The sequence below is a fragment of the Daucus carota genome, chromosome 3, assembly GCF_001625215.2.
Source record: "Daucus carota subsp. sativus chromosome 3, DH1 v3.0, whole genome shotgun sequence".
NCBI lineage: Eukaryota > Viridiplantae > Streptophyta > Magnoliopsida > Apiales > Apiaceae > Daucus > Daucus carota.
This window is the reverse complement of record NC_030383.2, coordinates 34,231,308-34,303,396: the sequence shown is the minus strand read 5'-3', so window position 1 is coordinate 34,303,396 and position 72,089 is coordinate 34,231,308. Positions and strand designations below refer to the sequence as shown.

General features: G+C 39.7%; 2 protein-coding genes and 1 long non-coding RNA gene across 4 annotated transcripts; all 3 read right to left on the bottom strand.

Annotated features, from left to right (window-relative positions):
* Positions 1-19,274: 19,274 nt before the first annotated feature.
* Positions 19,275-23,831, bottom strand: LOC108213235 (pectin acetylesterase 9). Of its 2 annotated transcripts, XM_017385005.2 has the most exons (12): positions 23,470-23,830; positions 23,228-23,310; positions 22,244-22,373; positions 21,512-21,591; positions 21,237-21,323; positions 20,826-20,950; positions 20,691-20,751; positions 20,450-20,506; positions 20,286-20,363; positions 20,056-20,161; positions 19,760-19,908; positions 19,276-19,672 (listed from the first exon to the last, which is right to left on the bottom strand). In XM_017385005.2, exons 1-12 carry the CDS (start codon positions 23,597-23,599, stop codon positions 19,514-19,516), a joined length of 1,245 nt encoding a protein of 414 aa, XP_017240494.1. In that variant the 5' UTR covers positions 23,600-23,830; the 3' UTR covers positions 19,276-19,513. The 2 variants fall into 2 exon arrangements, with proteins under 2 accessions (XP_063944737.1, XP_017240494.1); XM_064088667.1 differs by lacking the exon at positions 20,286-20,363 and having other exon boundaries at positions 19,275-19,672; positions 23,470-23,831.
* Positions 23,832-26,040: 2,209 nt separating this feature from the next.
* Positions 26,041-31,438, bottom strand: LOC135151505 (uncharacterized). Its single transcript, XM_064089987.1, has 13 exons — positions 30,812-31,438; positions 29,702-29,983; positions 29,431-29,622; positions 29,077-29,343; positions 28,067-28,477; positions 27,707-27,976; positions 27,338-27,624; positions 27,078-27,257; positions 26,889-26,993; positions 26,731-26,809; positions 26,544-26,648; positions 26,363-26,453; positions 26,041-26,237 (listed from the first exon to the last, which is right to left on the bottom strand). The coding sequence occupies exons 1-12, from the start codon at positions 31,436-31,438 to the stop codon at positions 26,367-26,369; spliced, it is 2,892 nt and encodes a 963-aa protein (XP_063946057.1). The 3' UTR covers positions 26,041-26,237; positions 26,363-26,366.
* A 17,966-nt stretch (positions 31,439-49,404) lies between these two features.
* Positions 49,405-51,457, bottom strand: LOC135151682 (uncharacterized). The gene is made up of 3 exons (XR_010290538.1): positions 51,174-51,457; positions 50,925-51,059; positions 49,405-49,560 (listed from the first exon to the last, which is right to left on the bottom strand). It is a non-coding gene; the product is annotated as an uncharacterized LOC135151682 (long non-coding RNA).
* Between the last annotated feature and the right edge of the window lie 20,632 nt (positions 51,458-72,089).

The following is a 72,089-nucleotide window of genomic DNA, read 5'->3' as shown; positions in this document are numbered from 1 at the left end:
CAAAATAATTACAACTAATTATCTAAATGCCTAGAGAATATTACAAGAGAGTACATGAGCACTTAGAAAATTACAGATTAATGTACAAACATGCATAATTACTCATAATATTATCAGATAATATACAAAAAATCATATAAAATCTAATAACACAAATATAATTACACAGAAAATTCACAAAAATATAAAAAAAAACATATAATGCATATGAAAAATATATACAAGAGAACTATGTCATATTTAACATCCCTAATTTACAAACCAGGTTAGAGAAAGTGGATTCATCCAGTGGTTTAGTGAAGATGTCAGCAATTTGCTCGGTCGTGGGTACAAAATGTAACACCACTGTACCATTCATGACATGTTCTCGAATAAAATGATACCTGATATCAATGTGCTTGGTTCTTGAATGTTGAACCGGATTGTTGGAAATGGTTATGGCACTTGTATTATCACAAAATAGAGGAATTTTGTTTACTACAACATCATAATCATTCAGTTGATTCCTGATCCACAAGATCTGAGCACAGCAGCTTCCAGCAGCTATATACTCAGCTTCAACAGTAGAAGTAGACACGGAGTGCTGCTTCTTGCTATACCAGGAAACCAACCGACGTCCTAGAAATTGACAGCTTCCGGACGTACTCTTCCTATCAATCCTGCATCCTGCATAATCAGAATCTGTATAGCCGGTTAAGTCAAAACCAGTATTCTTAGAGTACCAAATACCTAAGCCAGGTGTACCCTTAAGATATCTAAAGATTCTTTTGACCGCTATAAGATGTGATTCTTTAGGATCAGCTTGGAACCTAGCACACAAACATGTTGCAAATATGATATCTGGTCCTCGCAGTAAGATAAAGTAAAGAGCCAATCATACCTCGATAGCTTGTGATATCAACTTTCTTACCAGATTTATCCTGGTCAAGCTTTGTGGCAGTGGCCATGGGTGTCTTTGCCGGTGAAGAGTCTTCTAGATTGTACTTTCGAAGAAGATCTCTAACATACTTGGATTGGCAAATCAATATTCCATCTTCCTTTTGGCTTACTTGAAGACCAAGGAAGTAGGATAGCTCACCCATCATACTCATCTCATAGTTACTCTACATTAACTTAGCAAATCTCTTGCACAAGTTATCATTAGTAGAACCAAATATAATATCGTCAACATATATTTGAACAAATATCATATCCTTATCATGCAATTTGTAAAAGAGAGTTTTGTCTATGACACCTCTAGTAAAATTGTTTTCAATTAAAAACTCAGAGAAAGTGTCATACCATGTTCTTGGTGACTGCTTGAGTCCATAGACGGCTTTGAATAAGAAGTATACAAAGTCAACAAACTCTGGATTTTCAAAGCCAGGGGATGTTCCAGATATACTTCTTCTTCTTCTAGCTTTCCATTCAGAAATGCACTTTTCACATCCATTTGATAAACCTTGAAGTTGGAGTGTGCAGCAAATGATAGAAATATTCTGATGGCTTCAAGACGAGCAACTGGAGCATAGGTTTCATCGTAATCAATTCCTTCTTCTTGTGAATAACCTTTTGCGACCAGTCTGGCTTTGTTTCTCACAACAATGCCATCACCATCTAACTTGTTCAGGTAGACCCATCTAGTTCCAATTATAGATTTACCCTTAGGCGTTGGAACCAGGGCCCAGACTTCTTGTCTCTCAAATTGATTGAGTTCTTCTTGCATGGCAAGAACCCAATCAGGATCAGCAAGTGCTTCATCCACTTTCTTTGGTTCTAATTGAGATAGAAAACCAGAGAATAGACATTCATTTGTTGTAGCACTTCTAGTCTTGACACCAGCATCAGGATCACCAATAATTAAATTAAAGGGATGATCTCTGCTCCAAATCCTTTCTCTTGGAAGATGTGTCCTTGATGATTCAGCAGTATTGTCAGAAAGCTGAAATATGTGACTAGTTGATCCACCAGCTCCCCCTGAGTTGTTGCCAGGTTGACTTGATGATCCACCACTAGCATTAGTGGAATCTCCAGTGTTTCCACCATTTCCTCCGCCATTGCCTGGATCATCACCATCATTGTTGTCATCTCCTGTTGCAACCTCAGGTGGCATATCATCATATGAATCAGAATCTGGATAGTTGTCAAACTTCAGAGACTCAGATGGATCAGAAGATTGTAGACTTGGAAGTTTAGTGTCATCAAATGTAACATTGACACTAACTTTCACTAACAGAGTGTCAATCACAAAAACTCTATAAGCAATTTTGGTATAACCAACAAAGATTGCTTCATATGCCTTTGCTTCAAACTTACTCAAATTCTCTTCAGCATCTTTAAGAACAAAGCATTTGGCTCCAAAGACATGAAGATGTTTGACATATGGTTTCTTGTTGTTTTACAGCTGGAAGGGATTTTTCATGTGATCCTTATTGATCAAAGTTCTATTCTGGGTGTAACAAGCAGTGCTCACAGCTTCAGCCCAAAAGTACAGAGGAAGCTTTGTTTCAGCAAGCATTATTCTAGCAGCTTCAATCAGTGTATGATTCTTTCTTTCGACGACTCCATTCTGATGTGGAGTCCTTGGTGCTGAGTATTGTATGTTGATTCCCTTTTCAGAGTAAAAGTTGACTAAGGTTTGATTCTTGAACTCCGTTCGATTATCTGACCTTATTGCTTTTACAGGAAAACCCTTTTCCAATTCAACTTTCTTGATATGATCAATAACTGTCAGGGGAGTTTCATCCTTGGAAGCTAGGAAGTAAACCCAAGTAAATTTCGAGAAGTCATCCACAATAACCAAAGCATATCTTCCTCCATCAGTTGACATAATATTCACTGGGCCAAATAAATCCATGTGCAAAAGTTGTAATGGGTTAGTGATACTATTGATGGTCTTGCTTTTGTGAGATGCTCTATTCGCTTTTCCTTTCTGACAAGCTTCACAGTGATCATCAGATGTAAATTCCAGGGAAGGCAGACCTCTTACCAAATCTCTCTTGACCAGAGAGTTCATAGTTTTGAAGTTGAGGTGTGAGAGTTTCTTATGCCATAACCGACTATCTTCAGCAGACGCTTTTGCATAGAAACAGTGATATTCATCTCCTGTTCCAGTAGATAAATCATCTACGAATATGTTGCCTTTCCTGATGCCACATAGTGAAGGACGTTTATCTTTGGTATGTTTGATTATAAATATTTCCTTTTCAAAGTGAACGTAATAACCCTTGTCACAAAACTGGTTGACACTAAGGAGATTATGTTGTAGTCCTTCAACTATTGCAATTTCTTCTATGATGATCCTTCCAACTTTGTACTTACCATATCCAACAGTACGACCCTTGCTATTATCAGCAAAAGTAACTGAAGGTCCAGTTGCCTCTCTTACTTCTGTCAGCAGGGATCTATTGCCAGTCATGTGCCTTGACGCTCCACTGTCAAGCACCCAAACAACTCGAACAATTCCACTGGCACCCTGCAAAAGACAACTTGATTAAACATTCTTTGGGACCCATACTTGATTGGGTCCAGCATACTTAAAGAACTGATTTCTATCAGCTGTAACAACAGAGCCTCTTGGACTGATACTTGGTTCAGACTTGACTGAACTTACTTCATTAACAACAGCCTTATAAACCTTAGTTTTAGGCTTTGGAACATAAGTCTCCTTCCTAACACGAGGAGGACTAGCAGTCTTTGCCCTAGCATACTTTTTGTTTGTGTGTTGTCTTGGTGAAGTGTTTTCATTTTTAGCATGCAAATTCTTAAAATAAGCAGACATAGTATTGAAAGCACAAAGCATACAATTATCAACACCATAAAGTTTGTGGCATGCATCAAATATAGGAGCAACAGTAATATCAGTCACAATAGTAGGAACATCAACAGATTCTACTCTAACATTATTAACAGTTTTAAAGTTCTCAGTAGAATGGCATCTATTGTCTCTGTTCTTACTATTCACAAAGTTATTAGGCTTGTTGAACTTAGTTCTTTCTGAGTTGACACCTAAACCAGCTTTAGGCAACCTAACATTGCCTTTCACTTTGATTGGTTTCAGGTTTGTCAGAATCTCATCTTTCTTCTCATTACTCTCTTTCATTTTAAGGTCCTCCTGTTTGAGTTCATATTTAATGACAAAAGGGGTTTCTAGAAGAGGTTCAGCTTCTGAGGTTTTAAACAATGGTTGAGGGGAATCTTTCAAAACAAAAGGAATCCCTCTCTCCTCAGCACTCTTCTTAAAGGGAGTAATGTTACTAGCCTTACCTACAGATTTGTTGTAGTCAAAACCTATTCAAACAGTTCTCTTGATCTCTTGTTTATCATTAAGCTCTTTGACTATAGTGGAGGCATCCTAAAAGGCTTTACATTTCACTTTCTCTTCGTCTAGCTGAAATCTTAAAGCAATCTCACCTTTCTCTAGAACTCTGACTTTAGCAACTTGTAATCCTAAATCCATAGTCAGTTGTTCAATTTTAGGTTTTAATACATTCATCTCATTCATCTTATAAGCATGAATATCTAATACTAAAGTATCAATTTTAAGATTGGCAGCTTTCAACTTTTTAATAGCATCATCTCTTTCTAGTCCTAATTGCATAAAAGCAACATTCCCTAGCTCCTATTAAAAAGCAACATTCCCTAGCTGCTATTCTTCATCACTATCTATATCATCCCAGCGTTTCCCTTCTGCCAGATATGATTTGATTTTGAATCTTTGACCTCCAGAAGTACCCTGATGCTTTCTCACTAAGGAATCATACTTCTGCTTCAGCTCATCGTACGAATCCTTTCTCTTTCCTTGAACCTTGGGCTGCTTGCACTCAGTTGCAAAGTGTCCCGGTTCACCACAGTTGAAACATTTAAACTTGCTTCGATCCACCATCCCAGTCTTGTATCCTCCTTTGCTTGTAGAAGATGAATAACCTCCCTTCTGAAACTTACTAGCAGTAGGTTTGTATTTGTAGGAAGGATTCTTCCGGAATCTTATGTTTCCAAACTTCTTGGCAAACAGTGATAGAGATTGATCTTCTAACAGTTCCAGCTCTTCCATTGTATATAACTCATCATCACCACTGAAAGAAGCAGTTTGACCCATCTCAGGTACAACAAATTCCTGAGTTGTTTTAGAAGGAACAACAACATCCTTCTTTTCTTCCGGTGTAGGTGATTCACCAACTAGAGCTCTTGAATGGTTCAGTGTTTTACCCCAGCCATATCTCTGCTTACTTTGAACCTGTTCTAGTTCATAAGTTTTCAGAACTCCGTAGAGTCTTTCCAGAGATATCTCATTCAGATCTCTGTTTTCCCTGATTGTAGTGATTCTGTGTTCCAGATGTTCAGGAAGTGTTAAGCGAAACTTCATGTTGACCTCTTTATTGTCGTAGTATTTCCCATTCAGATTTAAATTATTAATCAAATTATTAAGTCTGATAAACACTTCTGAAATCCCTTCTCCGTGATTGGAACCAAACTGTTCATACTGAGCCATCAGTATCCCAGATTTGCTTCGCGTTCGTACAATTAACAACAGCATTGTACATGACAGGATCTAGGGATTCAACTAAGATCAGTTGTAGAGTATCATCTAGGTTCATCAGTTCACTCTCTTAATCTGTGTACTCAGAAAGTTCTTTCGAAACAGTTTTATGAGGCATTAACACACCATCCTCTTCGTGTGCTATTATTAGCTTCATCGGAGTAGAAACACCCTTGTTCAGAATCCTGATATATTTTCTGTTCGCAGTGCGGAGGAATGGTAACATGTGCCTTTTCCATAGGCCAAAGTGTTCTTTGCTGAACGGTGAGATTTTAATGCTACTAATCTTTTGTGTACTTATTTTTAAGGATTTAAAGTGAATAGTGTTTAGATGAGATTTGGATTATTGAAAGAAAAATATTTTAAATCAGAATTAATTCTTGGAATAAAATTAATTCAAATAAAAAATCATTGAAACGTTACAGAGTGTGTATAGGATCTAATACGGTGTATTCGTATTAACCGCTCTTGATGCCAATTGTTAGGTCCAGATACGATTGTAGAAGGGGGGTTGAATACAATCGATACCAAATAATCACGGAAGTGAATCTGATTGGAATATGACTTGTTAATCAGATTATAATTAATTAATATAACAATGTTTTAAGTCGTTATATAATTAATATGGTTCAGTTTTAATATCCACTAATGTTCGTAATATAAATTTGACAGGGTATATTCTAGATTAATGATTAAAACAACCGGGTTATCAAAGCACAGAAAACTGTGGATATAACGATCAAGCAAGTTACGAACAACTTGAAAGTTTTACAAATGCTTTGATTTGCAAAGTGATGAACACTTGAAATGAAGAATGGAAAGCCATATATATAGGCAACCATATGAACTTGTAAGACAATTAAAAGACAAGACAATTACAAGTCTTGCAAAGACAAAACAAGAAGGGTAAGACAATCTAGCTTGGGCAAGACAAATCTAAGCAAGGGAAGACAATCCTAGATTGTCTATTAAGTTTAAAACATGCCAGAAAGACAATTTAAGAAGGGCAAGACAATCTTATACACGGATAAGACAAATTGATTGTCTTGGCTGTTACATGGAATCTCGGCAGGACAATTTAATTGTCTTGGAGATTTCATTCGGCCAGACAATTCAATTGTCTTGGCAGTTTTATGTTCATTCGGTAGGACAATCCCAATTGTCTTGCTAGAGACTTCATCATTCGACCAGACAATTCATTGTCTTGGCAGATTGAGGTGCACTCGGCAAGACAATCTTAGATTGTCTTGCTGAGTAGATTTAAGGGTTTTGTAATGTAATTTGTAGTATGTATTTAATTGAAAATTATCCACTTAATTAAGTTAATCATATAAATTCATAAATTAAATTAATTCGAGAGTGAATTAATTTAATAAATAAATTACATAATTAATATAATTATTTCAGAAGTGAAATAATAGTCCATTAAATATTTAATCACCCAATCTTCAGTAGAACTGCTTCATGTCTTCTTTAAACTTTAATAACTTCGTCTTGATTTGTCGATCGAACGAACTACCACTTTGGCTTGACTTCAAATATTTAATTTGAGTAACTAATACACAGATGTACTGTCCGGTTCATCTGTATCTAGTTAAATCAAATATTCTTCGTCAAATAAACAATAAGAATTAGGTTTGTTCGTCGAGTCTTCGTCTTGTAAGTTCTTCTTCATTAAATGGAATCTTCTGAATAAATAAAGTATAGAAACTTTATATTTTCTGAACTCCTGGACGTGCCACGATAGATTATTTGTGCACTGAGGCTTAAACATGTTAATGAACTTCTTTCAGTGGTGTGCAGCAGCATCCTGGAATTCTTCTGACATATAATTCCCATAAATCATTTGACGTTCTTCGTACGGATTCCGATAACTTGCTATTTACTGAGTTTTCTTATCTGAGTTGAGTTGTACCTCTTTAAACACAAATAGGCTGAACATATGCCTTTCAGGAAAGTATTTAGGTGACTTGGATTAAACAACAATAATTCACGAGTAAGAAGGAATAAGGTCATTAATTCAATTGTTTGCCTCATGGTAGTTCAGGGGATGAATATGAATAAATAGGTCAATGTTAGGGAAAATAGATTTTTTTTACCACTCAACTTATTGTGTTTTTAGAAACTTACCACCCAACTAATTTTTTTTCTCTTTTACTCACTAATGTTAGATTTGGTTTTAATTTTAGCCACCAGCTTAGGTTCGGATTTTTTTTTTTGCTAAGCAAAATATATTAAGAGAAAAGGAACATAATCTGGGGGCATACCCCGCGAAAGGAGGACAAAAATCCCACCAAAACAACAGAAGGCAGAAAGCCTAGCAAGTGCAAGCAAACTAGCTAGCTAACATGACTATAAACACAGGACCTGCTAATCAATGGATTACAATTAATACAATAGATCAGTAAGCTGATTGTCCTCCCTTACCCATTTCTTGAATTTAACACAAGTGAAAAGCTTTTCACGAACAATCCTTTTAAGCTGAGAAATCACATGAAAAGAAGCATGTCCAGGGCCATGATTATGAAGACGAAAGTTTCGTTCCTTCCACACCAAGTACACAGCAACAGAGAGATAAAGGCTGCCAATTAATCTTAGTCGTTTACTAATGGCTGGATGAAAAATTGCACCAGTTTGACATTGAGTCCAATTATGAGAGAAATCAACAGGGCATGCTCTTCGAATAAGGTCGAAATAAGGACAATCAGAAAATAGGTGTATGATAGATTCCCGGCCATTACACAGGAGACAACCATCAGGTGTCTGCATTTGGAAGTCTATCATTCTATCCCGAGTGAGCAGTCTATCTTTCAGGGCTGTCCAAAGAATAAAAGAGCATTTTGGGATTGAGAAAGAATTCCAAGTAATTTCATACCACGGAGGCTGCACAGATTTATGCCGAATGGAATTCCACATGGTAGAGATAAAAACTTGATTACTGGAGAAGCCATCCCAAGTGATGTGATCATTAGTATGCAGAGGGATGAGGCTGATAAGACGTCGGATTTCACGAGCAATTAAATGATCAGAATGAGGCAAGTTCCAGGTGCCATCCAGTTGGTAAGATTTAATCAAAGCAGTGCAAGAAGAATCAAATAAATTCACCATTTGACTACCATATTTAAGCAACAGGGGACTGCTTTGGATCCAAGGATCCAACCAGAATTTAAACAAAGAGCAACTGCTAATATGATAACAAATATGGCTTAGCACAACATCTCGACAGCTGAAAATCCTAGAAACACCCCAGGAGCGTCGGTACGGAAGCTTAGCGGTCCACACACCTTTGTTCCTGAGTAAAACATCATTGAACCAACGAACCCAAATAGATTTAGCACCAGGTTGAATAATTCGCCAGAGCTGAAACATTACAGCAGAGCTATTCCAATCAAATATATTACGAATGCCTAAGCCTCCCTCCTCCTTGGGGTGACAACATTCATACCAATTAATTTTATGGTGACAACGCCCATTCTGCTTATGAAAGCCACCCCATAAAAATTTAAACAACAACGAGTTGATACGAGTAAGGATTGACTTGGGCAAGAACATAAACATACTCTAGAAGCCCAAAATTCCTTGCAAAATGGCCTGAATAAGAATTAAACGCCCTGCAAAAGTTAAGAATTTCGCAGTCCAAACTTCAATTCTAGAACACATCTTGGCAATTAGGGGCTGGCAATCCCCAGCACGAAGTCTCGACGTGATGAGAGGCAACCCCAAATAAGTAATGGGAGAGAACCAAGCTGGAATCCAGTGACTGACAAGATAAGCTGAACATCCTCAGTTTTCACACCAGAAAAAAACACTGGCTTTTGTTCAAATTGGGAATGAGACCAGACATAGAGGAAAATGAATTAACACTGCAATTTAAGGCCTCAACCGAAGCACGATCTCCTCGACAAAACAAAAATATGTCATCAGCAAAAATCAGGTGATTCAACTTAATCTCCTTAGTCCTCCAATGATATTTGAAATTATCAAGCGAAGTACAATGATTCAAACAAGCAGTGAATACCTCCATAGAAACTACAAAGAGGTATGGGGAGAGGGGGTCCCCCTGCCGAAGACCAGAAGCTCCCTTGAAGTACCCCTCAAGACAACCATTAACTTTAATAGAAAACATTGCAGATGTGATACAAGCATGCACCCAACCAACAAAAACTTCAGGAAAATTCATTCGACGAAGAGTAGCAAACAAGAAATCCCAATTAAGAGTATCAAAAGCCTTGTGGATGTCAATCTTAATGGCACATCTTGGAGGACCCTGACTCTTATGGTAATCTTTGCATAGAGCTTGCACAAGTAGAATATTGTCCCAATAGAGCGCTTCGGAATAAAGGCTGACTGAGAAGGAGAGATAAACTGCTCAAGGACCAACTTCATCCGCTTAGATAACATTTTAGAAATGCATTTGTAAAGAGTATTGCAGCAAGAGATCGGGCGATAATCCTTGATGGTGGAAGGATTATTAATCTTTGGAACAAGGGCCACAGCGGCAGTATTAACAATTCGAGGCAAGTGACCCGAATTGAAAAAATATAAGATGGCCTTTTCAACGTCTTCCCCAACAATGCTCCAAGCTTTAATAAAAAACTCAGTAGTGAACCCATCCGGACCAGGAGATTTACATTTAGGCATAGATTTCAGAGTACTGAGGATTTCGTTAGCCGAGAAAGGCCTCGAAAGAAAATTTGCTTGAGCCGTAGAAATAGCAGGTAATTGCAAATCTTCAGGTAACTCAGAAACAGTAGAACTAGTCCCAAAAAGGCCCTTAAAGTAGTCAACTGCCACAGAAGATATACCCTGATGAGAGTTATGAATAACTCCAGCATCATCAGTAATAGACAAAATCTTATTAATATTCCATCGATTCTTGCAAGAATTGAAGAAGAATTTAGAATTATTATCACCAAGCTTTAACCACTGTACTCTAGACTTTTGCTTCAAAAAAGATTCCTCAGCTTCAAGAGAATTTTTATAAGCAAGGATGAGATCTTTTTCACGTTCATAATCATCAGCTGAAGCAGGAAACAACACTTCGCTTTGAAAATCCAAGAGAGCCCTTCTATCATGATCAACCCTGCAATGCAGGTTACCCACCTTGGCATTTAGATCTTTAAGTGCATATTTCACCTCTTTTAACTTCGAAGTTAAGACAAACCAAGGATCGCCAGAGATTTGAACAGCCCAACTTTGAGATACTCTCGACAAGAAAAGAGGGTGCTCACAAATAAAATTGAAGCATTTGAACGGCTTTGGCCTGCTTGTTCTATTAACACCCAGATCAGTGACTGCAGGGCAGTGATCAGAGAAGCTGCGATTTAAAAAACTAGAGGAAGACATATCAAAGCTCTGCAGCCATTCAGTATTAACCATAACTCGATCAAGTTTTCTCAGCTTCGGTCTAGTGATATTGCTATCCCACCAGGTTAGAAGATTCCCATTAAAGCGCAAGTCAGTTAGCCCAAGTTTTAAAATACAGTCCTTGAATTCACCCATTCCAGGCCTCCAACAAACTCGACCCCCTTGCTTTTCATTCACATCCAGACAAACATTGAAGTCTCCTGTGACAACCCAGGCAGAGTTGCCAACCATCGAAGCAACATCAGCTAATTCAAGCCATAACTTCCTTCTCTCAATAGCAGTATTGAAAGCATAAACAAAAGAAATATTGAAAGAGATATTGAGAAGTTTCTGAACAGCGTGACAGGTGATATGCTGAGAGGATTGAGATAAAACTTGGACATCCCAAAAGACAAGGTTCCAACCCACCCAAATGCGCCCACCATGATGGTTGTCGTAATTATTCAACCATCCAAAAGATTGGTCAATTTCCGAGGAAATTTTCTTTGCAACGTTCTTCTGCACTCTTGTTTCAATAAGCCCAATAAAATTAATTTTATTAGAGTGAATAAAATCTTTCACAAAAGGGACTTTATTGTTCAACCCACGAACGTTGAAAGAACAAAAATCAATCATCATAAAAATTAATGATTGGGAGGGGACGGAGTCCCCGATGTCTTAGAAGCACGCTTCTGTTTCTTCCTTTGAGATTTCGAAATTTTCCGATCAGCCAAATGCTTAGCATCAATTTCATCCACCATAGATAAGTTAACAAAGACATTACGAGGAGGGGTAGAATCAACTAAAGGAGAAGCTTCAGTAACCTGCAGCTTGTGTTTACGAGGAACAGTATGCCAATCATCCTCAGTACTATTTTTCGGAGTTCCAACAACATTAGCCTCCTCTTCCTCAACTACATTAGGCGCAACCTTCTCAACAATGTGTTCCTTCCCACTAGATGAAGGCTGTGGCTTTCCCAGATCACTAACCATATGGCTGTTATCTGTTACAGGGGTAGCTGTAGCAGGGTGTTCCATAGAACTTCGCTCCTTCTCAACCCATTTCCTTGTTGTTTTCGGGCATGCCCCAATAAGGTGCCCAAGACTTTTACATCCAGTACACACTGTTGGCATATTCGGGTAACTAACAAGAACCTCTTGAATGAGAACTTGTTCTGAGTGGGGCTCAAGGACTTCAACCTTCAATTTAGAAGGCAGAGCATCACCTATATTATAATCAACACAAATTTTAGCAAAGGGGAGAATTTCCAACTTTCGAGTCATCTCATCAGCCGTCAGAGGCTTGCCAATAGCGCTTCCCAAGCAACTCAACCCTTCCCGAGTCCAATACGAGTCCGGAACACGATCAAACCTCACCCAAAGAGGCATGTGAGAAATGCTCCCAGGAGTAGTACCCCAAGCATGAACTAGCAAAGGTCTTTTCTCAATATACCATGTACCAGTAGATAAAACTGAAGTCATACCTCCACTGTCTGCAAAACGAAAAACAAAGGTCTTTTCATCTTTCTGCGAGGTGTGTAGTAACCCATACCTCTTCCATGTATTCATAGCAAATTCAGCCACTTTTTTGAAAGGGAGATAACCCTTCGAAAAAGTACCAATAATACTGTACTTCAGCTTGTCGTTGCCTTTCTTCAAAACCTCCACAGGAGGAGAAACAATATCAGAGCCTGCCCGCCTGGGAAAATAGTCAAGTGAGATATTTTCAGTAGTAGGTTCAGATACCATTTCAGCCCAAGATTTCTGCTTGACATTTTCCTTTATCTGCGTAGTGTCCGTAGCAGGTACAGTAGTGCTATTTCCTTGCAAATCTCTGTCAGGCATAACATCAATCACCTTACCTACATCAGATGGCTTCCTTACATCCACCTGGGAGTCACCTATCTTAGTCTTCATCTTATCAACAAATGGGTTAGGGGTTTGCTTTCCAGCAACAATAAAAGATGGGAGCCCAAACTCATCTCGAGAAGGAATACCAGTACCAAATCCGTCCTTCCGTTGAGCCTCAAAAATGTTCTCTTCCGTAAATCCTTTAGACTTAAGAAAACTCAGGGCATCGGCGAGCTTACTCCTAGCTGAGTAAAGCTCTTGTCGCTCATGCTTCGAGGTATGAAGGAGAGCCTGAATCGTAGCACTAGTTTCATTTTTGCAATAATCAGAAGCTAATCGAGGAGAAATCGGCTCATCACTAGAGTAGTAGTCTTCCACAGTAACATCCGCAGCAACAGGGATACCACCGTAGCAGCTCGGCTTGACTGTCGTCCCCTCCAAATGATCCCCTTCCAAGTGACTACCTCCTGTCTCATCGTGATCCACAGCCTCACCATTAGAGTTGACATTAGAGCTCATAGCTAAATTCAGGAGAGAGTAAATAAATAAGTGTTTGATACAATATAAGTAAGAAATTTAGGCGAAAGAGGAGAAAAGAAGGATTAGGGAAAGGGTTGAAGAGAGGTTTAGGTTGAGCCAATGAAAAATTAAAATCTAGAAAAATCGTAATTAGAATTCAAAAAATTCAATAAATCATGAATATGAAATCAGTGACTTCAAACAATTCATCCTTTAAAGTGTATTTGAGTGATATGATTAATCATCTTTCGCTATTAAAGTTTTAATCTACTAGCTCAGTCTAAGATCTCTCCTGAATTTATCTTCAAATATTTTAATAACTTTATCTTATTACAATTTTCAAGATAAATAAATAGAGAGGAAAACTTAATAGAATGCATCATTTTATGTTAATTACTCCCTTCGTCCCTCTCATTTGTTTGTAACTTCGTCCCTCTCATTAATTTATTATTTTTCCTACTGCTTAGGACGTATTTAAAACTCTTATAAAACATAATTTCGTAACTTATTTTTGTGATTTTTTTTTGCGTGTAAAAATTTAAACGCTGAATTTTCATTCGGAAGAAAAAAAGTAAATTATTTATGAAACTACATCTTTTAAAAGCCATAAAAATATTATATATAAAGATACAAACATATATTAAATCATCAAAACATTACAGACTAACACTATATTTTAATAATGCTACATAAAAAATGTATTGCAAATAATCAAATCTGAACCTAACTTCAGTGACAAAAAAAAAGCTGAACCTAACATTAGTGAGTAAAATTAAAAAAATTATAGTTTGGTGGTTAGTTTCTAAAGACGCAATAAGTTTAGTGACAAAAAAATTTATCATAATGCTAGTTTTCAAATCCGAACCTAAGTTGGTGGCTAAAACAAAATCAAAACCTAACATTAGTGAGTAAAAGGAAAAAAAATTAGTTGGGTGGTAAGTTTCTAAAAGTAAAATAAGTTGAGTGGAAAAAAATCTATTTTCCCTCTATGTTAATACTATCACTTTTTGGGACCTATTTCAAGACGTAAAACTTTTTAGGAGAGTATGAATAATATTTGTATTAATGATAGAACATGGACTGTCATGTCTAGAGTTATTCACTCTATGGGACCTATCTCATGTGTGTTTGGAATAACCTTGGATTCTTAATTATGAATAGTCTCAAAAAATTATGAGACCAAATTCCTTTTATTTGAATTTTGGGCCACAAGACTTTACTCAATTACACTCATCCATCTTATGATAATTTTGATTTATATATTATTTAAAATAAAATTTGTACTCCCTCCATCCTTTTCGATGTCATCACTTTTTTTTATATTATTTGACACGTATTTAAGACGTATTTTTAGGTTGCAACAGTTACGGTTGAGGTTACATATGTAGTTGCACTCTATTTTTTTAAAACAAATAAAGTCGAATATTTCTGAAAAAACTCTTAAATTTTTTATTCATACAAATAAACCCTTTTACCGGAACGAAGATAAACATATTTCGATAATAATTTTGCATGAAGATTTGTCAAGACCAGAGGGAGAAATTGAGATTATAAAAAAGAAAAGAATTTATTATTTTAACTCCTGGGTAGTTTAACTTGGACGAAAGGGTTTGACACGTATTTTAATAACCTCTTACAAATCTAGTTCACAAATTAATTTAAAAATATTTTTTCTTCTGAATAAAATTTTAATATTTAATATTTATATAAAAAAGAAAATTTTAAAAATAATTTGTGAAACAAAAAAGAAAATTTTAAATCTTTAATTTGATAAAATATTTCAGGAACAAAAAACTATTCATGTATGTTCACTATTATATCTATATTAAATTACTATGATCCTAATGATTTTACCTAGGGGAGAGCATGGGTCGGTTCGGCTCGGTTTTAGGATAAAACCGGAACCGGAACCATATATCTTCGGTTTTTAAAATCGAAAACCGCAACCGCCGGTTCGGGTTCGTGTTCGGTTTCGGTTTTAAAAACCCCGGTTCGGTTATAATCGGTTCGGTTTCGGTTACAAAACCGACGACAAATGATGCATTATTATTTCTTTTGTTCCTGGAAGTCAGTTTGTTATATGCAACATTTTTTTTTTGATAATTCAAGATTATTCATTTATAGTTCCTGGAACAAACTAGCATGCATCAGCCTAATTGCATAACCTTAAACCAAAACATGCAGAACTACTGGATAGCGACCTAAACAACTAATATTTAGACCTCTAACATAGAACCAAACTATATTACAGAGAAGAGCAGGTACTACTATAGCCCTTCCTTTACATAACTATCAGGCACCAGCACTGAAGCTTAATAAGGTTGACAGTGTGTCCATTATTCATCAGATCCTAAAAATGATGATACTTTTTTTATCCTCTCAAGAGATAATAAGGGTGACAGTGTGTCCATCCAAATTTGTTCGGCAACAGGAAACAACACATTTGATATTGATGTGCAGGGAAAGGAATTAGTGAGAAAAGAAAGAAAACTGTGCTGCTTCAATATTGCTTTTAAGTCATGTGCTTGTGTTACTAATCTTAATGCATTGAAAGAACAGGCAAGCAACTATGCATATTCTTAACAACAGCTTGGAATCATTGATTTACATAAACTGACCTAGCAGTAGCTGGAAATCTTCTAAATTATATATAATAAATAATAATAATTAATTAATTAATCAAATACTCGGTTCGGTTCGGTTTTTATCGGTTCGGTTTAACCAATAACTGGAACCGAACCCATGAACTCGGCTCGGTTTATAAATTTTCGGTTTCGATTTTGGCTCGGTTTTTTGCGGCTCGGTTTTTATCGGTTTTTACCGGTTTCGGTTCGGGTTCGGTTTTTTTCCGGTTTTTTGCTCAGCCCTAATTTTACCCAATCGACAAGTTCATATTTAGATTATACTAACAGGAAAAGGGTATATATCCAGTCTCATGTTAGCTACTCCCTCCGTCCCCCTGAGTAGTATACATTGGGGGACGGGGACGCGGCACAGACTTTAATGCTCCTGCAAAATGTAGTTGTGCAATTTATTTTTTAAAATTTTCTTTTTTGAATTAAAGTTTGGATGTTATATTTTTATACAGAAAAAGAAAATCTCAAAAATAAGTTACGGAACTATATTTTATAAGAGCATTGAAATACGTGTCGAGCAGTTAAAAAGAAACGTATAGAATTAAATGGGACAGAGAGAGTATCAAATTTAGATTCATTGTGTGTAGTGGTTCATAATTGCTTAATTTATGTTTTCTACTTCTTTGTTTATTCTGTAATTATAGTTAACTATGATTATTTTTTGCTGCAAGCTCATGTTTGCTTAAATAAATTGAACCAATTTTAGTAAATCATCCAGAGTATTGTGGATTTTTAATTTTTGTACAACAAATCTAAATAACAATATCGAAAGATTTATATACACTTTTAATTGTAAAATAGTCTAGCACCACAGATTATGAATTCTAGTGTGTGTGTGTATATATATATATATATATATATATATATATATATATATATATATATTATAGTTTCCGATGTGAATTGTACAGTTTTTCCACTTTTATTTAGTTTCATAATATATTTTTCAAATTTTTTTTCTCTGAATAAAAGTTTGATGTTTAAACTTTTATTCAAAAAATGAAAAATTTTCAAAAAAGTTATGAAACTATACTTTATTGAAGTCTCAAAATACGTGCAAACAATGAACGTAAACAAGCACGGAGGACGGAGGGAGTATAAACTAATTTATATTTTAAAATAGTATAAGTTATAAAATTTAAAATTTATAAAAACCAACAGGACCATGAAGGGAAAGCGTCTGTTGGCTGCAGTGGTTTCCTTAACCATTCAGATACAATTCGATGGCCATGTCGTCCAGCAATAATCTAGGCTCGTCCAGAAGTTTGGAAAGTTGAAACAAATGATCTGGACGACGACTGATCCATGGTTCAGCTATTTTGCTCTCATCCACTCGTTATCAAATGGCCCCTAACTCTCCCAGAGAACTAATTGCCCCTTGCTTGCTTTTATAATTGCAAAAATGCCATTGCTGCCTATTATTGTTGCACGTGTCCAGTAGTTGTGAATAACTACTATCGTCTCCTCTTACCAAGCTATTACAGCTTCTGTGAGAATCTTTGTTTTTAAATATCTAGTATTTCTAATCGTAAGATTCATGCTTTTTCTTAGAGGATGATCAAGAAAATTCCTGGAGTTTATTCACGTCGGAAGACATGATACAGGGTACGCTTGGTTCATATTATATCAAGTATTAAAATCTTATGAATTTTCTTGAATTTCATAAAATGATAAATTTTGTAGAATTTCGCAGCGTATTTTAAGTTTTTTGAAATCCCATCGATCCATGAGATTTTAAAGCATTCTGCTCAAATCCTACAGAATCAATATCGACTTTGCAAAAGTTTATCAAGAATTTGCGTAAAATCAAAATCACATACAATACATTAAAATCCATAAATAAAAATAATAAAATCTCAATCGGATACACCCCTTTAAAGTTGTGAAATTTTTGGTACTTGTATATATAAATTATGACTCTGCACATGTTATACAGTGTTAGTACAGTTTTATGTTGGTGACTTTTCTTTTCGTCAAGAGTTTAAGGATGATATTAGGGGTGAACATGGGTTGGGTTGGGCGGGTTTTTGGAAAAAAATGACCCAACCCAATTAGTTCGGGTTAATAAAAAACTTAACCCGTTAACTGAAAAAAATTTATCTAACCCAATCCTACCCAACCCAATTGATTCGGGTTGGGTCGGATTGGTTTGGGTTAAACTTGCGAAAATCATAATAAATAAAAATTTAGTCATTCATCGCGACAGGAAAAAAAATACTCACTCGCACACCGGTAGCTAGTAACAGTCGGCATACATATTTATAGTTACTCAGTTTCTATGAATCATTCACCAATATTAGTCGATGCGTAAGTTTTTAATCGAAGAGGGAACCCTATTACATTGGTGAAACATTTGAACAATGGTGAAATAATAGGAAATTGTTGTATACACACTCAGTTATGAACTCTTATTTATAAGGTGTATATCAGTTCATTAACAAATTATTAACCATGTTCAAATTCCAAAAGTCATCATTTACATTTTATAGTTATCAAAATACTTAAAATTATTCATATTGCTGTTGTAAATGTATAGACACACCCTAGATAAATCAAACTTAGGTTAAAGATTGATTGAGATAAACTAAAAAATATAAAATAGATATGTAAATATTATATATATGTATATATATATAGGGTCTTACTCCAGTACAAACTCCTTACTGTACAAACGTACAAACCAGTGATTATGACAATAATATTTAGTGATTAGCAGATTTTAATTTAACAAATACATACATACATCCATCACCACCGCCACCACAATCACCTCCAATCACCACCACCACGACAACCCCACCCACCATCCACCACCACCATCCAGCGCCGCTCTCTCTCTCTCTCCACCATCCACCACTGTCCAGAGTCTCTCTCTCTCACCACCACCGACCACCAACCACCACCACCACCACTGGCAGTGGCTCTCTCTCTTTGGTTGTTCGTTCACCGACAAGTGCTATACACACACAAACACATTCACCGCTGCTTTTCTCATCTCCTTGAATCGTGTCTCTCTCTCTCAATCGTGTTTCTAGCAATGTCCTCGCACCGGCGTTGCGGCTACCGCCGGCCGCGCTGCACCACCATTCGGCTATGCCACCCCGTAAGTGCTCCCCTCCCCTTATCTCTCCATCAGATTCCCTTGTAGATTTAGTGATTCTGTTCAATTATTTAGTGATTCCGTTCAAGTCATTTAGTGATTATTTGTACGTTTGTACACTAAGGAGTTTGTATTTGAGCACTTGCCTATATATATATATATATATATATATATATATATATATATATATATATATATATATATATATATAATCGGGTTGGGTTGGGTTAGTTCAGGGTTAAAATCTGTAAAACCCTGACCCAACCCAACTTAATCGGGTTTTTTAAAAATTAACCCATTTATTTTTCGGTTTTGAACGGGTCGGGTTAATCGGCCTAAAAAAGGGTCGGTTTGGGTTGGGTTAGCGGGTTGAACGGGTTTATGTTCACCCCTAGATGATATCTTGATATAAAATGTAATGGAAATTAGCAAATCACAAATTTGTCTATGCTTATCACTCTATCTGGCATGGCTTTCTTCTGTATTGTGTTAAATGCCTGAATCTGCTTCTTTTGTTGTCATGATTGCATGGCTTGCTTCTGTATTATGTTAAATGCTTGAATCTGCTTGTTCCATTGTAATGTCTGAAACTTGAGCGTAATCCTATCAGATTGTGGCAAGTATTGTCACAGGGATAAGCACAGTCAATTTCCATGGTATCTCTTCTTCCAAAGTACCAGTCACCAACTGCCTCTGCGATTGTCTGCAACAACATAGACGATTAACTACTGACTGACCACCATTATGCTTAGTATAATTGTTCCGAAAGAAGAAAAAAATAGTTGTGAACCTTATTGTTCACTCTTGGGGAGTCTGCTCCAGACCATGTGTCCTCTGACTCGCTTTGGCAATGCGCAAAGCAAGAGTTTATGAACAACCCTCCTCGACGTGAGTACTCAATGAAGAATCTCAGAGCATTAAGCATCTCCAGTCTAAATCCTACATTAGTAATATATTCAAGTAATCAGTACTGGCTTACACAATTAGGGGTAGTACAGGCCGGACATGTCTTATGTTTAATACATACACTTCAATAATTAACAGCAAACCGTGATCATTGTAAAAATGCAAGGAAGCAAAAGTGACCTTGTAGAATATCTATCTGGTTTGGGGAGCATTCTGCTGGATTTATCTTGCAGTGATTCCAAACTCCATGGGGATCAGCTGAAGTTGGCACAAGTATGTGATGAAACTGTCCAGTGAACCAGGTCAGAAACTTGTTAGCCTTATACTTCTCAACTACAGCAAATAATAAAACGGACTGAGTGTTGTAAAAAAATTTAAAAATATTAGCAAATGAAGATAAATATGTGCACCTGGTAAACATCATAAGCCGTATTTAAGATGAACACAGGCGTCTTTATGTATGGTAAGGCATACTGTGGAAAGATGCACTGGGCAATAGTTTGGTATGGTTATAATAACGATTTAGGTTAATAAATTTTAGAAACTCAGTGAAGAAGTATCTTAATCATCTTACCTGTTCAGGATAATATTCAGACTTTGTGCAGTTCTTGTCCATGTTATCGACTACTCCCTGCAAAAGTAGCGCAATAGTAAAGTGAATGAACAATTAGGAACTTAAAGGGGTTAGTTTTTCTAGATCAGTCTCTTGGCTTTTTTATTTTTTTTCATAGACATCTCGACCACTAAGCGCTGTAAATAATATATCCAGCAGTAGAGCAAATCAAGCCTAAATTCTTCAACAAAAAGAGGGAAACCTGAAGGGAGGTAAGATTCTTATAAAAAGCTCTCATGGTGTTGTTCAGCATTATGTCTCTACTGCAGAAGGAAAGCAAAAAAATTAAAGTTTCTTGAGAAAATAATAATTTCTATTGAAGAAAAAGGGAACATACGCATCCAAGAAAAACCCAGCATCACTAAAGCATTTGACACTTGTATTAGTTGGTAGATAAGTTGCAAAGTTATCGCAGTGCAAAAAGACCGCCAATCCACCTGCAGAGCATCCTCCAAGGAGAGCCTAGACACAAAACACATTCAAACAAATTTTAGCACACATGTTCGTTTAACTTGTGATCACATATATATTTATAAGAAAAATATCATCTCTAAACCATCAGTAGTATGACCAACACGTCCAACTCATCCTTCTCAGATGCTTCACTTGTAAATTTTGTCACATCAGTTAATGTACATGTTATGAGCAAAACTGAATCTGTGCATCATACATTCTGATAGCAGCAAGTGTTTCTAATGACAAAACTTCATATATATAAACAAATATACCCACGACTACATAATATTACCTTTTTGGCATTACTTAAACCCTTTGGAAGAAGATCAAGGATGATTGCTTCCCAGATTCTTTGCCCTCTGAAATATAGCAATGATGTCTGCTTGTTCAATTCCAAAATTAAAAATTAATATATTGTCCCACACACAAAACAAAGAGTGGAACACAGCATGCAGAGATTAAATCATGGAAGAACTTGTTGCGTTGTCCGTAGATTCTAAATACATATCTTAAAAGTTGAAAGTGCTTTAATACAAAAACTAAATGAGAAAATTGTTTCATATTTACCCCATTGTCAAATATAGAATTCCCAGCAAATGAGGCCCCGTCACAGTACCTGATCTTCACACGATTCCAATTGTAAAAGTCTGCTCAAGTCCATGCATAGTGTAAATGTTCTCAGAGCACAAAATCTGATATATTCCAGCGACTAATGTCTTGAGTGTAGTTATACTTTCAGTAAACATTAGACTCTGATGCAACTAATGGTTAGTGCTGCGAGGCCAAGTAGAACTCTGACTAGACGACAATTAGCAATTTCCAACCAATTTAGTCCATTAAATAACAAATGCAGAGACAGTAAGACTACTTTTGTGCCCTTATACTACATTGTCAAGCAGCACTGGCAAGACTACCGAGTGGCCAACATAAAGAGTGAAAGCGGGGAGTAAAATTTCAATGAAAATAAGAGATGAAACAATATGAAATAAAATAGATGTGTGCACAGGCATAAAGTATCTACTATTGGTATATTTCATTATTGCATGATGTCAAGGGGATGTTGACTCGTTCACTTTGTTAATTACATAGAGCTACAAACGGGAAATGATCAATTCTTCCAAAATCTCGATGATGTTTTAAAAGCTGAGTATGAAAAATATATCAACATTCTTATGAGTTACTATGAATAATGCTCGATTAAGTAGACCGTTGCATCTCATAACTGCATTATAAAGATATATATTTACAGGAATCAATCGATGATGATGGGACTGCTAACCAAAAAAAGAGAGGACATACCAGGATTTCGCGAGGCATTGTTACTAAGAATGCCAGAGAAAGGTTCCATCTGGTCCATGTAAAGGGTTGATCCTCGGTGAGTTTTAGCTCTATCCAAACATGAAGCGACGCTATTACACCACCCACCACCCTGTCATGAACTTCTAGTTAGGCACTGTTGTGTACTGCTGTTGGAACAGTAACAACAATTTTTTGCTGAGAAGATTTTTTGCTGAGAAGATGGTGAAAAACTGTTTAGTGAATTTAAAAATAGTTTTTATGAAACTGCTGCTTTTGGGATAAATATGTTTCTATATTTTTGGGAAAAGCTATTTTTTGTTTTTTTTGGAAGGTGTCATAAATTTTACTATCAAACATCACTAAAAACTTTGCTTTTTAATATCATAATTCAAAATAGGCTATAGCAAAAAATCTCAAAATATGCAAATATCAAAAATTACCAAAATTTATTTTATTTCAACATTACCTCTTTTATCCACACTTTTTTCTGACAACACAACAATTTTAACGGACTCCCAAACAGGATGCCAACGAATATTCAAATATGACAATTCACCTATCATTGGGCCTACATATCTGGTAGCCATTATTTAAAGCCTAAGCTGCATCATTTGAATGGTAATAATGGCAAGGTTGAATATTCCCTGCAACTAGCATGAAAATAATGGGTGTGGATCCAGCAATTCTACAGAGACAGGTTATCTACGAGTGATTGAAGGATATCTAAATATAAGATGTACAAACTTTAGGCCTGCCGTAGCATATAATCAGTAGGTAGTGCATGTTCGCATACATATTTATAATTTATAAATCACCTTCATTTGCAATACAAGCAAAATGACTTATAAACATTGAGAAGAAATTACAAATATTAGCCCTTACAGTGAATTTACATTCTTTTGAGTTTGATGGTTGGAGCCTAGGTAAAGACTTAATATTAGCAATTTGCGGTAATTGTAAAACAGTATATCTGGTATTGCCTACCTCAAACTGCAGAAGCCAATTACTCGCACCAGCCGCAGACCCCCTGTGGAGGTGGTAAGCAGGCAAACTGCCATCCAAGCAATCTGAGCACAAGACAATGACGCACATTTATTAGAATACAATATAATCCTCGCAAGCTCACCTCTTACCACCTCGAGATTTTATGATAACTGATCACTTAACATGATATCAGAACTCAAGCTAATGTGTAGAATACATAAAAGAAAGGCAGGCATACATACAAGCTCCGATGGCCGAAGCATTTTGGACCAGAGTCATGTTAACCAGAAGCTGGTCGTTGGCAGAAGATGAGATAATGCAGCATGGCACGCACGTTAGCAGTAGCAAGCTAAACAGCATTGAGCCTGACATTATAAATGAAAAGAGTTTCGCAGACTGAGCCTGGTGAAATTCACCACAATCTCAATGAAAAATGGATTTTACAAGTACAAGGGATGACAGAGGAGAAAAAATGATGCTCAGAAGGGATAGTTTGTTGGTTGTCGAGATATTACGAGTTGAAACTTGAACAAAAATATCACACTTTAATAGACAGCTTTGATACAGAGTTTGGAAGTTACTACACGCATTTTGTGCTTAGACCAGGATTGAAACTTTTTTCATGTTTTAAGATGTTCCAAGTGTGTTCAATCACCTGACAAAAAAAATGTGTGCAATCCGAGATTAAAATCTGACAAAAATAAATCCGAGATTTTAGTAATATTTGTAATATTTAGCGACCGTTTGGTTGAGTTTAAAATAAGTGCTTCTTGCTTAAAGTAAAAAAAACTGAAGTAGAAGTTAGAAGCAAGGTAAGACTTATAAGTGATTAAAGTATTTAGGAAACAAGTAAAAATCATGAAACAAAAGATAGTATTCTTAACTTTTTATAAGTGTTTCTTGACTTATTACACAAACGATACGATAATATCTTCGGTATTCCAAAACTTAATATTGCCATATTTTTTATTTTTGTTAATTTATTTGTGATTACTCATTTAAAACTACCAAGATATAAATTGTTTTCAAAAGGTTTAATAAATATACCTATAGGGTCGCGCTCAAGAGAAAACCAATGGTTAAAATAGAACCATAGAACCACTAAGGTTCTATTGCAGAACCCTATATTTTTCATAAATTTTCAGGTTCTAAATCTAAATACATATTTTTTTGCATCGTTATGTGTATTAAAAAGTAATTTTAAAATATAATGCATAAATAAGACAATTTTTTTATTTGAACTTCTACGGCAAAACCTCACTAATATTTTTTTCATTTGAAATTGTGCGGCAGAACCCTAACTAATACTAGAAATAAGGTAATGTTTATGAGGATTCTCTCCCTAATCATTCTATCTAGAACATAACCCTAGATTATAATATATATTTTATAAATTGATACAGATAAGCGGGAATTGAAGCGAAAATGACTATGTCCGCTGCGAGGCTCCTCTCCATGACAACAAAATGTAATGGGTGGATTAACTTTTCTGGGTTTAGTGGGACAGAAGAGAGGGTATCAACATTAAGCAATTACAAAAGAAGATAATGATGTTAATGAAAATTATTAGTTGGTGATGTAACCTGATCGAAATCACAACTAACTTATAATTTTGGCCTTTTATTTGCTCCTTGCCTCTACGGTTCTACTACTACACGGAATCAATAATTATGGGCCAGACTTGATTGTTGCATCAGCGTGTAGTTGCTTTGCGGATATGGTAGTTCAGGCCCGCCTCACCTCTTTTATCAAGACAAAAGGAAAATTTTTGGGAAATTTTAAGATATCCATGTTTTTGAATTTACGAGATTTTCTTCTCTTTTTTTTGATTAGATTAGTACTTACATTCATCAAATCATTTCTTTGTCTAGTACATACTTAACATACAGGAGGGTTATCAAACCACTCACAAACGCCTAACACATAATAGACAGTTTTTGCTATTTCATGCGCCACACTATTCGCAGAACGATAAATAAATCTAACACACACCGGATTTATGTGCTTTAACAAGTAGATACAATCACGAACAATTATACTAAAATACGACTCTCCTGGACCACCATTACATGCATCAACAAGGATTTGCGAATCAGTCTCAATAACACAATGATTCAAACGTCGAGAAAGCACCCATAACAAGACTTCCTTCATTCTCATAGCTTCTGCCTCTCTCGGGGACCAAGCGCCAGATATGTTGCAGCATCTTGCACCAAGGAACACACCCTGATCATCTCTCATAACACATCCCAGCCCAATGCTACCATTATTGACACTAGTACAAAATAGACTTTTAGCTACGGTCAAATTATACCTTTAGCTACGGTGTTCCAGCGTAGTATATGAACCCGACGCTATAGGGTGGTCTCTATTGCGTCGGTTAAATAACCGACGCTAAAGGGTACCGTGCCACGGTTAAACAACGACGCAATAGACATGTTAACCGACGCTTAAAGCATATTTTATGCGTCGGTTGTGTGGAACGCCGTTGCTTAAAACACTGTTTTAGGCGTCGGCGGTCAACGACCCGACGCTTAAAGTCCACTTTTAAGCGTCGGTTGGTCACAAACGCCGTTGCTTAAAGTCGTGTTTATTGGTCAGTCTTATGCGTCGCCTGTCAAACAACCGACGCTTAAGATTAACTTATAGCGTCGGCAGTCAAATAGCCGTGGCTTAAAGTTTATTTTTTTTATATTTTTTTTTGCTGCTGAGCCATATTTATATTATTATTATATTTGAACCCTGCGCATAATTCATTCATGTAAATAAATCCAACAAGTACCCCATGTCAATAGCACTGGACTAAACTTAGATTACACAAACTTAAATGGAAAACACTAGACATTAATTAATTAAATATAAATGTATTACAATCCATAATTCTTCTTGTCAAATTACAAGTCAACACTAAAAATTATGAAAAGTAGTAATAAGTCAGCTGCAGCCTCAATCTTCCCTCTCGTCTTTACCATTAAAAAACTTGTACCGGCCATTAAAGTTCGTCAACTATCTGTATATATAAAAGAGTAAATCAATAAGGAGTTCTACGATTACAAATGAATATATATAATTTGTTATACCTCATTATATAGTGGAGTTAAAAAATAATTTAATTAATGGAAGTTGTTTTCAAACCTGATTATAGACATTCAACTGTAAAAAACTCAGCCCACAGTTCTCGAACCTCATTGAGTTCCTTCTTTAAATACTTTCTTGAACCAAGGCCCTTGAAAATGCAAATGATGATAACATATTTAGACAAAATATTGAGTTTAATATTCCTAAAAAAATCATTAACTATATATTTTGTTCTCACCTCTTTCCAGTTGGTATTAGGATTTTTTTGAGAAAGCAGGAGTATTTCATGCATGTACCTCATAACATAAAAACCGCACTCTGTACCTCCTTCTTGTTGAGGACACTATATAGGGAAAACCAATAATATTATCAGAAAAGTATGAATCATGTCAGAAAAGAAACTCATATTGATCAACAAGTACTACCTGAACATCTGCATGACACCAAAGAAATTCTTTTCGGTTATTCTTCCTGCCTCCTTGTGCTACATACAGTTTATATGCCCTGTACAAGAAGAATAGGATACATAATCCACATCGTTTATATAATTTACTTCTTGAAATTAAAATCATATACGACTTACGTTCGTGCAGGTGTTGTCAACCGGATATCCCGCTCCCTTCTCAATGAATCAAACACGTAAATGACACTTTCATCCAAACAGAATAGAAGCAACATCCAATGATCACTACAACAATGCACACATAAATGATAAACATACATAGATTATAATGTCAATGAAAATACTCAAATAAATTTATTTTGTTCTTACTCTTGGATGTATGGTGCAAAGATAAAACGCTTATCTTTGTTCGTAACTAAAAACTCTGTCATATACTCAGTGATTTCCTCAATACGTTTATATTCACGCTTGTGATTTATCACCAGTCTAGATGGTGACATAAATGCAAATTTATCATCATTCAGCTCGTTGCACAATTTCGCAATATACCTGCAACATTATATATCACAATGAACATGCACAATAATAAACAATTCAAGAGCAGTTTTTAAGAAAAGGATTAGTCTTACTTCGAATATATTTCCAAGATGGGTATATTTAACCAACTCTTTTTCAGAAATTGATCAACATCTTCGTATGTCACATATGTGGGAACTGTTCCATCTTCAAAAGTAAAGGTTGCACCTTTTGAACTAGGTTGCTCAAGCAAGTAGCGTAAAGATCGACAATTCTGAGTTGAATTTTCATCACTCAAGCCTTTCTTCACTTGAGTCGCTGAACCTTTACTCTCAGGCCTTGTGACAGCATTTTCTGGGCTTTTTTCATGACCTTTTTTCTTCTCCAACGAAACGGGATCCTAAGAAATCACAGTTAGAAGCACAACAAAAAGCAATTGAATATGTGAAAAAATTCAGTACCTTAATATAAATTATATATACCTGTCCTAAGATCACGAGCTCCTTAGGCCATTGCACAAAACTACCCTCAGCATTTCCTACTGTTTCATGTTCTGAACAAGGCACTGGAAGGGGAGTCAGTTGAAATTCTGGTACAACATTATCAACCGATACTCTAACATTTTGAGCAGTAACTGGATTATTATGAATCATGTTACCCCCTTCACTATTTGATGGGAATACAGTGCCCCTAGCCACAATAACTCTTCCTTTAACCGTATCTATCACGCAAAGCCGACAAAGTGTTGGTGTCTGCATTTTCATACAAGTACAATAACTTGAGAACTCTTTAGTAAAATAATTAAAGCGATTATATTATAAAAACACACTAGACAATTATACCTTCAGCTCTGATATGTGATCAGTACCTCCCACTGATTGGCAGCTGCTTCGAATAATTCCATCTTTTGGGGTTCCGACATCATCCATAAAATTATCCTCCGGGAGTGACAGACCCATCTGTTTTAAATGATGAAAGATACCCTGAAGTTTCGTGTTCATCATATCAAGCTTTTCATCACACTCCTTCTGAACTTTCTTTGTGATTTCTTGTGTGATTGTGGCCAATTCAGCCACTGAAATGGCCCCACTATGTTTGCTTTTTCCCGCTCCAAAGACATCTTTTATTTTTGCTCCTCCCCCAACACCTCTAACACGTCCTCCGTGCTCCTTACGTCCAAGTGCCCGAGATAAAATATCATCATGTCCCTGTGGCGTCCAACTTCCGTCTGTAACTTGCTTCTGCAACTCTCCCTGCATAATAAAAATAATAACAGTTTTAAATATAAGTATGGTACTCTGCATAAGTATGTGCATTAGCAGGTATTGGTTCCGATTACTATGTATACAAAGTGGTGCACCAGAGATTGATCATGTCTAATTATACTACTGAAATTGATGGTCAGGCCTAATGATTCTGCTTGTCTACTGATATTACACATGTATTATCTTGTAGTCCATATAACTTTGAATTGAATCATGCATCCTAAACACACCAGCAGATAACACTTTCTTAGTGTTAAGAGGTCCAGGGTTCAAGAATCAGGAAAGGCATGTGTGTGTGCGAATATTTTAATTTCTGCAATTGAACTCTACTAATAAGAACAGTCCTAAACATCTAGCATCAGATATGGCAACTAATAAGAACTCTAAACATCTAGCAATTAATACAGCAGTACAAATGTGGCAATTAGATACTATATTCAGAATTCCGCATCAGATATGTTATATTATGCTTACCTACTGATTTGCATCCAGATATGAAATATGACAATCGCAGAGGAATATTGATATTAACACAAACAGGAATATACTTACAAGTACGCAGTGGGATTTGCATTTTTATAGCTTACCATTTTCTCAAAGACTTCTTTTGTCTGACTATTTGGGATGTAATAACTGCCATCCTCATTCTTTTTTGTACGTGCTCTAACCCAGTCATAACTCCGACTACTACGATCACTCGATAAAATGGACGGGTCAAGAGATTCTGAATTTTCTAGACTAGCTATAGGATCCTCAATGCTCCACTTAGTCCTTTTTGCTTGATATCCACTCGGCCCAAGATAATGCACATGCTCATTATGTTTCTGACTTACTTTTGCCTTCTCACTTATTTCCTGTATACAACAGTGGCAAAGAAGGTCAGATATGTAATATATCTCCAGGTTTTTATGTAAAGTCATTGCATTTATTCCCTTTTTTACCTTATATTCGTCACTTTCGCGTTTCTTTTTGTATATTTCCCATTGCTCTTGGCTGATGAAGTGATAGACTTCACATGGATCCTTTCCGGTTCGTAGAAAGTTCCTTGTCAATTTACCCTTGAAATCCCGCCACTGCTTTGCTGCCTTTTCCAACACGACCTTTTTTCGTGAATCATCGAGATTCCAACGATTCTATAAATTGTGACATTATAGAAAAAATTAACATCTGATACAAGGTTATGCAGAAACACTATATATCCGAATTACATACCTTAATATCATCCCAAATTATATCTTTTAAGCCTTGATTTACTGCATCCCAGCTCTCCAAATTTATATCAACTTGAAAACGGACAACTGATCCCAAATAAATGGTGAAATCTTTAAGCATGTCCCCACATGGCTGACCAAATTCATCAAAATTAATATTACACTCCAATTTCTGTTTTTCAATTCTTTTTTTCAGTTTTTTACAGACCGTAGGACCCCTGGTCTTTTTGCTGCTTACTGAACCAGAACCTGATGTTGCATTGTCTTCATCCATGGCTGTTACCTGCAACAAAATATATATAAAGGCACATCAGTACTTTTAATCTCCATTACATCAGTGATCATAAATGCTGGATATGCTACAAAAATTAGATGATAAATGCTTTATGATGCATCACATAACAGATTTATGCACTTGAGACAAACCATGATCATTTTTTGATGAATTCAGATAGAACTAGATGATAACAGTCCAAAACAGCGGATACCATGGTCACCTTCTACAGAAACTATTCGTTTATGTGGTTACCACGTAGGTGATTGAAAACACACCTATTATATATCCAGTTGGTTACTAGAAAAAAGATCTGAACTTTCTGAGCACTTACGCCTTACAAACTAGCCATTGCAACACTAATCATATGCATACAAGTGATAATCCTGACTACAAACTTGGTTACTGGATTAGAATCTCAATAAGCCTCACGAGATAGCAGAGTATATTTACAACTGAGGCAATGCAAGAACAAAATATTACAGTTTCCAGAGTTGCTGAGATTTTCTTTGTAGTCGCACATTCAGTTTAGCAGAATCAATATGCAGGATATATTTTAATTGAATTATACATAATATGCAGGATTATAGGTTAAAATCCACATCACATGCTTTTTATTTTGAACTAAAAGATCTACCAAATTCAAGCATCTTAAAATCATATATAAGCATAATAGAATCAACAACAGATCTATGACTTGTATTCTTTTTAGTTCAGCAACAGTTCTAGTATTCTTTTTAAAATCTATTATATCATATAACCAATATAATAAAAATATATATTATTACCTTTAGGGCAGGAACTCTATGGAATTCATAGTTGACCATCAATCCATACCCCTTCATCATGGTCACTGCGCGCATAATTTATATCTACGTTATCTTCCCTTATTGTGCTCGTTTGTATACCAATGGAGAAAGGGGGATTATCGTCAAATTGATTATACTCCTCCTCGTCTTCAACATTATCAATTCCAACAATGCGTCGCTTACTTTGAAGAACAATGGACCACTTAGCATCAGCAGGGTCTCGAACATAGAAAACTTGGTTAACCTGTGTAGCGAATATGAACGGGTCATCCTCATGGCCAAACCGAACAAAGTCTACTAAAGTGAAACCCGAGTCATCCACCCGTACACCACGCTTTATATCGAACCATTTACATTTAAAGAGAGCAACCTTGAAATCTCTGTAATCAAGCTCCCAAATTTCTTCAATTACCCCATAGTATGACTTCTTTATATCTCGTGATGTCATGGAATTGCCTCTATCAAATTCCGTAGAAGAAGCTTCCACACATACTCCACTATTCTGCACAGTGCTTTTGTGATCTTGACTTTGTGTATAGAAAGTATACCCATTAACATCATATCCTTGGTAGGATCTCACTGGCATGTCAGGACCATATGCTAGCCATTTAACCGTATTGGAAACGGAAGAATGACTTGATGAATATTGAAACATCACTCGATCTCTGAACCATTTAACAAATGATCGATTGTGTTCATTTGTAACCCATTTTCTGTTAGGTCCCGATACGATTGTAGAAGGGGGGGTTGAATACAATCGTCACAAAATTCGCGCGGAATAAATCTGATTTAAATAAAACAGGATAATCAGATTTTAATTAATTAAATAAACAAGGTTCAAGTAAAAAGTTATTTAAACTTGAAAGTCGTTATTAAATTAATTAAGGTTCAGTTTTAATGTCCACTAAAATTTGAGAATAAATTTGACAGGAAGTATTCTAATTTAGGGATTAAAACAACCGAATGATCAAAGCACAGGAAACTGTGGATTTAACGAATAGCAAGTTACAAACAACTTGAAAGTTTACAAGGCAATGAACATTTTCAAATGAAGGAGGTGAGGCCATATTTATAGGCAACACCTTGAACTTGTATGACAAACGTGGTATGACCATGCTACAAAGATCAGTATGACAATGTGAGCTAATGTCATGCTACAATTGAAATCAGTATGACAAATGGAGCTAATGTCATGCTACAATTGAATCAGTATGACAAACTGAAGCATTGTCATACTATACAATTTTCGGTATGACAATCCAGTATGACATAAGACTTGGAGGCTAAGTATGAAGCAGTATGACAATGCAGAGTAATGTCATACTACTTTACTTCGGTATGACAAACTGGTATGACAATCTAACACATTGTCATGCTACAAATGGTAAGGTATGACAATCTAAAGGATTGTCATACCATAAAACCATCGGTATGACATACACTGACCTTGGCCACCAAGTTAGAAGTGGTATGACAATCAATTAGATTGTCATGCCTTCTGAACTCGGTATGACAATCTAAAGGATTGTCATGCCTTGAACAGTCGGTATGACAATCTATTGAATTGTCATGCCAACTGATCTTGGTATGACAATCTTTGATTGTCATGCCAACTGCCAGAACGCACAGGTAAGGGTGCGGTATGACAATCTAATTGATTGTCATGCCGTGCCCAAAAACAATAAAACCATAGATTTTCTTTATATAATTAATTCAATAATTATTCACTTAATTATATTAATTATATAAATTCATAAATTAAATTAATTCAAATGTGAATCAATTTAATAAATAAATTATATAACTCATATAATTATTTTGAGATGTGAAATAATTAATTAAATAATTATATAGTGCATTTTCTTCAGCAGCAGGTCTTCTGACTTCCTTTTAGCCTTCTTTCTTTTGCTTTCTTTCTGTAAATTAATTCTAAATCAATTAACTTATTAATAAACTTAATTATTAAATTAATTCAAATTGAATTAATTTAATAACTAAATAAATTAATAGAGATTAATTAATTAACAAAGAATTAATTAAAAAGTTTATATTCCAGAAAGCGAATGTCTTGAGCCTTCGTCTTGATCATCACACGGCTTGAACGACCACCTTCCTTTGATGTTAAATATTCAATATAAATAGCTGACACACAAATGTACTGTCTGGTTCATCTGTGCCTAACTAAATTGAATATTCTCCATCAATTAAACATTTGAGCTGTGGTCGGGTCTTCGAATCTTTGTCTTCTAGTTCAACTTCATTTCAGTACACATATGGAATCTCTGATGAAATAAATACTTGAATCTTCGTACCTTCTGAACTCCTTGAACTGCTACACAATTTATTTAGCACCGAGGCTTGATCATATGAAATGAACTTCTTCCAGTGGCTTGTAGCAGATATCTTGGAATTCTTCTGACATTCTGATTCTTGTATCCACTTTACTTTCTTGATCTGATTCCAACTAAACTATCTACTATCATAACTTATCAGAGACTAATCCAGGTTGAGTTACAAGTTGAGTTACAAGTTGTCAGGTCTTCAAACACAAGTTGAGTTATCACCGGTTGTACAAATAGGCTTAGACATGTACCTTGCAATAAGGCCTTTCAATCTCCCCCTATTTGTTTGTTAAACACTAACACACAAATTCAGATGAGGATAACTCAACTAACAACAACTAACAACTTTCTATGACTCAATAAACATTAATACCAACTCAACCATTTAGGAAACAATCCCAATTGATAAGAGAAACATAAAACATTAAAATGTACATAGTAGATGGTTTCTGGTAATACATATAACATTGTACCAGTCTTCATTTTTCTTCAGATAGCTACTTCTTCTGGAATGTCTTTAAATCACTTAAGACCTTTCAATCTCTCAGAGGCCTTGCAATCACCTTTCAAGATCTAACATGTAATTCTCCCTTAATCTTCTCCCTCATAGGTTCCTCCTTAGATGATAGATTGGAACATGAATATTCTCCACCTAAGTGAGGCATAGAACATTCTCCCCTTAAGATCATGGATCATAGAATATTCTCCCCCTCAGAGTTCCTCAGAGTTCTGTCAATATTTCTCCCCCTTAGTTGAGGAATCCTCAATTGTTATCAATAATGATACCAACTGATTAGATAAGACATTGAATGACAGAATCCATTATAAAGAAGACAGGGCTTCGTAGAAGGTGCATCCAGTAGAAAAGTAACCATAGTGAGCATCCACTTAGATACAACATTATAGATACCAATTTTGAACAATAAGGTTTAAATTTGGTAAACAGTGGGTGTCTCACTAAAACATTCTGCAGGTGTATCACTCGACACTCAAAATATCTCTCAGTTTATGGGTAAGGGTGTCACTCACAAGTTCTGTAAGTGTTTCACTCCACACAAATCCTGAGCTTCCATAGATGGTGTGATGTACCTGCAATTAAGATCACCAGTGTTCAAGCTTCCTCTTAAGGTACCAGATACCTTAAGAACACTGGTGTGGTATCTTAAGCTATTAAAAGTGATTTTTAGATAAACTTCCTCTTCAAGCTTTCCATTCAGAAATGCAGTTTTCACATCCATTTCATAGAATTTAAAGTTGGAATGTGCAACAAATGCAAGAAAAAATTCTGATCGCCTAAGACGTGCAACTGGAGCGTGGGTTTCATCATAATCAATTCCCTCTTCTTGGGAGTAACCTTTAGCAACCAGTCTGGCTTTGTTCCGTACAACAATGCCATCACCATCAATCTTATTCTGGTAGACCCATCTAATTCCAATAACAGACTTTATCTTTGGTCTTGGAACCATGGCCCAGACTTCTTGTCTCTCGAAATGATTGAGCTCTTCTTGCATGGAAAGAACCCATTCCGGATCGGCTAGTGCATCTTCAATTTTCTTCGGTTTTTCCTGATATAGAAAACCCAAATATAGACATTCGTTTTGAGTTGCACTCCTAGTCCGAACACCAACATTTGGATCACCAAAAATTAGATCAAAGAGATGATCTCTACTCCAGATCCTCTCCCTTGGAAGATTTAATCTTGATGATTCGCCAGAACTATCATTGTGATGTTGTGTTTGACCGGTTGATCCACCATCTCCCCCTAAGCTGCTGCCAGGTTGACTAAATGATCCACCACTAGTATTAATAGAGTCTACAGTGTTTCCATTGTTTTCTCCACCATTACCTGGATCATTATCAACATTGTTATTGTCATTACCTGTTGCAGCATCAGGTTATTCATTATCATCATCCGAGTCTGAGTCCGGATAATAATCAAACATTAGTAACTCAGATGGATCTTCAATTTGGATACTTGGGAGTTTAGTGTCGTCAAAAGTAACATTGACACTTTCCTTGACTTGTAATTGATCAATGATAAACACCTTATATGCTCGAAGAGAATAACCAACATAAAAATGCTTGAAGTGCTTTGGGTTCAAAATTGCCACGATGTTCATCTCCAACCTTAAGCACAAAGCATTTAGCTCAAATACATGAAAGTACTTGATCGTTGGTTTCTTTTCGTTCATACGCTCATAAGGAGTTTTCATGTGTTCCTTGTTGATCAGAGTTCGATTCTGGGTATAACAAGCAGTATTCACAGCTTCAGTCCAAAAGTAGATGGGCAACCTTGATGTGCTTAGCATTGACCTTGCAGCTTCAATCAAGGTACGATTCTTCCTTTCTACTACTCCATTCTGTTGCGGAGTCCTTGGCGCTGAATATTGTCTTTTATCCCTTGTCGGAGCAAAATCTATTGAGAGTTTCATTCTTAAACTCGGTTCCATTTTTTGAACTTATTTCTCTGACACAAAGTTTATCATTCGAATCCAACTCGATCTCCTTGATAAGATCAATTACCAATTGCGGAGTTTCATCCTTAGAATGTAGGAATAAAACCCATGTGAACTTAGAGAAGTCATCAGCAATCACCAAGGCATATCTCTTTCTTGATAAAGACATCACATTGACTGGACCAAATAAATCCATATGTAATAGTTGCAGTGGTTCAGTAATGTTACTGGTGTCTGTGCCTTTGTATGATGCTATATTAGCCTTCCCTTTCTGACATGCCTCACAAAGTCCTTGTTGAGTGAATTCCAAAGGAGGCAGTCCTCTCACCAAATCCCTCTTGACCAAAGAGTTTACAATTTTAAAATTAAGGTGAGACAGCTTCTTATGCCATAGCCAACTATCTTCAGGTGAATCCTTTGAATAGAAACAATTATCTTCATCATTGGCACCTGAATTGAGATCAGCTAAGTATAAGTTAGCTTTTCTTACTCCACAGAGAGCAAGACGGTCATCTTTAGTGTGAGATATCAAATACTTCTCCTTGACAAAGTTTACTTGGAATCCCTTGTCATAGAAGATTGTGCTTGAGTCCTTCAACCAAAGAAACTTTTTCAATGATAACATTTCCAGCATGTAAATTGCCATATCCCATAGTAAGACCTTTGCTGTTATCTCCAAAGGTGACAATTGGGCCAGCTCTCTCAATCACATTTGATAGCAGGGCTCTATCACCGGTCATATATCTAGAAGATCCACTATCGAGGATCCATACAACCTTTTCAACCTTGTTTGGCTCCCTGCACATATCAAACGAATTAAACCATCTTCGGAACCCAAACTTGGTTGGGCCCGGCATACTTAAAGAATTGACCTTTGTCAGCTTTGACAATAGATCCTGTTCGAATAACATTAGCATCCACCTTGACTGTACTTACTTTCCTACAAACAGCCTTGAACACTTTAGGTTTAGGCTTAGGAACATAAGTATCCTTCTTGATAGGAGAAGGACCAGCAGTCTTGGTTTTTGCAAACTTACTATTCATGTGCTTTCTAGGTGTTGTGTTTTCTTTGTTAGCATGCATACTTTTGAAATAAGCAGACATTACATTAAACGCACACAACATGCAATTATCAACACCACAAGGTTTATGGCACATATCAACTAAAGGAATAGTAGGCATGTTATTCAGAACAACAGGGGGTTTAACAGTTTCTACATTAACATTTTCAGAAGTTCTAGTGTTATTAGTAGAAGAGCATGTATTGTTATCATTCCTGCATCTAACAAACTTATTAGGCTTGTTAAAATTATTCTTTAAGCCATTGGCACCTATGCCAGCTTTGGGCGAACTGAATGTGCCCTCAACTTGCATTGGCTCTACAGATGCCAAAATCTCCCTCTCATTCTCAATATCCTCTAAGTTCATTTCATATTGAATAATCACGGGCATATCAAGTAATGGTTCTGCGACAGGGGTTTTGAATAAAGGTTTGGGAGCATCCTTTAAAACATGTGGGATACCCCTGTCTTCAGCACTCTTAACAAAAGGAGTTATATTACTAGCCTTACCTACCGACTTGTTGTAATCGAAACCTATACCAACTTTCCTTTTAATCACTTGTTGGTCCACTAGGTTCTTAACAATATTAGTCGACTCCTTATAAGCAAGACACCTAACCTTTTCTTCAGCTAACTGCTCATTCAACTTTTTCTCCCTATATTCTAACACTTCGACTTTATTAGTCTGAGTCAATAACTGACTAGTTAGTTGTTCAATTTTAGGGGTGAGCACTAGTTTTTCTTTTAACTTTAACTCATGAACCTCCAGCTTTAAAGCTTTGTGTTCTAGAGTTAAAGCTTTCAGCTTATTAAGAGCATCATCACGTTCAAGTCCTAATTGCATAAAAAGTTTAGGGCAAGTAGGATCTACCGGAAATCCGCCAGTGCGATGTGGAGGTGTAGAAGGTTTCATGAAAGCCATTAGAGCAACATTCCCCCGCTCTTCCTCCTCATCACTATCTGTGTCATCCCAGCTTTTTCCTTTTGCCACATAGGACTTCCCTTGGCTGCTTTGGCCTTGATGCTTCTTTAGCAGAGCCTCATACTTCTGCTTTAGCTCGTCATAAGATTCTTTCTTCTTTGCCAGCTGATTGGGCTTCTTGCACTCCGATGCAAAGTGACCAGGCTCATCACAGTTGAAACATTTAAACTTGCTTCGATCAACCATCCCAGTCTTGTAAGCCCCTTTTGATGTTGTGGACGAAGATCCCCCTTTCTGAAATTTACTACCAGAAGATTTAAACTTGTAGGAGGGATTCTTCCTAAATCTCATGTTATCAAACTTCCTGGCAAACATAGCAAGAGATTCGTCCTCCAGCTGATCTAACTCTTCCATCGAGTAAAATTCATCATCTCCCTTACTTACTGAAGTATGTCCTATTTCCGGCACAACATACTCCTGGGAGCTTCTTGAAGGTACAACAACCTTCCTTTCTTTCACAAGAGGTGATTGTATTATGAGGGCAGTAGAATTGCTGACAGACGTAGACGTGTTCAGTGTCTTTCCCCATCCGTATCTCTGTTTAGTTTGAGCCTGTTCCAATTCATAGGTTTTCAGAACCCCATACAGCTGTTCCAATGAGATCTCTGTCAAATCTCTGCTTTCTCTGATGGCGGTTATCCTATGCTCCAGATGCTCAGGGAGTGTCAGCAAAAACTTCAGGTTCACCTCTTTGTTGTCGTAGTATTTCCCGTTCAGATTCAGATTGTTTATCAAATTGTTGAATCTGATGAATACTTCAGAAATCCCTTCTCCGGGATTAGAACCAAATTGCTCGTATTGAGCCACAAGAATTTCCTTCTTGTTTTCCCGTACTTCCTCCGATCCTTCATTGATAATTTGCAGAGTGTCCCATATCTGCTTAGCACTTGTACAGTTGACAACATTATTGTACATTACTGGATCCAATGATTCGATCAGAATGAGCTGTAGAGTTACATCCAAATTTATCAGCTCATTATCCTCATCTGAGAACTCAGCAGGTGTTTTCAGATAGGTTCTGTGAGGAATAGTAACTCCATTCTCAATATGTTCCAAGATAATATGCATTGGGGGCGAAAGACCTTTCGTCAAAATATTTAAGTATTTTTTATTCGCCGCCCGGAGGAACAAAAGCATGTGTCTCGTCCAGAGACCAAAATTAACCTTGTCAAAAGGTGGAATTTTAATGCTGCTAATTTTTGCGGTAGACATGGTAGAAGATTGAGTGTTTGAGTGTTTGGGAAAAGATTTGGATTTTGAAAGAAAAATAATTTCCAATCAAAAATAATTTTTGGAATAAAATTATCTCGAATTAAAAATTATTTGAAAAAAGATTTGAACGAAAAATAATTTTTGATCAGAAATAATTTTTGGAATAAAATTATTTCGAATTAAAAATTATTTGGAAAAATATTTGGAAGAAAAATAATTTTCGATCAGAAATAATTTTTGGAATAAAATTATTTCGAATAAAAAATTATTTGGAAAAAGATTTGAAATAAAAATAATTTTCGATCAAAAATAATTTTAGAAATAAAATTATTTCGAATAAAAAATTATTTGGGAAAAGATTGGATTTTTGAAGGAAAAACAATTTTCGGTCAGAAATAATTTTTGGAATAAAATTATTTCAAATAAAAAATTATTTGGAATTTTTAGAAATTTTCAGAGTGAGTGTAGGATCTGACAAGGTAGATTATATCAACCGCTCTGATACCAATTGTTAGGTCCCGATACAATTGTAGAAGGGGGGGTTGAATACAATCGTCACAAAATTCGCGCGGAATAAATCTGATTTAAATAAAACAGGATAATCAGATTTTAATTAATTAAATAAACAAGGTTCAAGTAAAAAGTTATTTAAACTTGAAAGTCGTTATTAAATTAATTAAGGTTCAGTTTTAATGTCCACTAAAATTTGAGAATAAATTTGACAGGAAGTATTCTAATTTAGGGATTAAAACAACCGAATGATCAAAGCACAGGAAACTGTGGATTTAACGAATAGCAAGTTACAAACAACTTGAAAGTTTACAAGGCAATGAACATTTTCAAATGAAGGAGGTGAGGCCATATTTATAGGCAACACCTTGAACTTGTATGACAAACGTGGTATGACCATGCTACAAAGATCAGTATGACAATGTGAGCTAATGTCATGCTACAATTGAAATCAGTATGACAAATGGAGCTAATGTCATGCTACAATTGAATCAGTATGACAAACTGAAGCATTGTCATACTATACAATTTTCGGTATGACAATCCAGTATGACATAAGACTTGGAGGCTAAGTATGAAGCAGTATGACAATGCAGAGTAATGTCATACTACTTTACTTCGGTATGACAAACTGGTATGACAATCTAACACATTGTCATGCTACAAATGGTAAGGTATGACAATCTAAAGGATTGTCATACCATAAAACCATCGGTATGACATACACTGACCTTGGCCACCAAGTTAGAAGTGGTATGACAATCAATTAGATTGTCATGCCTTCTGAACTCGGTATGACAATCTAAAGGATTGTCATGCCTTGAACAGTCGGTATGACAATCTATTGAATTGTCATGCCAACTGATCTTGGTATGACAATCTTTGATTGTCATGCCAACTGCCAGAACGCACAGGTAAGGGTGCGGTATGACAATCTAATTGATTGTCATGCCGTGCCCAAAAACAATAAAACCATAGATTTTCTTTATATAATTAATTCAATAATTATTCACTTAATTATATTAATTATATAAATTCATAAATTAAATTAATTCAAATGTGAATCAATTTAATAAATAAATTATATAACTCATATAATTATTTTGAGATGTGAAATAATTAATTAAATAATTATATAGTGCATTTTCTTCAGCAGCAGGTCTTCTGACTTCCTTTTAGCCTTCTTTCTTTTGCTTTCTTTCTGTAAATTAATTCTAAATCAATTAACTTATTAATAAACTTAATTATTAAATTAATTCAAATTGAATTAATTTAATAACTAAATAAATTAATAGAGATTAATTAATTAACAAAGAATTAATTAAAAAGTTTATATTCCAGAAAGCGAATGTCTTGAGCCTTCGTCTTGATCATCACACGGCTTGAACGACCACCTTCCTTTGATGTTAAATATTCAATATAAATAGCTGACACACAAATGTACTGTCTGGTTCATCTGTGCCTAACTAAATTGAATATTCTCCATCAATTAAACATTTGAGCTGTGGTCGGGTCTTCGAATCTTTGTCTTCTAGTTCAACTTCATTTCAGTACACATATGGAATCTCTGATGAAATAAATACTTGAATCTTCGTACCTTCTGAACTCCTTGAACTGCTACACAATTTATTTAGCACCGAGGCTTGATCATATGAAATGAACTTCTTCCAGTGGCTTGTAGCAGATATCTTGGAATTCTTCTGACATTCTGATTCTTGTATCCACTTTACTTTCTTGATCTGATTCCAACTAAACTATCTACTATCATAACTTATCAGAGACTAATCCAGGTTGAGTTACAAGTTGAGTTACAAGTTGTCAGGTCTTCAAACACAAGTTGAGTTATCACCGGTTGTACAAATAGGCTTAGACATGTACCTTGCAATAAGGCCTTTCATTTTCCACTCTTAGAAGGATGCTGTTGTCGAATCTCGACTAAGTGCTCTTGTAAGTAGGGATGGACATCAGTCATGTGTTGCAATACAAATAAGTGGGCTCTATCAAGCATTTCAGCACTAGGAGATATCATTTTATGTCCCAACGTACCCTGACCTTGAAGTCTTCCTTCATGACGAGATCTAGGAATTCCAACTCGATCAGTGGATGCTAGATAGTCTGTGCAAAATCCGATAGTCTCTTCAACCGTATACCCTTCAACTATACTGGCTTCAGGCAGACGTCGGTTTCTGACATATGCTTTTAAGATACACAAGAATCTCTCAAAAGGATACATTTGGTGCATATATAAAGGACCACAAATCCTAACCTCTCTCACAAGATGAATCACTAAATGCACCATTATGTCAAAGAATGAGTGAAAGAAATACATTTCAAATTCACAAAGTGTGACAATAATGTCAGCTTGCAGTTTATCTAATGTCATGGGATCAATGACCTTACTGCATATAGCATTAAAGAAGAAACATAGTTTCGTGATAGCCAGTCTCACGTGCTTGGGCAATATGCCTCGAATTGCAACTGGAAGCAGATGTTGCATTAACACGTGACAATCATGTGACTTCAGACCCACCAGCTTCAAATCTTTCATTGAGACAAAGTTTTTGGGGTTGGAGGAATATCCAGATGGAACTTTCATAGTAGATAAACACTCACACAAGCTTATTTTCTCTTTTCTGGACAGAGTGAAGCATGCCGGAGGTAGATATGTACGTTTACCAGATTGTTGTGGTGCTAACTCTGCTCGAACACCCATCTCCTGTAAGTCTAATCTGGCTTTCATGCCATCCTTTGTCTTTCCAGGTATATTCAACAGAGTTCCAACAATGCTTTCACAAACATTTTTTTCAATATGCATAAGATCAAGACAATGTCTAACTTGCAAGTGCTCCCAATATGGAAGATCCCAGAATATTGATCTCTTCTTCCAGATGTTGCTTGTTGTTGGCTTTTTATATAACTTTCCAAGTTCAACATCAATATCTTTAACTCGTTCAAATACCTCCTTCCCGGATAAGGGTAAACGAGCCACTCGAGTCTCAATAGTCCCATCAAAAGATGTCTTCTTCTTGCGATAAGGGTGGTTAAGGGGAAGAAAAGTACGATGACCCATATATACATTTTTTTTGCAATTGTGTAACCGAATGTCGATCGTGGCATCTTCACAAATCGGGCATGCTTTACTTCCTTTGACACTGTACCCTGAAAGGTTTCCATAGCCAGGTGATAAGGACCTGTCTAAATCAGTGACACTTGTCTCTGTGGGGACATAGACCCGGCCTCAGACAACGGAGTGTTCATCGCAACCATGACGGGACCTTAGCCCGAAGTAGCAAAATAGACGGAAACCAGAACCAAGGCACTTCCCCGTCATGACAGGGGGAACACATGTTGATAAGGGCCTCCCTGAACAACGGGCATCCTACCCCGCTGACCACAAGTCACCCGCCAACACCTTTACCTGTTCCCGAATCCGCAGTCTCGAGACGGAAGGTAGTTCATGAGCCCCCGTTATCTCTTCCTAGCCGGGGGGCACGTACTGATTCACGCGAGGCCAAACATAAACCATGCTAAGCTCAGAAGGTATAAAAGGAGAAAGTTAGAGAAGAGTCAGGTATGCTCAAAACACTATCATCATTTTCCTCTCAAATACTCTCGACTGATTATCACGCCGGAGGTGCAAATCGGCCACCACCACCGGTTTTGCATTGTTTTGCAGGACCTTACACCATTAAACAACATCACCTCTCCTAGAAGGCTAGAGACAACACCGAGCAGTGGACGACGACAAATAATGACTTATCATTTGGCGCGCCAGGAAGGGGGTGGATTTTGAGGAAGTTCCTCCCCTAACCTTTTCCCTGAGTTACAAATCGCCGGAAGAAAACCACATTGAAAAACCCAACAGTTTCAGTTTTGAAGCTTTTGTCGATACATTATAGTAGGTTGAGGCATCGAAGACTGTGACGAACATCCCACAACGGATACTTCCCGGGATAAGAAGGTCCATCAAGACGAAGGTTCCAAGCTGCAGAGATCAAACCATGAAGACTATCCAAGCGACGGCCATAACGTCACCCCCTCACCGGAAAACAACTCCGGGCATAACTTTGACAGGGCACTCACCAAGACAGGCCAGACACCTAAGGCATATTGTCGAAGACCTAAAACAGAAACACCGACGCAGAAGAGAATTCACTCAAAAGGAAAGGAAGGCCATCAACCAGACGACAGCGGGAGGAGAAGCAAAAGGGAGTGGACCATCTTCTCTCGGTCGGTATCCTCGCAGAACACATCACATTCCCGGCATAAAGGGGACAAACACCGTAACGAGATGTGAAGAACGAACCGAAGGCACTGCGATGAAGAAAAGAGAAGAACTGAAAGAAAGAGACGAGCAGAAGAACATCGCGACCACAGAACAGATGAAGTAGAACGTAAGAAGAACAAGCCTTAAGGAAAGCGCCCAGCGATGGTTTAGTGGACTCCCCGCAAGAACTGTCGATAACGGGGAAGATTCCAAGAAGATATTCCTAGCCTAATTCTGCGCCGATAAGCCGTACGAGATTTACACTTCTTTTCTAGAATCCATCCGCCAGGATGATCAAGAAGATCTCGAGAGCTACCTCAGACGTTTCAAACGAGCCATTGACAAAGTGGAGGTGGTCATCGAAACTAAAGCTCCAATACACCTCAGACGAGGTCTGAACCCGTACGAGTGCGGGCAATGCATATGCGAGTTGATGAGTCAACGACCTAACACACTATCCAAGGTTTACTCCGCAGCCTCATGATCCATCATGAAAGAGGAAGCCATGAAGGTCCTCAAACAAAAGAGAGCCCCGTAGATACACCCACAACATCATTTTCAAAGTGAACACATCTCATATCAAACAAACATCGAACACAACGGGACAGAAACCGTCACAGCAAGGTCAACGGGTAACACAACTGAGAAGAACGTCATGATCCTCGTGATCCGGTAAAACCCGCCTGCCCTTGCAGCTCCTCCTCCCCTGGACAAACGGGAGAAGGGGACAACAGTACGCACATGACGACAACATAGACGGCACACATGGACACACGACAGAAAGCGTTTCCTTCTCAATATCGTGCATAATGACATACTGGGGAGTACGCAACCCGCCGTCGACGACAAGGGAGCACACCACCCGTCTAAGACAAACACAATACACTCATCACAACAGGCAACACAAATACGCATCACACCTCAACGCTAAGTCAAAAAACAGGACCACACGCCTGCAAAATACTCATCTGACAACACAATACACTCATCACAACAAAACATACAGACAACACAAATACGCATCACACCTCAACGCTAAGTCAAAAAACAGGACCACGCGCCTGCAAAATACTCATCTGACAACACAATACACTCATCACAACAAAACATACAGACAACACAAATACGCATCACACCTCAACGCTAAGTCAAAAAACAGGACCACACGCCTGCAAAATATTCATCTGACAAACACAGTCCACTCATCACAATAAAGGACAGCTACAACACAATTATGGCAAAAATATGTACTCAGACAGTCGCAATCAACGCGAAGCGATGAAAACATGTTCGAAACTCCCACAACAATTAGTAACATGGTCACCATGGTAATAAACGGGGCATCATCAGTCACGAAGTCACAGATTGCGTATCATTTCCCACGGTCGACAAACTTGAGACAGACCCGCCATGATTTTGACGGGCAAACTTCACAAAAAATTCCCCAGATTCTTGCGTAGGACGCCGTTAGTCACCCCTCAAAAACCCCGGCATTCCAATATTCACATAGACACCTTGCCCGCTTTCAGCACCCGCAGCCTCTTTATAGGCCGTACTCTTTCGCTCTTCAGCTATCCCAACTTCCCGTCCCCGTCTCAACTCCTCAGCATATTCCGTGCTACTCCTAAAATTTGCACCCGCATCCAAACGAGATTTTATAACACCACGCTTATACTCTTCACCACCTCGAAACTCAGCCATAGCCATCTTTTTCGACGGGATAGAAACCAGCGCACTCTCCAGCTCATCATCCATCCATGTGGACACCCGCTAACGGTAGAGACAACACCAAACACTGTGATTAACAAAAAACACACACGACACTTCGGGACAACAAACCCGCTAGTTAGTCACTCTATCATTCGACAAAAAACACCCGAAAAACAACAAACAGACAACGGAAGTTCAGTTCTGTTCTGCTCTGTTCGTCGAGATCCTCGAACCCGCTATCTATTTCAGACATAAGTCACAAATCCAATCACAAACTACACGAAAGTTGCCACTTCTTCATACACCTCTCGCCTTTCGAAGTTCTGTTCAACAGGGCTCTGACGTTTTTCAAACACAAAAATACAAAACGTATGAGATACTAACATCACGTGCCAACATCAATCAAACCTTAAAATTATTACAATGTTACACGGCGGGTTTCGACCCGGAAGATTTCGTCGACGGCTCAGCGGCAACACATCACGTCGACCACGAACAAAAGCTCCAAAGAAACCACCAAACACCCAGGACGGACCCCTCATGCTATCTTAAAACACTCGCGACAACACTACACGACTTGCACAGACATCTTCCCCGCCTCCACACCAACAGCCTGTCTTAATGCCACACTCCCCTGATATTCAGCAGTCACCACCCCCCGTACCCGCTTACGCTCATCAGCAGACTCTGGACCATCTTTGAAATCCGCTACACCTCACTCCGCAGCCCGCTTCAACTCTTCATCAAAACTCCTCACAACCCTTATATGTGGTCACTGCCGCCACCCGAGAACTAATCATCTCTTGCTTATACACCTCATTCGCGCGAAACTCTTCGACAATATCTTCCCGCGAAATAACAACAGCCAACAATCGCCCATTTCTTTCTTCCTCCAGACCCGAAAACAATCCATGCATATTATCCCGTACACCTTCCACCTCCGATAATTTCCCACTAAGCTCGGCATTAACCCCCTGCAAGCTCGATAGAGCACCCAAAGCCTTCTGTTTACCTTCTTCTCCATCACCCTTTCGCTTACTAGTCAACGCCGGGCATCCCCCGCTATTGACTAACCCGGGGAAACCCCTTCTACGATTAACCCTCGCGGCTAGTGGGACATCATCACTTGGATTTATACACATTCCAGACACAAAAAGACGAAAGTACACCAAACTAATGATGTTAGCACAAAGCACACAAACACACAAGCGGGAGACAAACAAGCTTTAGATACGCCACAACAACATTAACAATTAATACATTTTACACACAGAGGGGCAACAAACACCACCACAACTTGACAACTTACAGGGCTTACATTCATCACAACATTAACACGTATCCCCCGGGATCAGTTTTCAACCAAAAAACAAGGAACCATTATACAAGCCAAACCGCCCCTATATTACATCAGCAAAACAAATAACACTTCATAATTATTATGATCGCTTTCCCGCTGCACGCCCTTGCTTTTTACCCGCCCGTTTCAACTGGTAACGGACGGTAACAACATCAACATGCACGATATATTTATACACGCTGGGGGGCAACATCATAAATACACACGATACACTTTTATACGCCAGAGGCCACCCACAAAATTACTCCCGAACCATTCCCCCACCATTGACACATTTATTTCATCACTCCATAAGTCGTAGCCGCGATGTTACCCTCGACCCAGTCAATGGCATCACCCCACCTACCACTAAGGGGGGGCAGGGGTACACCAAAACAAATATAAGAACAACGCGGAACGAGAAAGACTAAAACAAAGAGCAAACGGAAAAGTAGAAAGACTTCCGTCTCTTATCTTCAAACCAAGCTTCATATAAGTTAGCCATGACACCCCTACAGCGACGGCTACGTTTATTCTCAGCATGATGGCGCTCTTGCAATTTCTTGAGGACTTCGTGACAACGGGTGTAAACAAGGGGATCCACCCACCTATGAAAGCTCAAACATCCTCAGCGCATGCTCGGTAGCGACAATTGATATTGTCCCCGTACCAACAAGTTTTCTCAACACTCATACAGTAAGAGTCACACATCAAGTCAAGAATGGCATCTGATAAGGACCACCTCAACCAGCCACACGTGGACTCGTGTATACGTCAGCAAACAGCGGCCAAGGTGACGTTAAAACTAGAGACCACCCGACATCAACCCCTGACTTGAGAAACCCGCAGCCAGGAGCACCAACTAAAAGTCCGTCATCCGCCATGCCGGAGGCGGGGGGCATGGCTGGAAGCACGTACTGTTAAAACAAAGAGTCGGACTTCGATACAAACATTTATTCACAACACATTCATATACTTCCCCGCTCTGACCCAAGGGCCATCGCGAGAAAGCAGGGGGGCAATGATAAGGACCTGTCTAAATCAGTGACACTTGTCTCTGTGGGGACATAGACCCGGCCTCAGACAACGGAGTGTTCATCGCAACCATGACGGGACCTTAGCCCGAAGTAGCAAAATAGACGGAAACCAGAACCAAGGCACTTCCCCGTCATGACAGGGGGAACACATGTTGATAAGGGCCTCCCTGAACAACGGGCATCCTACCCCGCTGACCACAAGTCACCCGCCAACACCTTTACCTGTTCCCGAATCCGCAGTCTCGAGACGGAAGGTAGTTCATGAGCCCCCGTTATCTCTTCCTAGCCGGGGGGCACGTACTGATTCACGCGAGGCCAAACATAAACCATGCTAAGCTCAGAAGGTATAAAAGGAGAAAGTTAGAGAAGAGTCAGGTATGCTCAAAACACTATCATCATTTTCCTCTCAAATACTCTCGACTGATTATCACGCCGGAGGTGCAAATCGGCCACCACCACCGGTTTTGCATTGTTTTGCAGGACCTTACACCATTAAACAACATCACCTCTCCTAGAAGGCTAGAGACAACACCGAGCAGTGGACGACGACAAATAATGACTTATCACCAGGAAAGTCGCTTATTGTGCAAAAGATCATGGCACGTAAGGTGAAGTCTGTTTGACTGTATGCATCATACATCTTCACACCTTGATCCCACAGTACAAGTAGATCTTCAATAAGTGGCTGGAGATATACATCTATGTCATTCCCGGCCTCTTTAGGACCGGGGATTAGCAATGCCAACATAATGTACTTGCGCTTCATGCACAACCAAGGAGGCAAGTTATAAATTGTTAGAAGAACCGGCCAAGTACTATGTTGAGAGCTTAGAGTGCGATACGGATTCATGCCATCCGCACAAAGGCCAAGTCGAAGGTTTCTAACTTCTCCACCAAAATCCGGAAACTTTCCATCAATGGTTCTCCACTGTGGCGAGTCAGCTGGGTGTCGGAGCATCCCATCGGCTTTTCTCCCTTCAACATGCCACCTCATAAGCTTCGCATCATTTTCATTTGCAAAGAGCCGTTCAAATCGTTCCGCTATAGGTAAATAACGCAACACCTTGACTGGGGGCCTCTTCTTGTCATTAGTAGAAGAATTATGTCCCTCATTCTTGAACCTAGATGCTCCACATTTTGGACATGCGTGTAAATGTTCATGCTCGTTGCGAAACAACACACAGTGATTTGGACATGCATGTATCTTCTTCACATTCATACCCATCGGACACAATATCTTCTTCGCCTCATAGGTGGAAGTGGGAAGCTCGTTTTTCGGAGGAAGAATGTCTGCCAGAAGTTTTAGAATTTCTGTGAAACTCTTATCACTCCACCCATTCTTCACTTTAAGCTTACACAATTTAAGGGTAGTTGACAACCTAGTAAACTGATCACTGCACCCGGGATACAAAAGCTTTTTGGAGTCGTCAACCAAGTGCTCAAGAACTTCCGGCTGATGCATTAGAAGATCTTCAACATCTTCAATCATCTCATGGACCCTGTCATTTTCTACATCATATTCTTTATTGGTGTCTATACTATCTCCATGACTTTCATATTTTCTACCAAATGTCTCTGTTGTTCTGGATTGAATTCCTTCACCATGCCAGATCCACTTAGTATAATCTTTCATGAAACCACGACGAAATAAATGTTCACGCACTGTCTCGACGTTAGGATGCTTTTTTAAATTATAACAGTCGCGACAGGGACATGTGATCATTTCTTCTTTGTCATGTTCGGCGCCTCTCTTCTTTAGGTTCTCAACCGCACATGAAATGAATTCATTAACACCATTGACATATTCATGTGCGATCCGCGGTAATTTGTACATCCATGTGGCACGGTCCATGTTATATTTCTATATACAACATATGTAGGAGAAGTTAGTGGGTATTAAAATAATTCCCGAGAAAATATGTGTCTTGGCAGGTATTAATTCTCAAATATATTACAACCATTAATTTGACACGCATTTTTATACTACGTAAAATATAATTCCATAATTTATTTCTCAAATTAAGGGGACATATGGACAAGGGATGGCAAACACGTTCAAGCACAAATTTGTTTTAATTAATTGTAATTAATAATTCAATATATGATTCATCCTTACTTATTGTAAATTTAGTTTATAACTAATCATTGTTTAATCATTAAATTAATTAAATTTCAGATTTTTTTTAATTATAAATCATTTAATATAAAGACACGCAATGAACCACCTGTTAGAAAATATCAAATTTAACTAGCTAATACTTTCCTGGCATATTACTTGTCTGGATAAACTAAAGACAATTGTTCCTCTAAAAGTATTATCATTTGTATATCTAAAAAAATGGATGGAGATACTTCTACTAAATAGTGATGCTTGGACAAAGGACCAACATATTATATGTACTAAAGTGCCAGGGAACACTGAATACATGAGTACAATCATCTGATTTTGTGGCAAAAGTTATTTTCTATTGTATATCTCACATAGCTCTTAAACTTATATATATGATTTGAAACCCCTGCAAAACTAATCAGTGTTAGAACCATAGTTTCCAATTAGTTCCATTGAGTACTGATTTACATGTTCTGTTGTGTGATACAGATTACAAAAGTGAACACAACTCCTTGCCAAGATTTCTATATACTGTTGGATGCGCTCATCAGTTTGCACTACCTTGATTATGGTTGCAAATTGGAGCCAGGGGAGCACTTGCTAAGCCTGAAGACCTCGAGAATCTTAAAAATTTATTTAGAATTTTTCTTAATTCCCCAGCTATAGATTTTGCCAAAGGATATTCAGCCTTAGGTCTTTCTCGATCCTAATTATGCCATTTGTAGTATTTTGCAGTTTATTTATGCATATATAGTAATATCCGAAACCAAAATTTATATAATGTAGACAACATAACTAAAAAATTCACTCTAGAATCTAGGGAAACACAATTTCCTTAAAGTTCACTACTATCTATATATGCTTCGATTTTTTATGTATATGCAGGATAGTATAAGTTATGCATATTGGTATCAGTTAGCTATCAAACAAGAAACAAATTAGTCTAATGCACCTTAAAAATTGGTATCAGTTCAATAATTGATCTCGTAGCTTATCAAAATCACAGTGAATAATTTCATGGATAACAAAATCTGAGTACCCTATAAAATCCTAGACTTGTAAAACCTTGAACATACTTAACAAAATCAGAGTATCCAGAAAATGAAAGTACATACCAGGAACCAGAGACAGCTAGCAAAGAAATATAACCCAGCCACTAAATATCTCCGAGATATTGAAATCTTCGAGAAAAAAACCCTACTTTTGCAGCAGACCCCAGAGATTGAAATTGAGCATGTGAGAGATTGAGACTGAGAGAGAGCAGAGGAAAGCAAAATGAAACTGACTCAGACTCGCAATCGCGCAACAAAATTAAAAAAAACACATACCAACAATTAAGCTTATTATACATCAGAATTACATACCAGGACCCTTGCTTTGCAGCAGAGTGAAGAACCCAACAAATGAACACAACCCAATCGACCAAACAACCAGACCTAGTGTCGATGATGAAGAACCAGATTGAACTCGACCCCGTAGTTTTGTAGCAGGCCCGGATATTGAAATCGAGCACCTGAGAGATTGAGAATGAGAAAAAGTCGAGAGCTTCGCTGAGAGATTGAACAGACCCGGCCCGATGTATAAAAACCCTAGTTTTGCAGCACCCGGAGATTGAGATTCTGAGACGAGAGTAGAGAGATTGAGATTAATTGAGAGATAGTCGAGAGAGATTGAAACTGAGAGCAATATTTGAGACACTTCAGAAAGCCAATTGTAAACAAGGAGTAAACTGAGGTCTGAGAGCAAGCTGAGTATACGCGCGATATATTCAGAACTTTTAAATAAAAATAAATATTTAAAAACTATCTCTTACGTCGGGTAAAAAGAGGGCGACGCTCAAAACTCTATCTTATAGCGTCGGCTTTCTGTGAACCGCCGCTAAGTCATAACCTATAGCGTCGGTGATTGCAAAACCGACGCAGTAAACATCTTTTAAGCGTCGGTGTTTGGCTGACCGACGCCAAAAAGCATGCCTTAGGTGTCGGCTACAAAAAGAGCCGACGCTATAAATAAAAAGAAAGGGTTTTAAGCGTCGGTTGTTGACTGAACCGACGCAGGAAAAGGTTTTAAGCGACGGTTGTTGACAAAACCGACGCAAAAAGGCCGTTGCAAAAAGCATTTTCTGTACTAGTGTGAAGACTGAGGCATCTGTATTAACTTTAATCCAGCTCTCTGCTGGTTTCGTCCAAAAACAGTCACGTGTACCAACTTGTGCAGTCCTTCGACATGTTGACACCTGTGCACCTTTCCAATCTGTAAGAAGGTTTAATGCTGCAGCTTTGACACTAAATACATAACTATTAACTTTGTCCCAGACCCATTTATTTCTCCTATTCCATAAAGACCAGCTGATGATTGCGATTAAAGTACAATGTTCCCTAGTACAAAACTCAAATAACCTCAAGAAGACCATAGCAGCTCTTTCGTGTGCCGAAACATGTATCCGCTGAAGGAGGCCTGCACTGTACCAAACTGACCTAGCAAAATCACATGTGTGTCCGTTTCAATCTCAGTTCTACACTATGGGCATTGCCCATTCTCAACAGCTTGTTTAATTGTTAAAGCACCGGCAGTAGGTAAACACCCTTTACAAACTCTCCATAGGAAATAATTTAGTTTACATGGAAGCTTTAATGTCCATAATTTATTCTAAAACCAGGATTGCGCGCTATCAAACTCGCCTTGTAGCCATCGGTAACAACTTTTGACTGTAAAGACCCCTTTATCATCCAGCCACCAAAACCATGAATCTGTCCTTGCACATTGCTTACTTTTTGGATTATAATAATTTTAATGAAGAATGCATGTATGAGATAGTTTAAAAAATACATGTATGATTGTAGTTTATTTTTGAAAAAATATATTATATTGAATATTTTAGAAAAAAGAACAAAAGATTCTTTACTAAGGATTGAGTATTTGAGTTTTGAATACAGTTGAAGAGAGCTCTAACAGGTCTTGGAGGACGGAACTTATATGTGCACTCTATTTTTTATATGTTCACACCCTTAATTTATAGGTGCACACTATTTAGTGGAATTATGACCAAAATATTTTTATTATGCATAAAGACAGTGGCGGAACCAGGAATAATATTTAAGGGGGGCTTAAATTTGGAAGCGAGTGGGATTGTAAAGGACTGATTGAAATTTGGATCGAATCTAGATACCACATTCATCAAAGAGAGACGATCATCCCTCGACGGTGAAGTAAGACCAAGTTCATGAGAGTGTGTGCGTATGACTTATGAGTGTATTTGTTTGAATGTATTTGTTAATCAGACTCTTTTTAGACTAAGAGCAAGTTCAAAGTAGAGAGAGAAATAGAGTATGTATAACAATTTATTATAATATATAGGATATAACAAGGAGAGAGATGTTTTATAAATAAGGCTTCAAGAGATTGTTCTAGTGATAGAAGGCATCATTGGGATATTGTTGGGTCAACATTTTTCATCAAATACCCTAAATTTTGAGACATGTTATAAGGCATCTCTTGAACTCGATCTAAGTGTCCTAAATTATATTGACATGAATAATTCCGCGGGAGCTGGGAAAAAAATTTACACTGTTTTTTCGAGGTTAGGGTGGGCTCTAGCATCCCCTAGCCCCCTGTTGGGCCTCAGCCCACTAGACTAGAAGCCCATTTACGGGTCCAAGGACATGTGGTCCAAAACACACACAAGTATTAAACAAGTAGTATAAATATAGAACATGTATCCCCAAGAAAGGGGTTGGAAATTAAGAGAAAAGAGCCTCCATTGTAATATCTCAACATTTGGCGCTAGAAGGAGGGAATTTTTTCATCCAACCACCAACAACACATACACAGACAATATCCAATATGTATGATCACTAAAACACACACACACTAAAACAGACACACACTGACTTTTTAAATGGAGAATGGAAACAAAAATCGGAGCAGCAAAGAACAACAAAGGCCAACAAAGATGAAGTTTCGAGATCTGAAAACACAGCGGCGCCATAAACACATGAGATCTGGACTATACGACAGCGAGAATTCATCCGCGGAGGTTGTTTGACGATGAACACCAGGCAGGGTACGAAGAACAACAACCAACACGCTTAGATTCGGTAGGCGGAGGCCGCCACGGAGCTCCAAAATAGACGATATTACAACCGGAAAAGGAGTAAAGGCAAGTAAGAGCTCGATTTGTCCAGGTGTGAGTTAAAGCATAAGAAATCTTCGATGAGGAGCCACAACCGAGTTTGAGCAGAGAATTGATCTCTTTAGATCTGATCGAAAATGGAGGCGTGGAGCCATTGAACCGAGATAGCATTGAAATTTTCAGAAAAGTATCTAGCACAGGCCTTAGGTGGTTCAACGATTTGCCCAAATGCTTTATCGCCTCTCATGGTTTATCGGCTCACCAGCTCATCGGCTCTTCGCTCCAACAGCTCTTGGAGCGTCCAATTTTTGAAGTGCCCCTCTGTGAGGCGTCTCGCCTGTGAGGCGCCTCGCTTGTGAGGCATTTCACTTATGTTGCGTCTCGCTTATGAGGCGTCTCGCCTCCTCACTCCATCAGCTCTTGGAGCATACAAAAATTTGAAAAGTATCTAGCACAGCCCTCAAGTGGTTCACGATTTGCTTCCATGCTCTATCGCCTCTCATATTTCATCGTCTCATCGGCTCACCAGCTCTTCAGCTCTTCGCTCTAACAGCTCTTGGAGCGTCCAATTTTTGAAGTGCCCCTCTGTGAGGCGTCTCGCCTGTGAGGCGCCCCGCTTGTGAGGCATTTCGCTTATGTTGTGTCTCGCTTATGAGGCGTCTCGCCTCTTCACTCCATCAGCTCTTGGAGCATACAAAAACTCATATCTCCGATCGGAACGCTACTACCGGAAACGAGGATGAGCTCTACAAATCGCCGCCAGATCCGGCGACGAGATAGATGCTCCCTGTTCCCGAGAAGCCATGTCTTGCAAACAAAACTTCTCCTTCAAATTTCTTCTCCGGGCGTTTGTTTGATGAAAACGACGAGATGCAGGTCAGTGAGGAAGAAGGCCCGACGGCTTCTTACCCCGCTGGCTGGATAAAATGCCGCTGATCACGACGATGCCATGACCGGAGGAAAGGATGAAGAAATCTGCCGCCGGAGAGAGCACCAACGAGACCTCAACGAAGACATTTGAGATCTCCAATGAAGAAGCTCTGTTCCTGTATGCTCTACGTTGCTTGGCGATCTGTTTTCAGATACTTTTGTCGTTGTTGAGCTAGGCGCCACTACGATGGCTGATCTATGCGCTACCACGGTGGGTGATATAAGAGCTGCCAAGCTAAGAGATACAACGCCACCAAGTTTGATAGAGACTACATGAGGAAAATTAGATCTAAAAGAGGAACTAATATGGAGTGAAGGCTGCTTGGAGTGAATGTTCTCAGATCTGATCGAAAAAGGAGGCGTGGAGCCATTGAACCGAGATAGTATTGAAATTTTCAGAAAAGTATCTAGCACAGCCCTCAAGTGGTTCAACGATTGGTCTCCATGCTCTATCATTTCCCGTAGTTCATCGGCTCATCATCTCATCGGCTCATCAGCTCCTCGGCTAACCAGCTCATCGCCTCTTCGCTCCATCAGCTCTGAGAGCATACAAAAATTTGAATCCCAACGGGGTCCGAAGGAAACAAACATACATCCCTATGGGAATCCAAAAAAAAAATGAATCTAGAATTCGCCTCTTTGCTCCATCAGCTCTCGGAGCATCCTTGAAAGTAAAAGGCATAGCCTCAAAATGACTCCATATTTCGCCTCTTCGCTCCATCAGCTCTTGGAGCATACAGAAATTTAAATCCCAACGGGATCCAAAGGAAACAAACATACATCCCTATGGGAATCCAAAAAAAAAAAATGAATCTAGAATTCGCCTCTTTGCTCCATCAGCTCTCGGAGCATCCTTGAAAGTAAAAGGCATAGCCTCAAAATGACTCCATATTTCGCCTCTTCGCTCCATCAGCTCTTGGAGCATACAGAAATTTAAATCCCAACGGGATCCAAAGGAAACAAACATACATCCCTATGGGAATCCAAAAAAAAAAAAAATGAATCTAGAATTCGCCTCTTCGCTCCATCAGCTCTTGGAGCATACAGAAATTTAAATCCCAACGGGATCCAAAGGAAACAAACATACATCCCTATGGGAATCCAAAAAAAAAACACAAAAAACAACAACATGAATCTAGAATTCGCCTCTTTGCTCCATCAGCTCTCGGAGCATCTTTGAAAGTAAAAGGCATTGCCCCAAAATGACTCCAAATTTCGCCTCTTCGCTCCATCAGCTCTTGGAACATCCTTGAAAGTAAAAGGCATAGCCTCAAAATGATTCTATATTTCACCTCTTCGCTCCATCAGCTCTTGGAGCATCCTTGAAAGTAAAAGGTATAGCCTAAAAATGACTCTATATTTCGCCTCTTCCCTCCATCAGCTCTCAGAGCATCCTTAAAAGTAAAGGCATAGCCTCAAAATGGCTCCATAATTCGGCTCTTTGCTCCAACAGCTCTTCGAGCGTCCAATTTTTGAAGCGCCCCCCTGTGTGGCGTCTCATTTGTGAGGTGTCCCGCCTGTGAGGCGTCTCGCTTACGAGGCGTCCTTAAATACAGCTCTTGGAGCGTTCTTAATGGCTCTTTGATTGTCCAATTTATGAAGCATTCTCAATTGCTCATTGAGTGTCCAATTCATGAAGCATCTTAATACAGCTCTTAAAGCGTCTAGCTCAGCGAGCGTCCTTCAAATGGTAGACAAAGCCCTACAACGGGTCTCAGGTATCACGCCTCCTCACTACATTCTTTCACTAGCTCGGCGAGCGTCCTTTAAATGGCAGGCAAAGCCCTACAACAGGTCTCAGGCATGACGCCTCCTCACTACATCGCTTCACTAGCTCAGCGAGCATCCTTCAAATGGCAGGCAAAGCCCTACAACGGGTCTCAGGTATCACGCCCTAAGGCTTCATCTGCCCAAGCACATCACCTTCGAGATAAGCCCGCTTTGCGCGCAAACTAGAATGTGAATCAAGGCATCTACATTAACTTCATTATCAGTATGCAATAGTTCACCAATACTTGCTTCCAACTCCTCAACTTCACAGCTTCTATTGCCTCCCAAGTTCAGTACATGTTTTTCTGCAAATCAACAGTCCTCACCACAACGGTCACAATCAACCTCATCACCTCATGTACCTCCTTACAAAAATGGCTCACAGCCTCCACGCCACAATGAACTTGTCAAGCAACAAAAATTACATGCGGTAAAAATGCTTTCTAAAACAATCTAATCCACATCTAAAGATCTGGAACTACTTTGGAGGGGGACTAATGTTGGGCCTCAGCCCACTAGACTAGAAGCCCATTTACGGGTCCAAGGACATGTGGTCCAAAACACACACAAGTATTAAACAAGTAGTATAAATATAGAACATGTATCCTCAAGAAAGGGGTTGGAAATTAAGAGAAAAGAGCCTCCATTGTAATATCTCAACACCCCCTCTGGTTCTGCCCCTGCACAAAGATAATCTAAATATTGAAATGTTCATAAGGGATGATTTGATCCCAATTATATCCTTTTATATAATTAGCGACAGCATGATCAGTTCTTCGCGTCTTGACATGGGCCTCGGTTTAAGTTATTTTCAATCTAGTTTTAAGTTTATGTTAACCTTTTAGGTCGGTTTAAGTTGTCCAGCTTAGTTTTTCTTTGTTTCAGTTTAAATTTCCAGCGCTTGTAGATAATGGTTGCAGGGGCCTGGCCGTTTGGCTGTGGAGTGTGCTTCACAGTCCTATTCTAATGAAAGTTTTTTTTGTCAAAAAAAAACAGGGAAAAATTAAATTATAGATCCCTGAATTATTGACGTCTTATTGTCCATATGCCTGACCAGAAACTTCATTTTTTAGGTCACTTAATTTATATATTTTTTGATTTAAGTCTTTCCGTCAAAAACATTTGAACAATGTTATAATCATAAAATCAGGGTTCTTGATGTTCATACGGATCAAAGCAAGTTTGAAGGTGTTAGTGATATCCAAACTTAAAATTCAAGTAGTCAAATTAAAACTTGGATCACTAGAGACACTCGTATGACACCAATTTGCACATTCTAGGTCCCGTACAAAAATTCGTAAATTTAGGTCCCTATATTTCGACTAAGAACCCTAAAATGGTTTTTTAAATCAAATATTGTTTGTTGAAATTTGCGTCATATGAGTGTCGCTAGTAATTCAAACTTCAATTTAACTACTTGAACTTTAAGTTTGGATATCACTCACACCTTAATTGCTTTGATCTGTATGGACATCAAGAACCCTAGGTTTTTGCTTATAAAGTCGATAGAATATTTTTGACGGAAGAACTTAGATCAAAAAACGGAAAAAATTAATGACCCAAAAAACGGAATCTTTAGTTCATAGACCCAGACTATAAAACGTCCATAGTTCACTCTTTTGTCCCTTTTAACTTTCTGTGGTCAACTTGACCAAATTTTAACTGATAATTAGTAATTATTCTTACATGATTTAGAAAATAAAAAAAAATACATTTTAAAGTAGAATAAATGTAGATTTTAGTAATATGTCTTTTGTAACTTTTATAATTATTTGACCACAAAAGTCAATAAGACAAAATAAGTGGGACGAAGAGAGTATAAGTTTAAGAACACGTATTATCATTATGCAAATACGTGTATAATGTCAATTTTTAATTAATAAGTCTTTTAAGACAAGTAGGGATGTCAATTTTACCTGACACGTTTTGATCCGTTTAAATTTTCTGACGATTTTTTGAATTTGAATCTAGATCCTTTTTTGAGGCCCGAAAGATTTTGAATTGGATTTGGATCTTAAGTACACTGAACCGATACCCGACCCGAAAATTAAAATCCGTTCCAAACCCGACCCGAATATGAAACTTTTAAAAAATCGGATAACAGATACATATGTGTATGCATATATATCATGAGTTATTAAACAAATGAACATCTACATAATTTTATAACAATAAAACATGATTTTTATACATGTCAAATAATTATATTCAATAATCATAACCAGTAAATTGGATATTTGTTGATAATTAAATTTGATATATTTGATGTTTATATTAAACAACATAAATATACACTGTTGTGAGAGGAATTGATACAACACCCCCAGAACCGTATAGCACAATTATAGGGATATCTATTACAACTACGAAAATCACGGCTAGCTCTTAGGGGCTACCGTTAACATAAACTAACAGAATTAGTGAGAAACAAGTATGTTTAAGGGCTGAGCTTGCAAAGAACCAAACAACGAGGCCGGAATTATGGAATTCCGTCCTGCAATTGCCCGGAAATATCTGTCACAAAGGTTACACGTGCCTCTCTTTAGAGTGTAGAACTCGTGAATAATGATCCTCGTCCCTCTGCAAGATGCCTACATACCCTATATTTATAGGGATCAAGCCCATGTAGTTCTCGATTTAGGACTCTGAAGAGATAAGCTCTTATCCCCTCTAGTTTAGGATAAAACAGCCTTCTTTCAGTAGTTATCCAGCGGTATCCTACTCCAAGTAGGTCACTTGAAGCCTTCATCTTGCATGATTATCCGAATATTCTTGAATTATCTTCCCCTATTGTAATTATCTTCATAATAACTGTATTTATCCCTTAATTCGTAGATAAATAATAGCTGATACACTCCCAATATGTCTCCAATTCGTCCCTCTTAAAACAGGGAAGAAGAGTCCTGCTTGGAGTCTGCCTGCCATTCTGCCCAGGCGGCGGAAGCCCTGCCAGCGGCATCCCCTAGCTGCACCCCCTAACTGCAAACCAAGATGCACTTAGCGGTAACCCCTAGCAGCGGTAACCCCTAAAGCGCCTTCAGGTGCAACCCCATTCTGATGGCAGTCTTCATTATGCTTCCAATGCAAGTCCATATACCTTCTTGTACACCTTCAATGATTCACCCAGCTATGGTGAAGCCCATTATCCTTAACCAAATGATTCCAATAAGCCCAAGTGAAGCCCAAATAATATGATGGGCTATAAAATAAGCCCAGGGAGGTTTTATGGCACAACAACTACCCCCCGGTTCCTTGAAGTATTAAATACGAGAGGAACCTAAGAACGGTAACCCTCAATCATCCAGCTGCAAGCCCTTAAATCATGTTAGAAATTAGTCGTAAATTATTCCCAAGCTTACGTGGGCGTAGCCCGGTGTAAGAAACAAGAAATAATTCAGACGTAATTCCCACACATAATTATAAAACCAATTATATTAATTCAGCACAACCACCACAAGCCTTGAATATTTATCCCGAAATAAAAATTATTTTCCGCAAATACGTCCAAGCTTCCACAATTTTACTCCACTTTTCTAGCTTCCCACGTATGCCATGTCAGTTTGTGATAAGGCTGATCCCAATTATTTAGGGGTTTAATTCGAATTCGAATTGATTTGAATTGTAACAGAAAATCCCCTAAATAGGCGGTGCAGCTGTAGAGTCCTAGCCTGCCTCTACCTCTTCAGCCACCCACCTGGGCCTCGGGAAGCCCTGCGTCATCAAAGCCTTCTCCACGCCAAGCCAGTCACGGCACGCCACCTGGCGCAGCTGTCCCCCACTTCCCACAGCTATATATACACCTACACACAGCCTTGCCTTACTTTTTTATATCTCTCCAACTCTTCACTCTCCCACCTCTCACACTCGAAGCATCCCAGGCGCAGAGCTACTTCGTTTTTCCGGCGTTCTCTTCGGCTTTTCTTCTACTTCCGACCAAAGGTATGCTTCTTGACCTTCGGCTTTCCTTTTCATTACATTCATCCATGTTTGTGGCTAAATGCTTGTATGATCCATGCCTGTTTGTCTCTTCTCTGCTTTTCAATTGCTCACCTCGGTATGCGTGCACACACCCACATTTGTTCCTCTGAGGTTACTTCAGTAGATTAAACCGCCAATACGCTCTGCATGCCAGTATAGTTAGATATGTGCACTCGTTCTCTGAATGCACACACACCACATGCTTTGATTTGGCCCTGATTATGTTATGTGTATCCCGTGACCTGACTGCCACTCTCGGCGTTGCTGTGACGCCTTGTCGATTCGCAGCCCCAATTACGATTTTAGGCCATAAACCCTAGGTTCCCAATCAGCCTTCAGAGGAAACCCCTCTTTTGCGATCGAACTCCATTTGTGTGTCTTTATATGCCTTGGATGTTTTATTGTGTGATTTGCTGCGTTGTACTTGCTTAGATTGTAGCCTAGGGTAATTATTGGATGTTGACTGTTGCGGTTGGGGTTAGGGCTAGGATTAGGCTTTCCGCTCCGGGTCCCTTGTTGGGCTTCCCGAAGAAGATGAGCCATCCTCCGCGGCTTGTGCTGCCTCCTGTGAGGGATGTAATCCTCTCACACTTCAGGGATCCAACTGAAGCCTCTTCATTCCTCCTTCACACTCGTAGGGCTCCACCCTTGCAGCCCAGTCTTCCGCAAACCCCTTCTCCTTCTCCCTTTCTGTTTCTCTTTCTTCCAACCTCCCCTCATCTTGCTGTGTCCTTTCGTTAACCCATCCTTTCCTATTGTAGATGTCTCAAGGATCCATGTCCTCACACTCTTCTCAGTCTGCCACCAGCAAGGCTCCCGTTGTTGCGGTTGACACGGGATCCTCCTTTAGCCAGGACCTTCAACCTGCCCGGCCCAGTTTAGGGGTTAGCTCCAGAACCCGCTCCAGGCGCAATTTGGTGGTGAAGGAGCTCAACTGGACAACCTCTGAGTCTAGTAAGGCTGATGGGACCTCGGGCCTCCCGCTGGACCCTGCTGTTGAAGCCCTCGAGGGGAGCCCCGAAGAGACTGAACGGGAGGCTGAGGCTTCCGTGGAGGTGATCGAGCCTCCAGCTGTAGTCCTGGCCTGCGAGCATATGGACTCCATTATGACTCCTGTTCGGCTGCAGTCCCTATTGGAGTCCTGCAACCCTGGCTGCACCTTGGGGATCCCGAAGCCAGGAGAGAGGTGTCACCGCTTTGACACCCTCAAGCCAGGCACCGGCTACCCCAAAGCCGTGCTTTCCGCCCAGTTCTTCAGGCTGGGTTTGTCTCTCCCCCTCCATCCTTTCATCCTGGAGGTCTTGGACTTCTATGAGGTCTCCCCCATGCAGCTTACCCCCAACTCCTACCGCATGGCGGTCTGCCTCTACATCCTTTATGACATCCACCATGGGGTGAGGATGTCTGCTTTGGAGTTGGGCTGGTTCTTCCAGCTGAAACTTACTGGCAGGACCCCAGGGTTCTTCTACCTCACTGCCTGGAACACCCATCACAAGAAGGGCATCAAGGGTAACCGCCAGTCGATGTCGGACTGGCAGAAGCTCTTCCTTTACTGCTATGACTGCCCAGTCTACAGGAAGGACTTCAATCTCTCCCCCAGTAAGCCAGCTTTTCCTTAACCCATTGTCTAGTTCAGCCCTTTAAGGTTCCCGTTTAGTTTCCTTATGCTTGTATTTGTTGTAGACATGCCAGTGCAGACTCCTCTGGCGGGAGAGTCCCTTGAGAGGGCCAAGCATGTGTTGGGACTATCCACCGGGCTAGGTGATGGCTCCAGCCTGCTTACTCCAGAAAATCTGGAGAGGCTCGGTTTTTCCACTACGGTGGTAGATGCATCCCCCGTTGACGAGGGGGGTGCAGATGTGGAGGCAACGGGAAGCCCAGGTTTCCTCTTAGCTTGCACCCTATATGATATTTGCTTTATAAATTCCCTTCCTGCATGCTTTATGATTTTTATGCCATCTGCTATGCTTGCATCTCCCCATATTTCCGTATGTGTTTGCATATTATCTAATTGTTTCCCCTTGTTTCTTTCTGCAGATATGGCTTCCAACATTCCCAAATTCATCAAGCGCTCCACCAAATATGAGGATTTGTTCGGGGAGGCCTCCGATTCTCAGGCCCCTCTCCCTGTAAAGCCACTCTCTCAGCTCCCTTCCCCCTCTCTGGAGCAAAAGAAGACCTCCTCCGGGGGTCGCAAGCGGGACCCCTCCAAGACTGCTGAGGGGGGGTCTTCAGCTGAAGGCCGTACAAGCAAGAAGCCCAAGCTGGCCCTGGCACGTAGTTCTCCTGCTCCTTCCTCCACTCAGAAGACTCAGCTCTTTCAGAGGATGCTCTCCGACCAGGTATCTGAGGCCACTATCCGGGAGTGGGATAGGCTTTCCATTGCCGAGGCCACCCGAGACAAGATGGTGGCCAACGCCAAGAGCCTATTCCTCGACCTGAAGATGGGGGAGCATGTCGCCGATACCGCCCGGGTGAATGAAACTATGAGGGCGGACCTCAAGCAAGCCAGGGCTGATCTGGCTTCCGCTGTCAAGGAGAGGGACACCTTCCGGAAGGCCAACCTCAAGTTCAAGGAGGCGGAGGGCGAAGCTCGGCGGCTGAAGGAGAAGGAGGACATGGTGAGGAAGGGCCTTGAGGAGGAGGTCGACGGCCTGCGGAGGCAGGTCAAGGAGCTGGAGCTGCAGGTGAAAGGCCTTCAGGATGCAGCTGCCACCATGAAGGCTGGGAGGAAGGAGAGGGAGGCCACGATATTTGAGGCGGGGGTTGCCGCAGGAGTGAAAGACTGCGTGAAGTCGGCTTACCGCTTCTTTCCCGACAACGATTGGGCAAAGTTGGGGCCTGACGCCGCGGTGGCCCTGGAGGAAGCAAAGGCTGAGGATGAGGCCGGCATAGATAGGGCCCTGGCTGCTTCTCAGGGTCTCTCCGGTGACGGTGGCGACAAAGGGGTTACGGCTGAAGATCAGCCAAAGCCCGCAGAGCTGGTTTCTGCGGGTCTTGTGGTGACGCCCCCAGAAGGGGTTCCGGCCGTAGCCCCGGCGGTAGCCTCTCAGGACCCCCCGGCCGTTGATGAGAAGGACTCCTCCTCCCCTGCTGCTCTTTGACCTCCTCTCCCCCTGTTTTAATCAACCTTTTTAATTACGAATATTTTTGCTTGGCGCTTGTCGTCATGAATTGTTATTTTTGGATGAGGGTGCGGGCGCCTCGGAATGCCCCGCAAAATATTTTTTATTGCTACAAGGGCCTCCCCCTGTTGGTGTGGGGAGGAATTTCCCTTGTAGCTTATTTTATATGTAACTGCTTTCATTTCTTCATTCCTTGCCTTGTATGCCTTTCTTGTATTTCCTTGGATACTCTTGCGTTGGTCGCCTAACTCTTCCATGCAGGTAGAAAGGATGAATATAGGGGATAACCCTTGTACTGAAGGTGTACACATTGTCCACCTTCTGGGGGTTGCGACCCTTGGGGCCTTGTTCTCCAAGGTCGTTTCCTTCTTTGCGAATGTATGTTGATGTATGTGTTTGTGTTAACTCCCCAGTAGCGTATATAGAAGCACTTAGTCTTTTCCTTGCAGTAACCCATTTAGGCACGATTGAATCTGATCTCACATGTGTAAGAATCTAGGGATACCATTGGGTGTAAGCCTTAAAATGACCCCTAGGTGTAAGCCTTTAGAGTAGTCTCCAAGTATAAGTTTTGAGATAATTTTACAACGTAGGCCTTGTAATAATTCCTCCAAATAAGTTCTGAAGTAATTCCACGAAGTGAGCTTTTTAGTAATCCCACCAAGTTGGCCTTGTAATAACTTCACCAAGTAAGCCTTATGAGCCTGGATAGGCTTTAAACTCGAAAGCTGTGGTAAGCCTGAAACCTTGAAAGCCTCGATGGGCTTTAAACCTTGAAGGGCTACCGCAAGCCCAACACCATGAAAGCTTGAAAAGCTTTTGCCTTGAAAGCCTTGATAGGCTTGAAACCTTGAAAGCTTGAAAAGCTTTAGCCCTGAAAGCCTTGATAGGCTTGAAACCTTGAAAGCTTGAAAAGCTTTAGCCTTGAAAGCCTTGAAAAGCTTTAGCCTTGAAAGCCTTGATAGGCTTGAAACCTTGAAAGCTTGAAAAGCTTTAGCCTTGAAAGCCTTGATAGGCTTGAAACCTTGAAAGCTTGAAAAGCTTTAGCCCTGAAAGCCTTGATAGGCTTGAAACCTTGAAAGCTTGAAAAGCTTTAGCCTTGAAAGCCTTGAAAAGCTTTAGCCTTGAAAGCCTTGATAGGCTTGAAACCTTGAAAGCTTGAAAAGCTTTAGCCTTGAAAGCCTTGATAGGCTTGAGACCTTGAAAGCTTGAAAAGCTTTAGCCTTGAAAGCCTTGATAGGCTTGAAACCTTGAAAGCTTGAAAAGCTTTAGCCTTGAAAGCCTTGATAGGCTTGAGACCTTGAAAGCTTGAAAAGCTTTAGCCTTGAAAGCCTTGATAGGCTTGAAACCTTGAAAGCTTGAAAAGCTCTAGCCTTGAAAGCCTTGATAGGCTTGAAACCTTGAAAGCTTGAAAAGCTTTAGCCTTGAAAGCCTTGATAGGCTTGAGACCTTGAAAGCTTGAAAAGCTTTAGCCTTGAAAGCCTTGATAGGCTTGAAACCTTGAAAGCTTGAAAAGCTCTAGCCTTGAAAGCCTTGATAGGCTTGAAACCTTGAAAGCTTGAAAAGCTTTAGCCTTGAAAGCCTTGATAGGCTTGAAACCTTGAAAGCTTGAAAAGCTTTCTTTCCCACCGGTGCAGCCAAGTTATCAAGTTGTGTTTACGAGTTTTAGTGTTTTCGATTCCCAAATTTATTTGAATTTTAAGCCAAATGAGTAATGTTAATGATACGCCTACTACCCCCCGAGTTCTTTAGCATAATTTTAATTATGGTGGAGAACTAGATGCAATTGAAGCCCTAAATAATTTTTAAAGCATACATGGAGCATTCAATTAACAATCATGGTGAGCAAGCATACACAACATTTTCATAACGGGAAGCTGCGAAATTTTATTGAATCACATGGTAGAAATTGACATAGCATAATATTGGGGGGTGTAACGACACTACCCCCCGAGTGTCCTAGCAAATAAAGCAAATAGTAGCCTGATGATCTTCCTAAAAGCATAGCGATTACAACTAATAAATCGCCTTTATTTCCTGACCCTTAAGCCGAAGCCTACAGAAATACTACCCGGGTGAAGCTACTGGTAATACCTCTTTAAGTGTTGGGCGTTCCATGCCCGTGGTATGAGTCTTCCATCCATGTCTGTGAGGTGATAGGTACCTTCCCAAAGCACTGTTTTGATGATATATGGGCCTTCCCACTTTGCACCGAAGGCCCCATGAGCGGGAACCCTCATGTTAGGCATCATTCTTCTGAGAACTAGGTCTCCCGTTTTGAGGGGTCGAGCCCTTACTTTCTTGTCAAAATATTTACGGGTCCTCTGTTGATATGCAGCAAGTTTCAACTGAGCCGTATCTCGTACTTCTTCAATTAGATCTAAGTAGAGCCTGTGGTTGACTTCATTATTCTCAGGGTCGTAGTTATCCCTTCGAAAAGATCCTGCTCCCACTTCTACGGGAATCATGGCTTCACACCCGTATGTTAGGGTGAACGGGGTTTCGCCGGTGGTAGACCTTGGAGTGGTATTGTAAGACCACAACACCATGGTAAGTTCCTCCGGCCAGCATCCCTTTTTCTCTTCCAGTTTGGCTTTCAGGGTGTGCTTAATAATTTTGTTTACGGCCTCCGTTTGACCGTTGCTCTGAGGGTGGCACACCGCGGAGAAGCCTTTCTTTATGCCAAGGTTTTCACAGAAATTCATCATTTCATTGCTGTCAAATTGTTTCCCATTGTCTGATATGAGCTTGTAGGGAACCCCGTACCGACAGACGATCGCACGACAAACGAAGTCTACCAACTTCCTTGCAGTGATGGAAGCTAGGGGTTCAGCTTCAGCCCATTTAGTAAAGTAATCTACAGCCACGACTGCATATTTCACCCCTCCTTTCCCTTTTGGTAATTCACCAATCAGATCTATACCCCAAACAGCAAACGGCCAGGGGCTTGTCAGGGTCTTCAGGGGTACCGCGGGGCTCTTGTTTGTATTGGAGAACCTTTGGCAACTGTCACAGGCCCTGGCGAAGGCATGAGCATCCTTGTGGAGGGTAGGCCAGTAGTAGCCTTGACGGAGGATTTTGTGAGCGAGGGAGGCACCCCCCGAGTGATTCCCACAGATTCCCTCATGCACCTCGCGCATAATGTATTCGCATCTTATCCCAGCAACACACCTGAGGAGGGGCCGATTGAATCCCCTTTTGTAAAGAATTCCATCGTAAATTACATACTGGGCTGCCTTGTACCTCAATTTCCTGGCCTCATCTTTGTCCGTAGGCAGGGTTCCGTTGGCTATGTATTCATGGATTGGGGTTGTCCAGAGGTTAGTCTCATCAGCTTCAACATCCATGACTTCAATTTTGGGGATGCTAGGCTGATGCTGGATTTCGAGGGGGATCACCCCGAGCATGTGTGCATCCCTCTGAGAGCCTAATTTGGCTAAGGCATCAGCATCTGCATTCTCAGACCTTGGTATTTGCTCTAGCTTGATTTCTCTGAATTTCCCGATTAGTTCCTGGGCATACCGCATATAGAGATCGGTGCGGGGACCCCTAGCTTGGAAGCCTCCTCGGATGTGCCAGACTACCAGCATAGAATCACTGTAAACATTCATGTTTTCCACTCTCATTTCCAAGGCTAGCTTCAGGCCAGCTATTAGGGCTTCATACTCCGCGTCGTTGTTAGTGGCATGGAAGTCGAAATGAATGGAGCTTTGCAGCTTATGGCCTTCCGGACTGACTAAGACAATGCCAGCCCCGGCCCCATTTCCGTTTACGGCCCCATCGACGTACAGGTTCCACCAAGGGGAACAATTCTCAGGTATGGCTACTGAAGACTGGGGTTCAGGTATGCATTCCATCCCTTCGACTTCAAAAGTGGGTGGAAATTCCAAGATGAAGTCAGCTAGCGCTTGCCCCTTTATTGCGGTTCTAGGCTTGTACTCTATGTCAAACTGGCCTAGCTCGACTGCCCATTTCATGATTCTTCCCGAGGCTTCCGGCTTGTGCAAGACCTGTCTGAGAGGGAAGGATGTTCGTACTTCAATCTTGTGAGCCTGAAAGTAAGGCCTTAATTTGCGGGAAGCCAAAATTAGTGCATAGGCTAACTTCTCCATATTTGAGTAGCGGGTTTCAGCATCAAGTAATCTCTTGCTCACATAGTATACTGGCTGTTGGGCTTGCTCTTCCTCCTTGATCAGGACAGCGCTAATTGAGAACTCGGAAACCCCTAGGTAAAGGATCAAGGCTTCACCCTCCGTTGGCTTGGCCAACAGTGGCGGGCTTCCAAGTTGCTCCTTCAGCTTCAGGAAAGCAGCCTCACATTCTGTCGTCCATTCAAATTTTTGCCCCTTTTTTATGGCTGCAAAAAATTCTCTACATTTGTCTGAGGATTTTGAGATGAACCGGTTTAGGGCGGCGACTCGGCCTGTAAGGCATTGCACCTCCTTTACGTTCCTAGGCGACCTCATTTCAATTAAGGCCTTGATCTTCGCAGGGTTAGCTTCGATTCCCCTGTGATTGACAATGAAGCCCAAGAACTTGCCGGATTCAACCCCGAATACGCATTTTTGGGGATTCAACTTCATCCTGTAATCCCTCAGTATGTCGAACATTTCTGATAAGTGTGTAACATGATCGTAAGCTTCCTTTGATTTTACTAACATGTCATCTACATACACTTCCATAGTCTTTCCAATCTGATCTTTAAACATCTTATTGACCAGCCTCTGATATGTAGCCCCAGCATTTAGTAACCCAAACGGCATGCCTATATAGCAATAAAGCCCCCTGTCGGTGATGAAGGAAGTGTGTTCCTGATCTGGCTCGAACATGGGGATCTGATTGTAGCCCGAGTAGGCGTCCATGAAGCTTAACAGTGCATGCCCCGCAGTGGAATCCACCAACTGGTCAATTCGAGGGAGCGGGAAGCTGTCCTTAGGGCAAGCCTTGTTCAGATCGGTAAAGTCTATGCAAGTCCTCCATTTTCCGTTAGGTTTTTTCACCAACACTGGGTTCGCTAACCACGTGGGGTAAAAAGCTTCCTTCACTAGGCCTGCTTTCAATAGTCGGTCTACCTCTTCTTGAAGAGCGGTAGCCCTCTCCCCGCTAATTGGTCTTCTCTTCTGTCTAACTCCCTTCCTGTCTGGGTCAATATTGAGGTGGTGGCACATGACTTCTGGGTGAATCCCGATCATATCCGAATGGTTCCAAGCGAAGACGTCCAGATTATTCTTTAAGAACGCGGTCAGGGTTTCCCTTAGGTCCGGCCCCAATTGCTCCCCAATTTTTAGTTCTTTAGTGGGGTCGGACTCATCCACCAAGATGGACAGGGTATCCCCAGCTGCTCCGGTCTTCACCTGGGTTTCCGGCATCCTTGGGTCGAGGTCGATCTCAACGGTAGCCTCTTTGTTGCCACCCTCTTGGGGTTGCGTACCCAGGATTTCATGAACGGGAAGCCGTGTTCGGTTTCCAAGTTGATAGGTTACCATAGCACTATTGAAGTCACAAGGTGCCTCGCACTCATCTTCTTGCATTTTATTTTGGGGCTGATTTTGATATTCCCCTTCGAAGTCGCTGTCAGTAGCATCTTCCACAATTCCTTCAACCAGGGTTTCAGCTGTATCAATATTCTTTGTTGGGAGTGCATCCGTGGGTGCAAGCCCTTCATGCACTGCATGCGAGGTTTCTAGATAAGGATCTTCCCCCGGATGTTGCACGATAATCACCATGTTGCAGGTTGCTTTCACAAACTTTATTAAAACCCTTCCCTGAGCCTTGGTTTCAGGTTCCTCTTCTATATCCACCTGCTTGTAACAGCTCTCCGGGATGTCTTCATCCATTTGTTGGGCTTCTTTACAGGCTTTTACTGCCGACCTCAAAGCCTTGCTATAACATTCCCGGGAGTCAGCTTGACATCCTCGTACACATCCTACCCCATTGGGGGTTGGGAACTTCATGGATAGGTGGTATATTGAGGTTACAATCCGCATGTCCCTTAAAATAGGTCTGCCCAGGATCCCGTTATAGGAGATGTCTTCGTTCACTACCATGAACTCTGCAACCTGAGTGACAGCTCGGGGTTCCATTCCAAGGGTGATCGGGAGTCTTACCCTTCCAACAATCTGGACAGCATTCCCCGTGAAACCATACAACTCATTATAGCAAGCCATCATATCCTTATCCGCCATTTTCATTCTTTGATACGCATTGTAGGCCAAGATATTGACAGAGCTTCCGTTATCGACGAGAAGCCTGTGTACATTGACATTTCCGATCACGGCTGTTACCACCAGGGCATCACTATGAGGATGGTGTACCGCGCGTGCATCCCCCTCAGTGAAGGTAATGTCCATAGTCTCCCCTTTGAACATTTTGGGAGGCCTTTCAGACAGATGGCACACATTGGTTAAGGGCGGCCCTCGGGCTTCCCGTACATATCTCTTCATAGCACTGCGTCCCTGGCCTCCCACGAAGGGTCCTCCGATGATCATTCGTACACTGCCAGCCCGGGTGTTACGGTTGGCTTCTTGGTTATTTGTCCTTTCAGCTCTCTTTTCCTTATATTTCTTAGCCTCTTGGGCTACAAACTCCGTCAGGTATCCTGTTCTGATAAGATCCTCTATGTGGTCTTTAAGATGAACACATTCCGCCGTGTCATGTCCGTTCAAATCGTGGAAAGCACAATATTTTCCCTGATCTTTCTTTCCAGGGGGTCCACTTCGAAAGGGCTTCCGGAAGAGTCTCGCCTTGTCTCCGACCTCAAAAATGTGATCTATAGAAGCCGTTAGTGGCGTGTATTCGTGGTACCTCGCTTCTCTTGCCTTTCTCATTGTCAACCTTGACTTGTCGAAGCCCTGCAAGCTGGTTGTGTTCACGGTAATGGGCGAGGTCTTGCCATCTCGGCTCGAGGATTTTTCACCAGCAGGCCTTACGTAGGGATTCCTCTTGTAGGTGTTCCTCCTATCGGGGCTGTAAGACCTATCCCTCTTGTTTTTCCAGCTGCTCCGGCTTTCAGATTTTGACTCCTTTTTCAACTTAGCTAAGGATTCCTCGATCACCTTATGGGGTTCAGCTCTAGCAAAGAAGTCCGCTAGGGTTTCAGGCTCTCGCCCTTGCAACTCCTTCCAAAAATCTGTTCCGGGCCTTACCCCCGCTATCAAGAAGTTCTTCAGGGTTTCCTTTGAAGTGGGTCTAACCCGGGGTACTTCTGCGTTGAAGCGCTTGAAATACTCTCTCAATGTCTCATGTTCCTTCTGCTTAATATTAGCCAGGGTGTTGGCAGGTGGGGCGTAAGTGACGGAAGCCCTGAATTGTCCCACAAACAGTTCGCACATTTTCCTCCAAGAGCTGATGGAATCAGCGGGAAGCCTCTTGAACCAGTGATGAGCGTCATCCCTGAGGGTTGCAGCCAACAAGCGACATTTTGTGAGGTCTGGAATCTGGTAGACCTCCATCTCAGTATCGAACCGGCTAAGATACTCCACGGGATCCGTGGTTCCGTTAAATCGCAGGTCGCCCACCCCCCTGTAGATACGAGGTAGGGGTGACTCCCTAACCTTCTTAGTAAAGGGTGACTTTACGGTAAGCTCGGCTTTCGACTTCTTATCGGCCTTCACCTTCTTTAGGGCTTCCAACAGTTCTTCCATCTTGCATTTATCATCCCCATCATCAAGTGCAACCTCATAGTCATCATCCAGGGGCTGATCTTTCTTTTTGCTTACTTCATTATCATTGTGCGACCCTGAGCTTTCCTCATCGTCATGAATGGAGATAACCTTTGACGGCCTTTGGTTTTTATCCTTTGACCGAGCTTCAGACACGGGCTTCTCCTGTCGCTGACTGGGAGGAGCCCTATGTTGCGAGCCTTCAGGTACATCCCCGTTAGGGGCCTTGTTGCCAAGCCTGTGCCGCAAGTCTTGCTCGGTCAGTTTCCTCCCAAGGCGGTCGAACACACTAGCAGCCTGTGAGTGCTCTCTATCATCCATCTCGGGGTTAGCTTCTTTCTCAGGGTTGCCACCTTCTTTCCTGCCGCCTTCTGCACCGAAATCTAGCTTGGTGGGAGTCACCTTGCTAGCCCTTTTCGACCTTGCTGACTTTCTTTTCAAGGAGGCAATCCTCCTACTCATCCTCTTCATTTTTGCCTTCATCTCCTCGCGGGTTAGTTCTCCGCTTGGAACATCACTTTCATCCTGCGTAGCGCCCTCCGGCGTCTTGGGGTTTTCAGTGTTTTCGGGAATTTCTGACATCTCTCCTCTCTAAGATCAGTAATCCCCTCCTTCTAGCGCCAAAAAGTGTTGTGAGAGGAATTGATACAACACCCCCAGAACCGTATAGCACAATTATAGGGA

Excerpts from the sequence above, each read along its gene's own strand:
- LOC108213235 (XM_017385005.2), bottom strand. The coding sequence starts at position 23,599 with ATGTCAGGCTCAATGCTGTTTAGCTTGCTACTGCTAACGTGCGTGCCA. Across the intron at positions 21,592-22,243 it reads CAATGCCTCGCGAAATCCTG|ACTTTTACAATTGGAATCGT; the intron begins GTATGTCCTCTC and ends GGACTTGAGCAG. Across the intron at positions 20,162-20,285 it reads CGGCTTATGATGTTTACCAG|TTTCATCACATACTTGTGCC; the intron begins GTGCACATATTT and ends TTCACTGGACAG.
- LOC135151505 (XM_064089987.1), bottom strand. The coding sequence starts at position 31,438 with ATGTTTCAATATTCATCAAGTCATTCTTCCGTTTCCAATACGGTTAAA. Across the intron at positions 29,623-29,701 it reads TAATTTGGGATGATATTAAG|AATCGTTGGAATCTCGATGA; the intron begins GTATGTAATTCG and ends CACAATTTATAG. Across the intron at positions 26,994-27,077 it reads TTTGCACCATACATCCAAGA|TGATCATTGGATGTTGCTTC; the intron begins GTAAGAACAAAA and ends GCATTGTTGTAG.